Source organism: Nomascus leucogenys, chromosome X (assembly GCF_006542625.1).
Source record: "Nomascus leucogenys isolate Asia chromosome X, Asia_NLE_v1, whole genome shotgun sequence".
Taxonomy (NCBI): domain Eukaryota; kingdom Metazoa; phylum Chordata; class Mammalia; order Primates; family Hylobatidae; genus Nomascus; species Nomascus leucogenys.
In genome coordinates, this window is record NC_044406.1 from 22,841,407 (window position 1) to 22,913,495 (window position 72,089).

Sequence of the window (72,089 nt, forward strand, 5' to 3'; positions counted from 1 at the left end):
TTTTGAGAAAAGATCCATGGGCTTCACCAAATACCAAAGAGGCCTATTGTTGAGGGGTTAAGAAGCTCTTCATTAGAGTAAAGTGGGCTCTCCCTGCCCACTCAGTTCTCCTCAGTGGGAGGGCCAGATCATGGGAGGGATCTGCAGCCCACAGCAGCCCTGCCTCCAGCCCTGCCTGTGAGTGAGGAAGCCAGGTCTAAATTATGTCCTTGAATATATGAGCATCACTAATAAAGAGATACATTGATGTCCAGCTGTTTGCTGGATCCCTGTCTTTTTCAGCTGGTGTCAATCTATGGCAGAGATGTCACGTATAAGCTCCCCTCAAACGCCAACATACAGCAAAATGACAGACTGCCATCTGTCATTTCGTCCATGTCATGGGGTCTCTGCAACCATATTGTGAGCCCCCTGGCAACAGGCCTATGTCTTGCCCTCAGTGAGGCAGTAAAGAGGGTTGTGTGGGAAAGAATGTGGTCTCTGACCCCAGGAAGCTTGGGTCCAAATCTGGGCTCTGATACTTCGCAGCTGGGGGATTGTGAACAAATTACTTAAGCGCCCAATGCCTTGTTTCCTCTTTTATAATTTTAAGTGGTTTTTGCAAGAACTCAGTGAGTGAAACATGTGAAAGAGAACCGTGTCAAGCACGTAGAAAGAACAGAGGGGAAAAGATCCTATATTTTATGCCTACGTGTTTATCAGGACGCAATGAAAGCAGTTAAGTACATTTTCCCTGCAGATGAAATACTGAAGTCCTGGAGATGAAGAATTATTTTAATTAGATTTTATGGAAAAGTATATTTAACGACTTGCAATACTACTAAGACTCTTATCAAAGTAGTCCTCTATCTTACCAGTAAGAATAAACTCAGCTTTCTCTAAGCAACAGGTTGTCTTGGTGACATTTCAGGGAGGCAGCATGCAACAAAAACAAATGACAATATTGGTATTAGCTGAGAGGTGGGAGAAATAGAAGTGGGACCCTGAAGACAGCCTGTTCACTAAGATATTACTGTTGCTTTTAGGAAATAAGTTTCTTAGCAGAATTGGGTGTTTTTCCCAAAACAGAAATCTAACACAGAATGACAGCTGTTTAAACTTGTCACTTATAAATAAGTACAAATTCTCTGTGCAGATACAAATACCTGGACTTCCTGGGTTGGTCAATACTTTTCTCCTGTAATGTTATTTCTATCATCTTCTTGGTCTGTGTCCTGGCCTCTGACTTGGGGTAGGGCAATAAGCCACTAAAATATTGAGCCTGCCTGTATTAGTTTAGTGCAAAAGTAACTGTGCTTCTTGACATTAAAAGTAATGGCAAAAACTGGCCAGGCACGGTGGCTCACACATGTAATCCCAGCACTTTGGGAGGCTGAGACAGGTGGATCCCCTGAGATCAGGAGTTTGAGACCAGCCTGGCCAACATGGTGAAACCCCACCTCTACTAAAAATACAAAAAAATTAGTCAGATATGGTGACACATGCCTGTAATCCCAGCTATTAGGGAGACTGAGGCAGGAGAATCGCTTGAATCTGGGAGGTGGAGGTTGCAGTGAGCTGAGATTGTGCCACTACACTCCAGCCTGGGCAACAACAGCGAAAACTCCATCTAAAAAAAACAAAAAACAAAAAACAAATAAAACAAGTAATGGCAAAAACCACAATCACTTTTGCACCAACCTATTTCTCATTCTTTCTATTGTGTACTCATCTATTGACATTTCATTATTCTGTAAATCTAGCTTAAATTGCTGAAGGACACAATGAGATGAGGGTTGAATACAATCTAGGTCCTAAAGAGGCATTTTTATTTTTCTTTGGTCTGTCTTCTCCCCCATCTCCAACATTATTGTGGAAAATCCTCCTTATATAGGTGTTTAAATAAATACATACTCCAGGGTTTTATTTCAAGGGTTATATTCTTTCCTCTTCATCATTGTGGCAGTTGCATCCAATTATCAACTCTGTTGAGGATCATTATAAGGAAATAAAGACCACCAAATGATAATCAGAAACAAAACTCAATTTATTTGCCTGCCTGGGAAGGGAAGGTCACATCACTGAAGCACAAATTTGGCTGTTGTCTCCATGTCCTACTTGAAAGAAGCAGGGGGCAAAGGAGAAAGCACACCAAATTTGGTGACATACTGAATTCAGGTCACTGCTTAGCTCCGAAGGCCATGCATAAACTCTTCTCTACAACTGGTCATTGCACTCATTCGCTTCTTAAAAGTGCAGGCACCATTCCCAATTATGTCCAGGCTGCTCTGATGGACTTGGTGTCACTTAGGAAATTCGATGTGTTTGCTTGAAGTTGGTCAAATCTTTAACAGCATCGGTAGCACATTAGTAAAAGGGTTCATCAAGTAAAATTCACTGGATACCTGTCTCTTTACTGATGTCTTTTGGAATGCCAGATCAAATTTCCTTCTATTTTGTTAAGGCAAAAAACAGAGAAATATACCTGTGTACCTAGAAAAACTAATATTACATAGGGTGCCCTTCAAGGTTTTAACAGAGCAAAATATGAGGTGCTAGAACAGATGCTTGTACATGAAAGTTGACAGCAGCTCTATGCACAGCGCCCAAAAGGTAGAAACAACCCAAGTGTCCATCATCAGAAGAATTAATAAACAAAAATATGCTATAGACAAACAACGGAATGTTATTGAACCACAGAAAGGAATGAAGTAGCAATACATTTTACAACATGGAAGAACTTCAAAGACATTATGCCGAGTGAAAGAGGCCAGACACAAAAGATCACATACTGTATGACTAGATTTACAGGAAATATTTAGGTAAATCCATAGAAACAGAAAGCAAATTGGTGGTTGCCAGAGGCTGGGGGTGTGAAGATGACAAGCTAGTGCTTAATGGGTACAGAGATTTCTTGGTGGGTAATGAAAATGTTTTGGAAACAGAAGGGGTAGTTGTACAACATCATGAATGTACTAAACGCCACTTTACAATTGTACTTTACAATGGTTGGTTGTTCTGTGATTACCCCTTAGTTGTTAAAAAAGAAAAAAGAAAAGGAAAACAAAAGGGCACAAAAGTTCATGGTTCTTTGAGTCTCACTGGAACAAGGGAAAAAATGAGGGAGCAGAAACAGCTGAACAAATGATGATGATGCATCAACAAAGAGAGAAAGACAAAGACGGGGGTTCTACTTAAGAAACAAGGCTACAAATATTTGAAAAGCAAACCAATAAAATGGATTTTCAAATGTTTCACTATTAACTTCTTGCAAACAACCTACAAAAAATGTAAATGATTTTATAAAGAGAGCACACAAAACATCCAAAAAGAGCCTTTTCAAAGCTAGTGAGAAAGCCTTGCCTTGCTCTGTGGAGCACTAGGTGCAGACACGGCCTTTGAAAGGTCAGGGGACTGTCACACAAGCAAATCTGCCACTAATTCCATTCCACAGCTTTAGAGGTCTCCTATGTACTCAATCGCAGTGTGACAAGCATCACTGTACTGTACTTTCTTTTCATTTTTCAAAATGTGTAATAATTCCATTCCATATATTGTGCATAAACCTATTAATGTAAATACAATTACACTCTTTCTTCTGAAAGAGGTTTCTCAGAGTTCATAGGTCACTTTCATATATATTATGTACAGTGAGACCATTTTTAAAAAGCTATGACCTTCATGTCACATGAGACAGCAGGGATAAATCATGAGGACATTATACCAAGTGAGATAAGCCACTCACCAAGTGACAAATGCCATATGATTCCACTTCCATGAAATGGCCAGGGTAGTCAACTCATAGAGAAAGAAAGTAGAACAATGGCTGCCAGGGACTGGGCAAGGGAGAATGGGGAGCTGGTGTTCAATGGGCATGAGTTTCAGTGTTGCAAGATGGTCTTGAGATCTGTGGCACAACCGTGGGGGTGGACTTAATACTATTGCACCGCGCACTTACAATAGTTAATGTGGTCCATTTTAGATTATATGTTTTTACCACAATTAAAAATTTTAAATTGCGCTCTTGTTGTTAAAATATTAACTTAAAATTAAAATATTGTTAAAATATTAACATTGTTGGTATTGCCATTTTATGGCTCTAGAGAAATTATATGCTTCACAAGTTTAAACTCAACCTGGTTAGGATTTGGACACTTTAAAATACTACATTAAAAATAATTATATCAACAGCAATGACAACAAAAGGAGTAACTTAAGCAAAACAATGCCCCTCTAGGAAATCACTTCCCTGTTTCTAAATAAAAATCAGTGGATTGTGCTTCTGTGTAAACTGTGTACTTTAAAATGTAAAATACCAAAACATGAAAAAAAAAAACAAAACTCAAGTAAAAACTGGGAAACCATTTGGGTCAGTGCTCCTGTGCTTTTAAAAGAGAGACAAACTACTCAAGCCTCAGGGCCCTGGAGGGGTTGGCTTGCCTCCCTTCGTCTGACCTACCGACTGGCTTGCTGCTTGCCCACCTGGATGTGGCTGCACTATCTGAACAGCGCCTGTTGCCAAAAACACTGGCTGCTGTGGGACTCTCAACTGCTGAGTCTGGAGCTGGATCTGCTGTGGCTGTTGTTGTGGCTGCAGCAGCCATGGCTGCTGCCTCAAGACAGAGGGGAGCTGGACACCCTGCTGAGGAACCTGGGCAGAGCCAAGCAAAACCAACACAGCAGCCTGGGGCTGGGGCTGCAGACCACTACCTGCTCCAGTGAGGTTCACGTTAAGAAATTGCTGAGCAGGGAAGGCCTGCCCTTGAGTCCTCAAACCTAGTGCGGAACCCTGTGGCCCTGGCTGAGGAGGGTGAGCAGCTGTGGGCTGCTGGAGCTGCTGCAGGGAAACCAGCTGATGGAACTGCTGCTGCCGGCCGGTCAGAACCACCGAGCCCTGCGGAACCTGGAGGAGTGTCAGAGGCTTGAGACCTTCGGGAGTATTCAGGAAAAACTGAAGGGGTGCTGGAGAAGATGCCTGCACTGCACCGGGCCTTGCACCTGGGAGTGGACCTCCTGAGGACTGAAGGCCACTGCCACTGATTCCTGCAGGAGCCGGGCCACCCGAGCCAGGGGCCTGCACAGGCTTGAAACTGCTCCCCAAAGCGTAGGCTCCCTGGACCGGGCCCTCCACGTTGATGGCCCTTAGGCCAGTGGAGCCTGTCCTGACCTGAATGGCTGGGGCTATTTTTACGAATCTGGTGGGGGGCTGGGCAGCTGGATGGCGCCTGCTAGCTTGAATGAGAGGCACAGAGGGCTTCTGAGAATGACTTGGTGCTGCCCCCACCGCCGCCGCCCCAGCAGCAGCAGCAGCAGCAGCAGCAGGAAATGGACGCTTAAGAGAACTGCCTGCCTGTTGTGGGGGAAAACTGTTACCTGAGGAAAACTTTCCTGAGCTTGAGGGAAGTTGGGTGCGGGGAGGTGGATGTTTCTCTCCCTTCCCCAATACTGAAGACTGGACCCACACAGGCTCAGGCTGTTCTGGTGTTTTCCGTGAAGAGAGCTGACTGACACTGGCTGGGCCACTGGAGCTGTGTGACATCTTGCCTGGACCTTTGACTTTGCTCTGCACCGATTCCTGGGCCTGACTCACTGCCCTCCCAGCATCAGTCTCTGACCCAGGCCTGAGACAAGCTGAATGGTCATCTGGGAAGGGCTGCCAGGGAGACTTCTGGCTCTTCTGCCTGGCTTTTTTATGTAGCTGTATTTCACCACTGAAAAACGGATCATTAAACGACTGCGTGATGTTTGGCTTGGTGTCCCAGGCCTGACAGCCAGCTTCCCATGCAAATCCGAAAGGGTCTTCTACCTCCTGGGCTGGCCAGACTGGGAGCTGTGGGTCAGCAGCTGTGACGGACTGATACCCTTTAGCAATTTTCTCCACATCCACTTCTGAAGGCACGGCCAAATCACAGTCACAGGGTCTGCATTTCCACATGTCTACACAACTTCCTGCTTTAGCAATGTTCGGCTCACAAGGCTGACCCGCTTTTCTTTCTTCTTTTTGGCCAGAAGTCGACACTCTCAGCTCAGGAGGAGGTGGACAGTCAGATTGCTCCTGCTGTGGCTTTACAGAGGGCCACGAATACCTCTGGAGGCACTGTTTCGTCGGGTCGGTATTCATCTTTTGCTTGTTGTACAGCAGCCTGTGTGCAGTGCAGGCGACTGCTACAGAAGGATCAAGACACAGTGGTTCAGCTGTTGCTAAGATCAGTTGACTCTCAAGCGGAAATCTGTCTTCCTGGCTCCATTTCTGGCCATCTCTTGTCATCGTCTTCACATCATGGGCTAAAGTCTGCATCGTTGGACGTAAGAGAATATGCCTGCTTTGGTAACCAGGAGGTTGCATATTACTGGACTGCCTGTAGTCACGAACTTCTACTATGACACACCCACTATGAAAAATGTTAACCGAAGCTTTATCCAGGACATCACCCAAAGCAGGGGGTAATTCTTCTGCATCCAAGTAGTCGAGCAATGCCCTTTCATCATAAGGCAACCGAATGGTCTCTGCAAAGGACCCATCTTCTCTCTGGAGCATCACAGAATACCCCTGATTGCCTGGGTATAGATTGACCAGTAAACATGGCAAGGACTCTCTCCTAACAAGCTTTTCTAACGAGTTTACATTGCTTCTCAATTCCTGAGGATCCTCAGGCTCTTTTCCACATTCTTCAACATAAATGTCATAAAGTTTTTCCTGTAGAGTTTTTCCCACCCTAGGTGAGTATCTCCTTCTAGGAGGTCTCTGTTGGGCAATTTCAGTGATATTCTCTGCACGATCCAGAGCCTGTTCTAAATCTCGATCCATTGTAACAGAAAGCAGGGCCCCTAAGAGGAGAGAAAACGCATGTGCGTTGGTGAAGCAGGGTGGAATCACGGCTGTCTTATTAATCTACAAGCCCGCAAGACGTGGCAAGTCCACACTGAGTTCAACATGGGCACCTGCCCAGAAACCCGCCCCCAGGGAAGCGCTACCCAGTCTATTTGAGGGTTTCTGGAAACATCGGTACCTGAGGGGTCGTCCTTGTGGCCGGGTTTCGCGTCTGTGTGGCCTGGAACGGAAGTGAGCGGGAGGGCTGGGGTCAGCTTCTAGGCGCGTCTGGGCACCTGCCCAGAAACCTGCCCCCAGGGAAGCGCTACCCAATCTGTTTGAGGGTTTCTGAAAACATCGGTACCTCAGGGGTGATTGTCGTGGCCTGGGCTTCGCGTCTCTGAGTGCTGCACCGGAAATGAACGGGAGGGCCGGGGTCAGCGACTGAGCGCCGTCTGCGCGCGTGCGCACTTGCCGCACACCGCAGATTCCAGGCGCCCCCTGCTTCTCTGGCTTCCTGGGTGCAAGGCTCACTCGCTGCACTTCTGGGTCTGCTGCCCGCACTGGCACTCAACTACTTGCCATTTCACCTTGAAAGCGTACATGCAAAAGCACAAGCCACTAACGACAGTATAGACACATCTTTCGTACCATGCACAGACATCAGTTTCCACAGGAATACCACTGTCGGGAAATCATGGGAAGTTGTCACTGGTCTTGGCGGAAACTTCAACAATTGTTGGCACTTTTGGAATCTCTTGCCATCAGTGGCAGCACTGCTGCTGGTATCAGCCACTGGGCTGCGGAATGAGCCTGCAGTAGCAGTGTTTCCATGCCCGGAGACGCCACAGGTTTGTGGCAAGCGTCAGGATTCTTCATGTCGTCGTCCAGTGAGCTCCCGCCTGGGGGTGTTCATGTGGATGCACCAGTACATGACATTCGTTTACATAATTACTCACCTTTTATTTCTCCATGTGTTGAGTTAGGGCACCTACAGGTTAAAAAATTACGTGATGGTCATTACATTGTCTATGGATTGCAGGTCAGGATGGCAGAGAGACATGAAACCATTCATTTCTACAAGGTGATTTGCACCTGATACGGACGAGAACAATTGTTCCAGGTGATGGCAATAAATTTTCTTTTTTTTTTTTTTTTTTGAGACGGAGTCTCACTCTGTCCCACAGGCTGGAGTGCAGTGGCGCGATCTCGGCTCACTGCAAGCTCCGCCTCCTGGGTTCACGCCATTCTCCTGCCTCAGCCTCCTGAGTAGCTGGGACTACAGGCGCCCACCACCACGCCCGGCTAATTTTTTGTATTTTTGGTAGAGATGGGGTTTCACCGTGTTAGCCAGGATGGTCTTGATCTCCTGACCTCGTGATCCTCCCGCCTCGGCCTCCCAAAGTGCTGGGATTACAGGCGTGAGCCACCACGCCTGGCCTAAATTTTCAGTGATTAAACTGTAGACCTTAGCTAAGATCCTAATGATGGATTTGCAGTGTTATCATTCTGTCTTAGGTAACCTATGGGACATTGTTTTCCATTAACTTTGTTGCCTTGAAATCTCCCAGTTTGTTTGTTTTTGTTTGTTTTATTGGACAAGATCAATAATGCTTTTCTGGGGAGATCTACTCCATAGCCTGTTTTTCTGACTCATGAGTGTGATCTAAATTCTGTGCCTCCCTCCACTGATATCCCAGGGTGCATCTCACTTATTAGAGAGGTGTATCTGCCCGCCCTGCCATGGGATGGACTCGATCTTCAGCTGGTGAATTGCCTGTGTCTTCACTTGGGTTTCCCCAAAAGCATTCCCGGAGGAGAGGATTTGAGTGGGAGTAGTTTCTTTGGGTGCTAATCCTTAGAAGCATTGGTGACAGAAAGGGGAGCTGAGTCAGAGATGGGAAAACAGACAATGAAAGACGTATTCCTGAGCACAAGCAGCTCCGGACAACTGGTCCACGCTGGGGACCTTGGAAGACAGTACAGAATAAGCCTCAGATTGTTCTTCCCTAGAGGCAAAGAAGCTGGGGGTATTTATTCATCCACTTCTTTCTCATTGACTTAGGACAGTGCTGGGAGCATTATTTCCTGACACTTCTTGTTGCCACATACAGGGGCCACCCATGCTGCTGTGGCTTGAGGATGTTCTCAGAGTCACAGGTGCTAGCAGTAAGACTCTGTCTGTGTGTACAGAATGGTGAATGCCAAGGGGAGATGGACAGGGCACCGGCAGCATTAGCTACATTTAGGACTGAAGATAAGTGGGAGAAATCGGCCTTTTTTTTTTTTTAGACTGAGTCTCACTCTGTCACCCAGGCTGGAGTGCAGTGGCGTGATCTCGGCTCACTGCAATCTCTTCCTCCCGTGTTCAAGCAATTCTCCTGCCTCAGCCTGCCTTGTAGCTGGGACTACAGGTGTGTACCACCACAGCTGGGTAATTTTTGTATTTTTAGTCTAGACAGTGTTTGCCATGTTGGCCAGGCTGGTCTGGACTCCTGACCTCAAAGTGATCCACCTGCCTTGGCTTCCCAAAGTGCTGGGATTATAGGCATGAGCCACCACGCCCGGCCCCATTCATTCTTAATTTTGTAGATAATGTGCTATGTCATATATCTGGGCATATGGAGAAGTGAATTTGTATTCTATCCAAGTGAAATGGTCAATTTCATGTAAGGCTTTTTTTTTCCAGGTATTAAAGCCAACAAGGCCAAAAATGGAGGATGTGACCCACTCTTGACTCCCCAGAGGGAAGACCCCAAGGCTGCCTGGGCCACAGCTGCACTGGAAGAGGTTGTGAACCTGTGTGTGTGTTATGACATGCATTACTAGGCCTGACAGTGCTTATAATGGCTCGGCCATCCCCTTCACTTGAGCTGCCTAATTACCAGGCCTTTCCACAAGATTAATTTTTTTTTAATTCCTCTGAGTGCACACCATCCTTCAGGCCTTGCAAGCATGCTAATGAGCACACTGGTTGATTATAAGAACTTCAACTTCAGCCCTCCCCTGTAGCAGCACAGCAGAGAATGGCACAAGCTGAGAAAAATTCATGGCCATGCTAAGATTTGCTAGAGGAATAAGAAAATTCAATTAATTGCAAGATAATTGTCCTAATTTACAATTAGCAAACCACTTTGTTCTATACCCATTGGGGTCTAGATCTTTGCCACCTCTTCCCTGCTGCCGTTAATTAGAGGGACCAGCAGAGAATTTGAAAATACAGGGCCCAAAGACTGCAGAAGCTGAAGATACTGTTGCCTCCTGGTTAACCCTCCATCACTTGCTCTGACATTTTGTATTTCTCCTGTGATCAGGCCCCAGCTATAGTAAAGCAAACCTTAGGTAACATTGTAGCGCTGAGATTGAGTGAAGATCACTTTCCATAGCCTGTTACATCATTCAGTGCTTCCACATCTGCTAAGAGTTGTTTATTGGATATAAGAGCGTCTCACAACCCATAAGTGCTGCACGGCATATTAATCTTCCCCCTTCTTCTTTTTCCCTCTTTTTCTTTTCTCGAACTCTATCCCCCTTCCCTTTCTTCCACTTGCCCATCCTTTAACCATTTTACTGAAAAGTAAATGAAATTGGATTTTGTTCTGTTAAGACTTTCATTCTGCTCTCTAGGTAGCCAGACCCTAAGACAGGGTTTCTCCCTCTCTGCATTATTCCCATTTGTCATGGGGGCTGTCCTGTGCATTGTAGGATTTTTAATAGCATCCATGGCCTTTACCCACTATATGCCAGTAGCAGCCCCCTCCCATTTATGACAATCAAAACTGTCTCCATACATTGTCGAATGTTCCCTGGGGGACAAAATCATCTGGTTAAGAACCACCACCCTGTGGTATCACAAAACCAGGTCTGGAGAAATAAAGCAGCAATCTCTAAACCAGAAAACACTTTACACCTCAATTTCTAGGATAGTTCAAATGATAGATGTAATTTTTAAAATGTTATTTTTGTTTTTACTGCAATGGCTGTTATGGTTGGCCCTGAATTACTTTGCTAATGCTCTAAATCTGCCATTGGACCTGATTAATAAAGACAGCCCGTGGCCAGTGGGATAGATGCAAACAAAAACATCATTAAATCTTTAGAAGTTATCTTTAAAAAGATAAACTAGCAAAGATATTTTTGTTCGTCTGCCTGGTAAATGTCAATAACCGTTTCCAAATTTTCTAGATTTATTCAACGGTTAAGAACTTTGCTCATTTCAATAATTTATCTTTGGTCTTCGTTTAGCATTTGTTCTTTCAGGGTATGTTATCTGCCCTTTGTTTTCTTAATGTCACAGCATCCCTGGACTTGGTCTTTAGACAATTTTTCTCTATTTACACTCAGTCATTTGATGACCTGATCTGGTCTTACGGCTTTAGATACCATCTACGTCCTAATGGTTTCCAAATGTATAGCTCCAGCCTGGACCTCTCCCCTGAACTACAGACTCATAACCTCAAGCTTCCTATTCAAAATCTCCCCCTGACTGCTGAATGGGAATTTTCAATTTAATATGTTCAAACTGAATTGCTTATCTCCTACCCAAACTTGCTCCTTTGGCAGAGTATCAGTGGGGTTCAATTAGGAATTGGAATCACTATAAGTAATATGGAATTACATTTGCTTATAGTGACCAGACCCCACAAATCATGGGAGACCCTAGGGAAGTAAATGTGTAGAAGAGGACAATTGGAAGGTCGGAAAAAAGTCATTAACCAGGGATCACAAAGGGAAGCTGGTGAAGAAGTCTGTGGAGGGCTGTTGCTTCTGCATCTGGGCGTGAACCTGATACCACTGGGGGTCAGTAGAGCAGGCAGCAAGGAAGAAAAGCTAGGCATGAAGCATGAGAACAAGGACCATCTGGAACACACAAGGGCTAACTGGAACCAGCGAGGACAAACCTGAGTCTGGCTCTCATTGCCTGTAACCTTGGTGATTCAGGTGACTTGCAGAAGGAACTGGCTCCCTTTGCCATGGAGGTGCACAGGCACCTGGCCCAGGACTCAGAAAAGCTGAAGGAGGATATCCAGCGGGCGCTGGGGGAGCTGTGGGCCCAGCTACTGCCTACTCCCCAGCTCCCATCAAGGTGAGCCAGTAGATGAGCAACATGTGTGAGCTGCAGTGATGCCTGGTACCTGACACTGAACTTCAGAATGTAATGGCTGCTGCTTCAATCCTGACTTCCAGATCTCATAAAAATTTCCCTTTTGGCCAGCCCTACACCCCAGAATCATATCATACTCATGATGTTATGAGTCTAGTTCAGGAGACAGGTCCAGAGGAAAGGGAATTCTAGGAAACATAGTCCCAGCTTAGCCAAGTTGACACAGTGCAAAGCTACCCAAGCAGCCTTCCCCATCTCAGGAAGTGACAACTTCATCTTTTTGGTTGCTCAGACTAAAAACCTTGGAATCACCCTCAACTCTTCCGTTTCTCTCTTCCTCCCTATATCCAATAGTAAGTATTTGTTGAATGACAATAAAAATGACCTAGAAGAGAAAACACATTAATTTTGAAGAGTTTTTGTCTGGGGGAAGAGGGAGGGAGTACCTGAAAGGGTAAGAGAAACATAGACTTCAACCATTTTTATCTAAGGCTCGCCCTACTCCTTAGCATCAATCTCAGTTGGATCTATCAATTGTAGGTGTAGTTCTTAGAGGTCTCCTCCCAGTTATCACAGGGAGGTTCCTCTGTGATGGATTATGCATGTCCCTTGACTCTCATACCCTGAAATTGCTACCTATTGGCCGTTTCACTGCTCACTAACCCATCAGAGTGTTACCAAAGAAAATAAAAGGAAAGAGAAGCCATTGAACTTTAGTCAATTGTGAACAAAAGTTTGGTGGCTTATTCAGCCAGATTTCTAGATGAAACCTTTGAAATATCTCTGGATTTAAAACGTCCCGCTGGATGTTGGGGACTGATCCCCTAAGAGACAGGGTGGTAGGGTACGGGGAAGGGCGAAGGTTTCCTTTTTTTTTTTTGCAAGCATCTGACTCCTTGTTTTTCTTTTTTATAGTCTTTCTTAAAAAGCAGTTCTAGGTTCACAGCAACATTGAGTAAAAAGTAGATAGTTCCCATCTCCCTGCCCCCCACCCCTTAACCTCCCCCACTATCAACATTCCATACCAGGGTGATACATTTGTTACAACTGATGAACCTACATTGACATATCATTATCAATCAAAGCCCAGAATTTACATCAGGGTTCACTCTTGGTGTTGTACATTCTACGAGTTTGTACAAATGTATAATGACATGTATTTACCATTATAGAATCATACAGAATAGTTTCACTACCCTAAAAATCCTCTGTGCTCTATTTATCCCTTCCTCTCCCTAACCCCTGACAAACATTGATCTTTTTACTGTCTCCATAGTTTTGCCTTTTTCAGAACATCATATAGTTGGAATCATACAGTATGTGGCTTTTTCACACTGGCTTCTTTCACTTAGCAATATGCATTTAAGATTCCTCCATGTCTTTTAATGGTTTGATAGCTCATTTCTTTTCAGTGCTGAATAGTGTTTCATTGTATAGATACGCAACAGTTTATCCATTCACCTACCGAAAGACATCTTGGTTGCTTCCAAGTTCTGGCAATTATGAATAAAGCTGCTATAAACATTCTTGTGCAGGTTTTGGTGTGAACATGAGTTTTCAACTCACTTGGGTAAATACCAAGGTGTGTGATTGCTGGATTGTATGGTGAGGGTATAGTTTTGTGAGAAACTGCCAAACTCTCTTCCAAAGTGACTGTACACTCCTACCCACAATAAATGAGGGTTTCTGTTATTTCACATACTTGCCAGCATTTGGTATTTTCAGTGTTTTGAATTTTGGCCATCCTAATAGGTGTGTAGTGGTATCTCCCTGTTTTTGTTTTGTTTTTTGTTTGAGACAGGGTCTTGGTGTGTTGCCCAGGCTGGAGTGCAGTGGTACGATCACCGCTCACTGCAGCCTTGACCTCCCAGGCTCAGACGATCCTCCCACCTCAGTCTCCCAAGTAGCTGGGACCACAGGCCCATGCCACCATGCCCAGCTAATTTTTGTATTTTTTTGTGAAAAAGGGGTTTTACCATGTTGCCCAGGCTGGTCTCGGACTCCTGGGCTCAAGTGATCTGCCCATCTTGGCCTCCCAAAGTGCCGATCACAGGCGTGAGCCACTGGTGTTGGGCCTCCTTGTTTTAATTTACAATTCCCAGATGACATACATGTTGAGCATCTTTTCATATGGTTATTTGCCATCTGTATATCTTCTCTGGTGAGGTATCCATTCAAGTCTTTTGCCCATATTTTAATCAGGTTGTTCATTTCCTTATTGTTGAGTTTTAAGAGTTCTTTGTATATTTTGGAGGATAACAGTTCTTTGTCAGCAAAAGTTTACTTTTCACTCTTTATTTTTTGAACCTTTTGAATGGTATAAATTATGCCAAACATAATTAAAAAGAAACTATTTAATTAGATAGTCCCTTTTTAACTATGAAGATAACCAAGTGGGCCAAACATGATTTTTCATTCTGGAATATTCAGTACCAATGGCTCCTAATGGGTCACCTAAAGGACCCACATCTCCATGGATGAGGATGAAGGGGGAGGTGTGGGGGCCTCTCTCTCCCTGATGGAAGGGGCCATATGAAGTTGTGAGGCTGGTCTTTGGGTGGGGTCTACTTCTAAGACAGACCACTCCCATTTCAGTGAAAACCAGAGACAACCACAGTTGACTTTTTTCTGTCAAAATTTATTGAATAATTTGAAGCTCAATGTGTTTTCTAGTGGTTACTAATGGCAAAAGTGTTCAGTTCTCTTGTAAGTCGTTTTTGCTTGAATCAAAAACAAGGAAGGGAGAATATTTGGGAAAGTGTTGTGCTTTGCCTATGGCCCTGGAGGAGAGGGGTCCAGGTGAGAAAAACAATAATGGCGACCAGAGACCTGGGACTTGTGGGTAAATGGATAACCAATCTGGAACAAAGGACTGACTTTGGGGGAATTGGTGGTGGGGGGGGCATGGTTGGAGGTTAACATAGGACAAATTGAACTGCCCTAGTTACCCAGACATGTGTACACACAAGCCTCACAAGATTTTCCAAACTTTCAGGAATTAAGACAGGCTTCAGAAATATCCCTGTGCCTAAATTTGTGCTCTGGGCACATAAACATTGCAGTTCATCAGCTTGGTTTGCAGTTCCCAGCCTCTCTTTGCCTGGCCTTAGAACCACATAGCATGACCAGGAGGAGTCTCATCATTGCTGCAGTGTCAGGGTGGAGGGTCAGCTACCTCAGACTTAGCATCTTGGCTCATGCTACCTTGTTGGTTCAATAATTGTGGCCATTTGCCACATCGACAAAATATTCAGCTTTGCAGAGAGAACCCGAGGATACCCTTGGGACCTCATCTGTTGGAAGGCTTGCTGGCACCCTTCGTGATCTAACATGTCTAAGGGCTATCTGGACATCCTAGGGTTGGGACTGGAATCCTGAAACATGTACAGGGGCATGTGCACAGGCCAGACTGAAGTAGAGGCCTTTGTCAGCAGGTCAACTAGGCAGCTACTCACATGATTTCAGGGGCCCTACTCCAAAAATACCTCTGCCCTGACTTGACATCTGAAATTTTGAGTCTGGGCAGATGTTTTAAACTAGGGGATACATGGACAGATTTCAGAAGATCTTTGAATCTCTTTTTTTTTTTTTTTTTTTGAGATGGAGTCTTGCTCTGTCGCCCAGGCTGGAGTGCAGTGGCACAATCTCGGCTCACTGCAAGCTCCGCTTCCCGGGTTCACGCCATTCTCCTGCCTCAGCCTCTCCGAGTAGCTGGGACTACAGGCGCCCGCCACTACACTCGGCTAATTTTTTGTGTTTTTAGTAGAGACGGGGTTTCACCATGGTCTCGATCTCCTGACCTTGTGATCCGCCCGCCTCGGCCTCCCAAAGTGCTGGGATTACAAGCGTGAGCCACCGTGCCCGGCTGAATCTCTTAAAATAGTAAATGAATTTCAAATCCTTTCTGAGAACCTGCTTTGTTTTTTTTTTTTTGGAGGGGAAATTTTTTTTTTTTTAATGAGTGGGTGGGGATGGGAGGAAATAAAGCATAGGGTGTCCAAGGAAGGTGAGAAAGAGGATCTCACTGAGGGTACAAAAGGATCCTGTGGGGCTATGAAGACATATTTTATCTACCTTATAACTTTCTCATGGAGTAGAGGAAAAATCACCACCTGGGAAGAGACCAGTAGGCATGTGCCTTTGGGCTGGCAGGACGAGCTGAGCCAGTCTGCAAGACTCACAGTCTATGGCAAAAACATTACTCCTGGGTAACTGTACACAAGAAAACCAGTGAGTGAACAGGAAATGAAAACATTAAATCCTAAGCCATTAGTGAGGGATCTGCCCTCATGACCCAAACACCTCCCACCAACCAGTATCAACATTGGGGATCAAATTTCAACATGAGATTTTGAGGGGACAAATATCCAAACTGTATCAGCCTCCCAGGTTATAGAAAAGGAAGCAGGTGCAGGGAGACTAATCAAAATCATCCTGGCTCAATGTGGTTGGGGTCAGCCTTTAAAGCAGTGGTTTGTGACCATGGCTATTCATTGAAGTCACCTGGGGAGATTTTAAAACTAGCAAGACGTGGAACCACCCTCAAAAATTCTGTTTAATTGGTCTAGGGTGGTACCTGGGCGTCAGTAACTTTCAAAAGCTTCCCAGGGGATTCTAATATACTGTCAGGATTGCTAACCAATACTTCAAAGCTCCAGTCCCTTCTGCTATCTCTATTTACCTCTTCTAGACAGAGCTGATCCAATGTCCCCATTTTACAGATAAGAACACTGAGATCCAGGGAAGTTGGATAAGTTTCTTAAAGCATCAGAACCATAACTATATTTAAAATCACAACTTATATAGCCTTTTTTTGTCCCTGCATCAGCTAAATGCAAACTTGGCTGAGCTTAAGAATCACCTATTACTTGATCAAACTAAAAATTCCTGGATTCCTCACCTGGACATTATTAAGTAGGTCTGTGGTAGGGACCAGGAATCTGTAATTTAATAAGTATCGAGTGAGTAATATCATCTGGCCAATTTCTCAATTCTGAACTAACGCGATTGTTGATATTTCCTAAGTTAAAGGAAATTTGAGTTCTTTAATGGCAGTGCAAAGGAGAACTTATATTTATTTTTAATGATTTTGCCAGGGGAAGACATTAAGAAATACAGTCATCTATGGCTTAGCGGTGGGGACACATTCTGAGAAATGCATCCCTAGATGATTTTGTCATTGTGTGAACATCCTAAAGTGTACATACACAAACCTAGATGGTAGAGCCTACTACATACCTAGGCTATATGGTATAGCCCGTTGCTCCTAGGCTACACACTTGTATAGTTACTGAATTGAATACTATAGTCAATGGTAAATATTTGTGTATCTAAACATAGCTAAACATAGAAAGGTACAGTAAAAATATGGTGTTATAATCTTATGGGACTACCATTGTATATGCAGTTCTTTGTTGACTGAAACATGTGGCTCATAACTGTAATACCAACTCGGTTTTATCAAATTCTAGGCTTTAATTACAATTCCATAGTTCTTATTTTGTTTGGTCATTGTTGTTTTAAAATGAAGTAGGTAGTTCTTAAAAGAACATGGATATTCTTTTCATTTTGTACTAAGTTGCAACTTGAACTCAAATGGTTACAGCTTCAAGAATGGGAATAAATTGGCTATGACTATGACCAATTATAATGACATGCAGCCTAGCTCTTACCTACTCTGCTCTCTGCCCCAAGTTTGCTGGTTTCCAGGTAAGAAGGGTGAAGCAGCTGAAGTCTTAGGTGGCCCAGCTGAAGTGCAGCTCAACAACCATTTGTCATAAGATCCTTGACTGAACATGTGACTCCCATAGGAATGCCCTTAAACTCCATTCTTCAAGGCAATTTTACCAAGAGATGCAGTGGAAAAATCACTGGAATCGAATGCCAAAACCCCTGGGTCTGAAAAGATGTTCTTCCACCTACTTGCTGTAAGACTATGATAAAATCATTTGCATTTGACTTCTATGAGTCTCACTTCCACATCTGTAAAGTAGGAATAATGATATCCATTCTACCTATCTAATGAGGGATATCAAGGATTATATTCGCTAATATATTGGTTAACATTTGCCTCATAACAATCACAAGGCCTTTGGAGCATGACTATATATATACATATATATACATATATAGTATATATGTGTGTGTGTATATCTATATATATATATTTAAGACAGAGTTTCACTCTGTCACCCAGGCTGCTGGAGTGCAGTGGCACAATCTCGGCTCACTGCAACCTTTGCCTCCCGGGTTCAAGTGATTCTCCTGCCTCAGCCTCCCAAGTAGCTGGGATTACAGGCATGCACCCACCAGCCTGGCTAATTTTTGTATTTTTAGTAGAGACAGGGTTTCACCATGATGGCCAGGCTGGTCTTAAATTCCTGACCTCAGGTGATTCACCCAGCTTGGCCTCCCAAAGTGCTGGGGTTACAGGCGTGAGCCACCGTGCCCAGCCAACAATATATTTTTCATAGATGTACAGGACTCAGCTAATCTATGCTGGGCTTCCTGGGCAGTTCTGCTGCTCTAAGCTAGACTCATGTCTGGGACATGACTGATCTAAGCTGGGCTGGGCAATGGTGATTGGCTCTGTGCTACCTGTTGCTCTTCTTCCTCCTGTGTTAACTCAGGCATATCATTCTTATGGTAAATGGCAGAGGTGCAAGAGAAGAAACTGAAGAAGTACTTTTATAAGCTACCCTTGTGTCATATTTACCATTGGCCAAAGCAAGTCACATGGCTAAAGTGAGATTTAAGGGGTGGGAATATATACTATGCCTTTCAATTGTGAGATCTGTAAAGTCATATAGGAAATGGCATGGACACTGGGAAGGATAAAGAAATAGGGTTATATACATATAAAACCCTATATATATATAGGTTATATATAGCTATGTGTACTCTAACACAGCTAATGCTTATAAAGTGCTACACAAATTATACTAAGGCAATGAATCTTCTGTGATTCAGAATTATATGTAAATTAACCATATGTGAACTAACTTGTAAGCAACTTTTATAGATAGAAGAGGGTATAACTCAGTTTATATTCCAAACGTTTTAGTTTTAGTGGTTTTGTAGATAGTGTTATAGATCATGCCTTCATAATTTATTGTGCTACATGACTGATAGGATGGGACACAATTTTAAATGACTTGGGTTATCTGAGAATTTTTTCTTTTCTTCTGGATTAAGATCATTTCATTGCATTAATAACCCAATTTCTTTATCCTTCCCAGTATCCATGCCATTTCCTTTGTGACTTTACAGATCTTGCTGTCAAAAGGCACAGTATATATTCCCACCCCTTAAATCTCAGTTTAGCCATGTGACTTGCTTTGACCAATGGTAAATATGACACAAGGGTAGCTTATAAAAGTACTTCTTCAGTTTCTTCTCTTGCACCTCTGCCATTTCCATAAGGGCTAGAAGACTGGTCTTGGATAAAGCCAACTGTGTATGTCAGAGGTTCATTTCACAATTTAAAACTATGTTTCTCTGGCTGATTCCTGGAATAGAGCAAGGTAGATACAAGATGAGCATGGGATATCTGGATATGTCAAGAAGGAAGGGATCAGAAAAAAGATGGGGACATGCCACAGGGACAGAGGAACTAGCTTGAAAGAGCTCCCACTGGCCAAACCTTAGCACCAAATTTGAGCACCAAAATAGTTAAGTACAGTAATGAATTATAAACCAATGGAAAAATAGGAATTCATGAATCCATACTGATTAAATAGATAGATAGGTGGATAAATGGGTAAATGAGGGAAAAGGGAGGGCTGTTGCTTATGGTAGAATGCCAAGAGCTGACTGGTCAATGTGGAGGATTGGGAATGTAGAAAATGATCATTTTGCAATAATCGCATTAAAGACTGGATCAAGCAAGAATCATCAATAGATACTAAATCTTGGGGAAATTTTGATGAAGGGCAGGATATTTCCATGATCTTTAAGTGCCTCCCCACAGATTGCTCATTAATTGCAAGGGAAGAAGCAAAGCAGTAATTATACAATGGAAAAATTGGACACCTTGGCCAGGGGACCAAAACAAACGTCACTAGTGAAGAAGAGATGGACATCTTATAGCTCCAGATGTGATACCCTTAGAAGGATACAATATCACCTATGCTGTATTCTGACCAAGAATGTCTAACCTGAGTCTAAACGTGAAACATCGCATAGACTCATAACAAGGTAAAGAGGGAGGAGCAGTAGTCTTCGTAAATATCAATGTCATAAAAAGACAAAGAAAGGCTGTGGGGACGTTCTACATTAAAAGAGGCTAAAAAAAAAAAATGACAACTAATACAGTACCTGAGCCTAGATACATTGTAATGGGGGGGATGTAAAAATACCGTGAGAACATCATTAGGTCAACTGACAAAATTGAAATATGGACAGTAGACAAAAATATTATTCTGGCCAGGATGAAGTAACAGGGACCAGATTTACCCTCTTACCTTAAACAACCAGATAAAATATGTGAAATAATGGTCCTCAGACACTGGACAATAAGGCAGTATAGGACTAAAAGAAACAAATAAGGCCAGCCCTACAGTTGCCTCTGCTGACTACCTGGAGTGAGATTCCAGCCTGCAGTGCAAGGAGGGGAAACCCAAACAGAGCCCTGATCTCTGAGTTGAGGGGCTGGAGTTAAGAATTTGGAGAGGCAGGCCGGGCACAGTGGCTCACGCTTGTAATCCCAGCACTTTGGGAGGCCGAGGCGGGAGGATCACGAGGTCAGGAGATCGGGACCACGGTGAAACCCCGTCTCTACTAAAAAATACAAAAGATTAGCCGGGCGTGGTGGCGGCCTCCTGTAGTCCCAGCTACTCGGAGAGGCTGAGGCAGGAGAATGGCGTGAACCCAGGAGGCAGAGCTTGCAGTGAGCCGAGATTGTGCCACTGCACTCCAGCCTGGGCGACAGAGCGAGACTCCGTCTCAAAAAAAAAAAAAAAAAAAAAAAGAATTTGGAGAGGCTCCTTGTTAGTATTATGGTGAGTATATATATATATATATTAAAAATATAATATATAATATATAGTATTTTATTTGGAGAGGCCAAGGTGGCTAGAATTTGCAGGGAAGAAGACCAGAGAAGAGAATGCTTCTCAGAGATTGAACTCTGGAGACCTGCAGAGGGTTTCCCTCCAATCTTCAATTTCGTACTGATCTGTGTCGTTTACTACGTATAAAGAAACCAGGGAAACAAGCTTCAAGAAGAATCAGGTGGAAACGTTCTTGGAGATCACACAGGGCCAAGAATAGTTCATCTTTCCAATAGCCAGAATGGAGAATCCTCATAATATATGGGCACTGTGTGTACTTTGAAGAGTATTACCTCAATAGTGGGTCAAGCTAGCCATAGACTAAAGGCTGCTCTGGTCGGAGTCAGCCTAACTAGGCTGAAAGGCAAGCCTTGAGGGAATCAAACTGTTTCCAAGTAACTAAACTGCATCTCAGACAAAAGCTCAAAATTGGCCGGGTGTGGTGGCTCACACCTGTAATCCCAGCACTTTAGGAGGCCGAGGCGGGCAGATCACCTGAGGTCAGGAGTTCGAGACCAGCCTGGCCAACATGGTGAAACCCCATCTCTACTGAAAATACAAAAAAATTAGCCAGGCGTGGTGGTGGGTGCCTGTAATCCCAGCTACTCAGGAGGCTGAGGCACAAGAATTGCTTGAACCCAGGAGGTGGAGGTTGTAGAGAGCTGAGATCGCACCACTGCACTCCCGCCTGGGTGACAGAGCAAGACTCCATCTCAAAAAAAAAAAAAAGCTCTAAATTTACAAATATTAGTAAATATTACAAAAATCACTTGCAAAAAATCCTGCACTTAACAATGGACCCAATATCTTGCATCCAATTAGTCAGTGACTGTATTATGGCTATGTGAGAGACTATCTCTATTCTTAGGAAATACATACTGAACTATTTGGCATCAAGGGCCATAGTGTGGAAAACTTGCAAAGGGGCAGGGGTGGAGAATAGGTGAATCTGGGTTAAGGGTATACAGGTTTCTTTGGACTATTTTTATTCTTACAACTTTTTATAAGTTTGAAATTACTTCCAAATAAGTTAATTCCAAAAATAAGACAAAAAAAAAACAATGTTTCTCGTACCTCAGACTAGCATAATTCCTTCTATTTAGATTGAGCTATGATGGTGCTCAATCTAGCCACAGGAACGTGTATAACTTTTAATTATCAGCTGCCACAGAGAATACAAAATAGCATTTAGGACGGCTCCTCCAAAGACAGCAAATTGGAAAGAAAAAAAAAAAGGAAGATAAATTTAACAAATAGCTAATTTGTAACCATGACGGGCACTTAGAAATCCTTTAATTAAGTGTTGGCTTTTCTCCCTCATCAGCCAATCCCTATATTTTGCTGAAGCAAGGTATTTTTCAGTAGTTTGCTTTCTTTCAACCTGTTCTGAGGTCCTATCAATTGCATTCTGACCTCGTGCAACCAAGAGACTTTCTGACCTGAGTGTTGGGGAAATCCGACTTACTGTGCCAAGGAGCAAATCCTCCTAGTGTGAGGCAACCAGTAATAGGGAGACCTGTTCCCCGTGTCACTGGAGCAGAGCAGTTCCAACCAATAGTTCTTTTTTTTTATTTTTAAGACACAGTCTCGCTCTTGTCTCCCAGGCTGGAGTGTAGTGGTGTGATCTCGGCTCACTGCAACCTCCACCTCCCAGGTTCAAGTGATTCTCCTGCCTCAGCCTCCCAAGTAGCTGGGACTACAGGCGCCCGCCACCACACCTGGCTAATTTTTGTATTTTTTAGTAGAGACAGAGTTTTACCATGTTGGTCAGGCTGGTCTTGAACTCCTGACCTCAGATGATCCACCCGCCTCGGCCTCCCAGAGTGCTGGAATTACAGGCGTGAGCCACTGCGCCCGGCCCCAACCAACAGTTCTTGAAAGTACTTGATGCTACAGCAATTCCACATGTTCAGTCTAAGTTGGGGGCACATGAACCTTCTGTTTGATGGGAATTGGACTTGCCAAGAACAGCATGACATAGCCCTAACCAGAGGGTTCTCCTTCATTCCCTTCCTGGGTAAACCTTGAGGTCCTGTGATGTGGGTCCACTGTTCTACTGAAGTCTTCACTATTATTGCCCTGTTACCAGTTGGAATTATTTTTCTACATCAGGTGATTCTCAGCTGCAAGAAGAAAACCCCTAAATTTGTGCTGCATCAAGGTGACAAATATAAATTCCCTGGTCAATTTGGGTTTTGTGGCACCTATAATATCCTAGCATTTGACCTTGAAAGAGTGGAGGAGGTATTACAAATTTTCAAGCCAGTGGAATAGTCTCTATTTTTTATATTTGAGAATACATTTGACTAAAATGAATAGGTTATTAGAGGTGTGTGTGTGTCATGAGAGAGAAACAGAGAGAGAGAGAGAGACCCTCTGTCTTCTGTCTTGAATATCTCTGGAACCTATTTCTGTAAGGTATCCAGAAAAGAAAGTGTTCATTGAACATTCTTCTGTCTCCTGGTCTGTTGATATGCTTTAATATGAAACTTCTATTTCCATATCGGGTACTTCCTAATCAGAAACATTAAACAAGCCTATAGTATTAAGAAATTTTATCTTGGGAGACCATAACATGTAGTCTTATCTGTAACTAATGAAAATTTATGATTCAGTCAATTTCTGAAGGTTCCTAAAACCATACCCAAAAATTACTCACTAAAAACAAAAAGACCTGCCTGGTGAGTAAATCAAGTGCCAAATGGCACTTATAAGATTCTATGTGGCATCAAGCTCAGTGGTTCTCAACTCTGGCTCCACACTAGAATCATTTGAGGAGCTTTCAAAAATCCCATAACCAGGAAGGCAAACCCCGGATCAATTAAATCAGAATCTCTGGAGGTGGCTTCGGCATTAGTCATTTTTAAACCTCCCCAGTTGGTTCCAAAGTGCAGTGGCCAAGGTTAAGAACCACCGCTAATCTAGAGTGCTATCTGATTTTCACCATCAATGCGAGGCAAATATTCAAAAGAAGAAAAGCTGGGGAATAATCTTAAGTTGGCTGACAATACATGTATCAACTATAATTATTTGGTCAAACTATAACCCCAAATTCCATTATGTGCCTGTAAACAATTTCATTTTTATACACTACCTTTTAGGCGGTAAAAGAACCACTATTTTGCCGGGCGTGGTGGGTCATGCCTGTAATCCCAGCACTTTGGGAGGCTAAGGCGGGCAGATCACTTGAGGTCAGGAGTTCGAGACCAGTCTGGCCAACATGGCAAAACTCCATCTCTACTAAAAATACAAAAATTAGCTGGGCGTGGTGGCGGATGCCTGTAATCCCAGCTACTCAGGAGGCTGAGGCAGGAGAATCACTTGAATCCGGGAGGCAGAGGTTGCAGTGAGCCAAGATTGTGCCACTGCACACCAGCCTGGGTGACAGAATGGGACTCCATCTCAAAAAAAGAAAAGAATCACTATTTTACCATGATCTATAAATTTAGAAACTGTAAATGAAAAATGAATAGATAGATGAATTAGTGGAGATAATGCACAGAAAGCATATTACAGAACACAAGTTGTTAGGACACTGTATTGACAGTTAAAATAAAAAAAAAAACTTTTCTTCATTTCAGCAAGAGTTGACCAATAGAGAAGGCTTTAAAATAGTGTTCTTTATTGGGTATGAGAGAAGAGGAACATCAGAATCACCTGGAAAGCTTGTTCAAACCACAGGAACTCCTCACCATTCTAGATTAATTCATTTCTTCCTTTCTGGAACCACTGTCAACATTCAGCCTTGAAGAAAAGTATTAATGACAGTGTGGCATAAAAAGAACTATATATTTGATTATTGTCTCAGTTCCTGACAAAGAGCTCCTAAAACCCTTGTAATTTCCTAAGTGATAGGGATGCTAGGAGCATCTTTTGTCTAATAGTTGGTCCTTGACTATCATTCCTGACACAGAGCTCCTAAATTCCTTGGAATTTCCTGGGTGATAGAGCCTCTTTTGTTTTAATGAGGAAACTTTTGAAGTTTCAGGATGGGGGCTAGTTGCCAGGAAGATCAAGTCTTGATTAGAAGCATATAATGTTCAGGTCTACTCTCCCCAACCTCTAGGGAGGGGAGAGAGGCTGGAGAATGAATTAATAACTGATCATGCCTACATGATGAAATCTCCATAAAAGCCCCTAAATCATGAGGTTCAGAGAGCTTCTGGGTTGGTGAACGCATCCACATGTTGGGAAGGTGGCACATCTTGACTCCATTGGACAGAAGTTTCTGCATTCAGGACCCTTCTGGAATTTACCCTATGTATCTCTTCATCTGCATCCTTTATAACAAACTGGTAAATGAAAGTAAATTGCTTTCCTGAGTTCTGTGAACCATTTTAGCAAATTATCATACCCAGGGAGGGGTTGTGGGAACTGCCTGAAGTTTTAGCTGGTTGGTCAGAAGTCCCAGTGGTCCAGGACTTGCAATTGACATCTGAAGTGGGGCAGCCTTGTGGGACTGAAGCTTTAACTTGTGGGATGTAATGCTAACTCCAGGTAGTTAATGTCAGGATTTACTTAAACTGTAGGACACCCAGCTGATGTCCAGAAAGGTGGAGAAATGGTTGTTGGTGTGAGGAAAAACCCACACATTTTGTCCAGAAGTGTTTTGTGGGCAGAAACAGATCATAGTAGATGGTTATATCAGTAGGTTGCCTTCGGTAGCAAGTATCAAGTAAAAATGTAACTCAAAATGGCTTAAACAATAAAGAAACTGTATCATCCATGTAAGCAAAAAGTCTAGAAACTGGGTTGGCATTTGGAGAGGCTTGATCCAGTGCCCTAAAGGGATCACACTGTCTCTCCACTCTTCCTTTTGCAGAGTCATTCAACCAACAGATACTGCAGTCCTAAGATGGCTTCTTTTTTCTTCCTTCGTTTCCAGCAGGACAAAGAGAATTGGTTGATTTTCCAGAAAAAGTCCAGATATTTACTCTAATTGGCCTGGATTATATCACATACACACCTCTGAACCAATCATTGTCTAGGAGGATGGAATGCACTAATTGGCTTAGCTTTGCTCCAGTGCTCCACCCCTGAGAAATTGGAAGGAAAATGTGGGGGTGAGGAATAGAAATTGACACTGGCAGTGCAACAAATTAAGTTCACAAGATGGTCTCAGATGTTGTGTGAATATAATTCAGTAATAAAAAAATAATGAAACAAATTTCACCCACTGCCATCACAAGTCTTGTTAGTTTATAGCAGGGTTCTCAACTTTGGCCTACTGGCATTTTGGGCCAGATTTTGTTTTTGTTGTAGGGGGCCACGTGTCCTCCGGGGGACAAAATTGTTCTCTCTAGAACTGCTATTTTATAGTTCAACCTCCTAGATAAAAATATCTATCATAGATGTCTGGAGATATTTTCAGTCGCCACAACTGTGGGGGAGAGAGTGATGTGACAGGTATCTAGTGGGTAGTAGCCAGGGATGTGGTTAAACCTCCCGCAATGCATAGAACAGCCCCTAAAAACAAAGAATTATCTGGCCCAAAATGCCAGTAGTGCTGACATTGAGAAACCCTGCGTTAGCCAAAAGTCTTCAGATAGTTTCCAATCTCCACATCTTAAAAATAGGCCTTTCGACATTTGCCAACATTAGAAGAAAAATGCACAGTGATATTGAACAAAAGTAGACAGGAAAAAAATAGACTCTTCTAACCTGACAGCCAAGGCTCAATTTATTATAATTTTCACTTTCTAAAGTATTTCTTTTAGATGCTAGCTGGATCTGCACCAAATCACAGCAGGATTTTAAGAATAACATCTGGCATATAAAAATCATCATAAAGTCCTACTTTTATAATATACTAGTTTAATATAATTGTTAAATTCTACTGACATGAATGCCACCCAAAATTCTAACCATAGTGATTTATGACTAAAGTTAAACTTTGCTTAATTTATTTTTGCTTTGAGGAGGGCCATTCCTTATTTATTGAAGATTTTGAAATTCTTACTCCATGATGTAATGAAATTCTTTATTCTTACATGATGTTAGATGGTAGAAGAATTGTCAGAAGCTTTTAAATCTAGACTGGCTTTTATTTATTATCTAATTAATATTATGGGGCTTCCCCCCTCTGACACTATCTTGAGCCTTTGAACAACAGGATAGCATTCTGTTAAATGTTCTGGATTTTAGAAAATAAAATTTTCCCCAGATTTGCCTAATGAGTAATAAGGGACGATGGAAGAACAATATTTGGATAGGAGCTAAGTTTATAGGGATTTCCTGTCATATAAAATTCTGGGCCAATGTATTAGGTCCAATGACTCCCCCATGACCTCTTTCTTACTTCTCAAAGGGTAGATATGTAGCCTGCTGTCTTGTGTCTCTACCAGAACCTCTCTCCCCATCTTTTCTCTTGTCTGTGTTCTTCTCTTGGGCTGGCTGTACAGGGAGAATCTACACTGTCCCACTTTTCCACTGGTAGAGTTTCCAAGATATGGTTGATTTTACAGTTTCTCTTCATTTTAAGAGACTTACTGCTATTCTGACACCAGTTGGTATACTGCAGTATACTTCTGGCACTATCCACCAGGAATTAGCATAGATCCCATTACTTAAAGGGCATGGTCCCCAACAAGACTACCCTCAGTTCAAATGCCAGCCCCACTTTGAGGCTCCTCAGGCTACCAGCACTTCTGACTAGCTGGCTACAGATTCAAGGGTTTCTACAATATCTTCAGGTTTGATAATCTGCCAGAATGACTCCCAGACCTCAGAAAAGCACTACACTTAACATTGACTGTTTTATTATAAAGGATACAAATCAGGACCTGCCAAATGAAGATACATAGATCTGGGAGGGTCCCAAAGGCAGAGCTTTCATGCCCTCTCCCATCAAATCTGTGCATGTCACTCTCCTGGCACATCAATGTGTTCAACCAGGAAGTTCCCCTGAGCCTTGGTGTCCAGAATTGTTATTGGGGTTTCTTTACGTAAGTATGACTGAATCATCAGCCATGTGATTGAACTCAGCTTCCAGTCCTCCTCCCCTGCCCAAAGGTTTGGCTGGCCCAAAACCCCAACCCTCCAATCACATGACTGGTCTTTCTGGTGACCAGCCCATATCTGGAATCATCTCATTAGCATAAACTCAGGTGTGATTCAAGGGGCTCATTAATTATAAAGACATTCCTATCACTGAGGAAATTCCAAGGGTTTTAGAAGTTCTATGCCCAAAACCCAGGACAAAGTCAGATAAATTCTTAATTATACAACAACTGCTGAGAACCAGAGAGGTCTGGCCAGGAGTAACACATATAACAGAGGTGTGTACAGATTCTAGAAATCTCAAATTGGGTTTGCCTATACTGGCTGGCCCTTTCTAAGTCTCATTAAATTAACATCTGTTAAGTACCTACTACATGCCAGGCTTTGTGGGGGTAGAGGAAAAAAATTTGTGCCCTAACCTCCAGGAAAGTATAACTTAGAGGAGGAAACAGGTAACTAAATAACTAATGACAATAAAATGTGCAGTGGACCTTGTGTTTGACAATCCAATATTCATTATACCTCAGGTTCAGGGGTGAAGCCTGATTAGTCTAAGCTAATTATAATAATCTCATTCCCCCGCTCCCCACCCCCAAACCCAGTGACTGATTCTAGGATGGCAGGTCTTTAGATAATTTGTGGCAATGATATATGGAAAAGAAGTTTGCTGGGAACTTCTGGAGTAAAACTGCTTCACCCTTCAGAGGAAGTCTACGGAAAATCAGACTCTATCAGGAAGATATAGCCCTGCTTGCTTCTGGTACCAATAATACAAACATAAGGGGATCCAGCCTAGGAATGAAATCAGTACCATAGACATCAGAGTAGAGAGACAGGAGGAATCTGAGTCCTTGAGAACAGTGTAGAGCTACTGGATCAAACCAAACCTGATGCTTGACCTACTCTAGACTTTCTGTTATCTAAGCCAATACATTTCCTTATTGCATGATCTAGTTTGAGCTGAGCTTTCCTTCAGTCAAAGTCAAAAATGCTTTGATACAGAATGTAATCACATATTCTAAAATAATTTAAATAATGTGGTAGAAGGTCTACCCAATTTTCATTCTCTTTTAATGTTGCAAGCCGAGTTCACCAAGTTTCCTTCTACCTCTGTTGGGATCCCTTCTCACAAAGACTGATGTTTCACATTCTTCTGACTTATAGAGGTCCTTTTAGAACAGAAGAATAAGTGTGAACTAGGAGGTTATTCCGGGATTCTTAGATCTCATGGGTATCATCTACATTTCAGGAAAATTCCAGACTGTATTCCTGCCCTCCTACTTTCTCCACTCTTCCCTCCCTCATATATATATATATATATATATATATATATATATATATATATATTTCACTGAATAAAAGTTAACTTGGTCATCTCCTGATTGGTGGGCAGTAAATTAAGAAGTTTAATGCCTTTCTGTCTGGAGAGTAAAAAAGACATAATAAAACACTTTCAGTGCTCCTTCCTGAGAAAAACTAAGCTACATCTGATTCTTTTCCTTATGAGTCAGGATTCTGAGTACAATGTGGATGTTTCAGTCAGTTTTTGTTGGGGCAACAACTCCAAAGTTGTTTTTTTTTTTTTTTTTTTTTTTTTGACAGAGTCTTGCTCTGTCGCCCAGGCTGGAGTGCAGTGGCGTGATCTCTGCTCACTGCAGCCTCCGCCTCCTGGGTTCAAGTGATTCTCCTGCCTCAGCCTCCTGAGTAGCTGGGACTACAGGCAAGCATCACTATGCCTGGCTAATTTTTGTATTTTTAGTAGAGATGGGGTTTCACCAAATTGGCCAGGCTGGTCTTGAACTCCTGACCTCGTGATCTGCCCACCTCAGCCTCCCAAAGTGCTGGGATTACAGGCGTGAGCCACCACACCTGGCCTCCAAAGTTTTAAAAGCTCGTGTAGCTGATGGCTCAGGGTTGGTTAAAGAAGTGGTCTTCAAATTTAATATGCAGGTCAATCACCTGAGATCTTGTTAAAATGCAAATTCTGATTAAATTGAACTTGGGCAGAGCCCAAGATTCTTTATTCCTAATAAGTCCCCTGGAGATACCAATGCTGCTGGTACATGTACCACACTTTACGTAGCAAAAGGCTATAATTTGGCAGAACATAGTTGGGCATCTTTGAGCTCCACTGGGCTCCATGTGCCTTCGCATGGTGTAAGGGAGAAGGTCAAAAGAGGGACACAGCCATATTATGAATAGCATTAAAGCTTCTGTTAGGATGTTGTATAAGTCATAAATATCCACATTCCATTGTCCAAAGCAAGTTACATAACCAAGCCCAAAATCAATGTTGTGGGAAATTAACTTCTACATGTTGGAAAATATAAGGTGCTAAGTGCTGCAGAGCAGACAGGGATGGTCCAAAGGAACAGTGATCAGTTCTTCCTGGGAGAGTCAGGGAAGGCCTGAGAGAGAACATGATGATTGAGCCAGGTTTTGAAGGACAAGTAGAACTTTCTAATAAGCCAGGAATGGGACCCAAGGTGAAGAAGAGGTCATTCAAGCCAGGGGAAGAGCATAAAGCAGAAGCTTCATATTCTCCAAAGAAGATCCCTATAATCATTTAGCATGATGCTCACCACCATTAGTCATCAGAGAAATGCAAATCAAAACCACAATGAGATACCACTTCACCCTCACTAGGATGGCCATAATGTACAAAAACTGGTAATAGTAAGTGTTGATGAGGTTGTGGAGGGATTAGAACCTTCATACACTGTTGATAGGAATGTAAAATGCTGCAGCTACTTTGAAAACCAGTCTGCTGGTCCCTCAGAAAGTTAAACACGGAGTTGTCATATTACCCTGCAATTCTACTCCAAAATGTATATGCAAGAGATTGGAGACATGTTAACACAAACTTTTGTATATTAATATCCATAGTAGCATTATTCATAGTAGCCCAAAGTGGAGACAACCCAAATGTCCATCAACTAAACAAAATGTGGTAACAGCCATGCAATGGAATATTATTTGTAAGTAACGAAGAATGAAATAATACTGATATATGCTATAACACTATGCAAAGGACAGGAGCCAGACACAAAGGCCACATACTGTATGTTTCCATTTATATGAAATGTCCAGAATAGGCAAATCTGTAGCAACAGAAAGTAGACTGGTGATAGTCTAGGGCCGAGGCAGGGGATGGGATGAGGGGAATGAGGAGTGACTGCTAACGGGTGTGGGGTTTCTCCTGTGGGTGATGAAAATGTTCTGGACTTGACTGTGGTTGCACAACTTTGTGACTATACTAAAACCATTGTACACTGTAAGTGGGTGAATGAACAATGTGTGAATTATATCTTAATAAAAGCTGTTAGAAAAAAAATGCTACACATGGCAAGGCACGAAGACATAGGAACACAGCGTATTACAACTATTATAGAATGGGAATGGACAAGTCTGGGGGTAGGGGTCAGATTATGGAGGACCTGAAGGCAGTAAGAAACAACAACAACATTTTAGAAATGTCAATCCATGTATGGAAAATCGATGGGATGGAGCAGGTTGGAAAGAGGATGGGTAGTTAAGACTATTGCAATAGGCTCAATATCAGCTGATGAAGGCTGAGACAAAATGATGGTGGTAGGGACAGAGACAGGAAGAAAGAACATGAAAGATTTTTAAGATGCCAAAGCAAAAGGATTTTGTGATGATCAGGTGAGTGGGCAGGGAAGATGGAAGGGAGGGATCATTCTTATACATCCTTGTGTCCTCAGCTACTTTAATATGCCTGACACAAAACAGTGCCCAATAATGTTTGGGGAATAAATGAATGAATGAAGTGGATGATCACATTTTCAGAGTTGCTGTTACCTAATAGAGACCTTTGGGACACAGCAAGGGATTTTTTGGGGGAGTGGGATAGAGAGACTGTAATATTTGGAGAATGGATATTTTGTATGAGGGGAATGTCTATTTCAGAGAGAGAAATTAAAAATTATAGATCCCAAGGTACATTTGACCTCTCTCAGTTTGCTTATGGCCAGCCTGCTGTATGCCTGTGGATTTTTTTTTAAACGAGGAATTATAAAATGTCTGTAAACTCCATCTAACTGTGGTGCCTTCAGGCTTTTGTATCCATTAGCCAAGTAGACAGCATTGATTCTCACAAGAGGGAATACAACATACTCAGATAAATGTTTCATTGAGGCTCCATAACTAAAGATATCAGCACTAGAAACCACTTAGATAATTTTGTTCTTCAATCAATTTCTCCTGGCTAGCCATGGCCAGCCTTACCCAATATGATACATCCTGAAATGATTTAAGTTGGAAAACCTAGCATGCATACACCACAACTTAAGAGTTGAAATTTGTGACCTAATTTTCAATCAGAGAAGAATCATCTCTGAAGATGGTTTACATACCAGAAGAGGAAGTGTTCCTGTTTGTAACAACAGGACATTCCACAGATGAATCCACTCTGTATAGTCATGGAAGAACAACTTTTATTTGTAGATTGGGATGGGAGCAGGAAGAGGTGGTTTTGCCTTATTCTGATCCACCATCAGCTTATTAGCTATGGTAGATGAGGTGGCTTCCTGTGGATCTTCTCTTCCTGCTTCAGCAAGAGAAGCTTGTGGATGAGTAATGGAAAATTCTGCATTTCCCTGGTGTTTTAAGTATTCACAAGGGAGTCCCACGTCCAAGCTTGTGGGCAGTACTTGGGCTTACTTATGGCAAAAGGAAAAAATACAGAGTGTCTGGGAGTCTCCCTGGGAACCAGTTAATGATTAGAGTGATTGGAACCAACTAGACCAGTCAGGAACACTTACTGAAAAGGTGAGTTATGAAGAGGTAAGCTTTCTGAAGAAGGGTTTCTCCTTTCTTTAACAAATGATCTTTAGTTAAAATAAAGTATGATCAGCAAACTTGGAAGGTGAACTCGAGTTTGGATATGAGAAGTAGTAAAAAATAATGTTGAGTCTTTTCTAGGGCTAAGGTTCTGGTTCAAGAATCTGTGACCATCTGCAGTGGCTCATACCTGTAATCCCAGCACTTTAGGAGGCCGAGGCGGGAGGATCACTTGAGCTCAGGAGTTTGAGACCAGCCTGGCCAACATGGCGAAATCCCATCTCCACTAAAAATACAAAAATTAGCTGGGTGTGGTGGTGCACACCTATAGTCCCAGCTACTGAGGAGGCTGAGGCAGGAGAATCGCTTGAGCCCGGGAGGCAGAGGTTGCAGTGAGCTGAGATCCTGCCACTGCACTACAGCCTGGGACACAGAGTGAGACTCTGTCTCAAAAAAAAAAAAAATTGTGACCATCTAGAAAGACCCGTATATCTCTCTCAGTGGAATCATCCTGTGCACTTTGGGAAACTAAGCCTTATCTGGAGTAACTCTATCTTAGTTTGGGTTTGGACTACTCACATCTTTGGAGCATGCTGGGATGTCTCTGGATGTGGCTGATGCCCTGTGGGCTGTAGTCTTTAAATGGTTTCCTATCCAGTGTGCTCCTTGGACACTTAACAGCTATAGCTACAGTTACTGCTCTACACCCATCACTTCTGAGCTAAATAACACAGGAAACAAATTGGCAAATTAGACTTACAAGAACAAGAACTCTCACCTGGTATCAAGCTTTCCTAATAATCTCAAGGATACAAGTAATTGTGAGGCACAGACTAAACAGAGAGAGGTCAGCGACTGCCAGTGCAGCTCTCTTGGTCCTTTTTTGGGTAACATTAAGATGCCCACTAGCCCAGATTTAACATATAAAGTAGCGAAACAATGTATATAGTCATCACTTACAGAAAAGAGGGCTACTTTGGTGATAGTATGTCCATTTGTCTTTGGATCAACTTCAGGTGATTTGTAATCCTTTGCTCTTTCCTTGGGCAGGTTGGGTTCCAGACTTGAGTCTATTTCCTTCAGAGAGCAGCCCATCAGGGCAGCCTCTGTGTGGGGGTGGTCAAAACCAGCTCCAAACTCAAACCAGTTAGGGATGCCTGGCACTAACCTATAAGATGAATCTCATCAGCTCTCAGGCACAGTCCCTTTGGGGAGAGCCTTATCATCCCTCTTTGCCTGCAAAACTTCCACAGGGGGTCTTTGTGGTGCGGTTCAACTCTTGCCCCTGCCAGGGAAACTGATAGGAGCCAGAATGCCTGCCAGTTAGGATAATTTTGGCTGCAAGTAACAGAAAGCCCTGATTCAAACTGGCTTAATCAGTAAGAAAATTTCTTACATAGCTTACATGTGATAAAAGAAAAACTTCAGCTGAATTAAATTTAAAGGAGTGTAATTGAGCAATGAACAATTTGCGAATCAGGCAGCTTCCCCAGCCAGAATAGGCTCTGAGACTCCAGCGCAGCCACACAGTGGAAGATTTATGGACAGAAAAAAAAAAAAAAGTGATACACAGAAAACGGAAGTGAGGTACAGAAACAGCTAGCTTAGTTACAGCTCGGTGTTTGCCTTATTTGAGCATGGTTTGAATAGTTGGCCACTGTTCATTGGCCAAAACTCGGCGATTGGCACAAGTGTAGGCTATGGTCTGTTTACACCTCGACTTGTAGTTCACGATAACAGAAAAACCTTTAGGTCAAACTTAATGTATGTAAGGAGGCAGCTTTAAGCTAAACTTGATTTAACAATTTCCCCCTTTTGGTCATCATTTCAATTTTGAGAGACTGATCAAAACTCTAGTCATTGATATCACTATCACCATTGTAAATGTACTTATTTGGTCTTGAAACCCACTGGGAAACAGTAAAACAGTGGGTTTTGCAAGGTAGGAAGAAGGACTGAGTAGAGGGTGGTTGCTTACGCTGGAACATCCTATTTACAGGGAAAAAACAAAACCTGGTCTGTTCTAGGATCTATGTGTTTCCTTAAAGTCTTAGTTTGATTATGTCACATTTAGCACAAGTGACTCCATTTTGGTTTGGTCTGGTCTGTTGGGGCCTTTTAAGTCCTCTTAAATCTCTTATTACCTGACTTTAGCCAGGCCAAATGGCCAATATTTCTGGCTTTTGAACTTTACAATGGTAACCTCCCAGGTGAAACCAATAATCCCTAACTAAGGTTATGACTTAACCATAAGTGTACAAGGTATTTTCAAAGAGGTGTTGGCAGTTTTTACAAGATCTAGAATCTCCAAAGGTAGCTCACAGAAAGGAAGATTCAAGAAAGGAAGCTGGAAGTTGCACCTGGAGGGGCAGACAATCAACAAATGGTAAAGGTCACGCAGATATCAACCAGAAAGCACTCATTCCCTAAGCCAGGATTGAACCTGGACTGCCATTGTAAAATGGCAAAACCTCAGCTGGTGAGCTATAGCTTTGGAAGGTTTCCGTTGCTCTTCCCAGAAGGAGCCTACAACAGTCAATTTTGAGCTTGCAAAGGCTTTTAACTGCTCAAGATAACTTTTAGAGCTAACCATGATATAAACCCCAAATTCTAGTTCCCTGGATGGCAGAGACCAAGAGAAAGTACCGCCATATGGTTATAAGGTCAAGTTCCCAAGGACATAAAACAAGATGAGAGGGAAACCTCATCCAGTTTTTTGTTGTTGTTTCAGGGACTTGCAGCAAAGTTTATAACTGACCAGTTTGCTGGGCTGGCTTGAACAGTGAGCTTATGGGGGTCCTAGGCCTGCATTCTATCCTATGGTAGTACCCCTTTTTATGACAGAACGATGCAGAAAGACAAATTCATAGCACAAACTACGTCAGATTTGCTACAGCTTAAGACTAGCCTCATAAATCCATTTTCCCACTAATCAAAACTTTACATGGGAGCTAACAGTGATTTTTACCATTCATTCAACCAGTCTGCACAGAGAGCAAGAGGCCAGAAGTCTGTCAAGAAATTGCCTTTTTGACAGCATGCCAGATTTCTGGATTCCCTGCTCGCTGCTCCACAGCCATGGGGCCCAAGCCACGACACAAAGGAAAATCTTTTCTTGTTGTTGTTTCATGGAACCATAGTAGAAAGCCTTTCAATTTTATAAGTTGCTGCCCAACCGGATGCGTGGGGGACCCGAATTAACATTTTCCATTCTGGCCAGAGCAAAACATGTGTGACAAAACAGACATTAGCCACTCTGCTTAGCGCCCAACATCGAACTGGCCAGGCTTAAACTTGCCCCTAGTTTGGCTCTGTCACCTTTAATCCATTCCAAGTGGATTAAAGGAGTTTTAACATGTGGTCTCCGGGCAAGATGGTTGTCCTGAGTAACAGAAAAGATAGGAAAGGGAAAGGAGAAAAAGAGAAAAGCATTGCTTGCGGCGAGTTGGGGAAGGCAAGGAGCTCAGAGTGGCCAGAGAAAGGCCCATCCATTGCAGCAACACTGAATCAAAAGTTCAGGCGGCTGTTTATCAGTAGTGAAGGGATCTTTTCTAGCAGTCCCATCAGCCTGCAAGTTTCCCTTTTAGAGGAAAAAAAGGTTCCCCATGTCCCATGATCCTGTACATGCCTAATCCTGTCACCTATAGTCATCAGCAAAAAGTGCAAGGCAGATTAATCCAAAGAGAATAGTGGTTAACATGCTATAGTGCGAAATCCATTTTTAACCAAGAAGGACTTTACTGAGGGGAGGGCCTCTAACCCAATCCTATCCTTTACCCAGGTAAAATGTACCCCACTACTTATCCCAAATCTGCCAATTGGTGTGCAGTCTATTTCCTTTGGATCGGGATTGTAACTAAGCCAAAAGATTAGCAGATTTATTTTTTTTTAAATCAATTAGTCATTTAAGCTTTTTATTTGGCTTTCTTAAAGTCTTCAAATAAAAATATTGAAATTTTAGGAGCTTCTGTGTATCAATAGGCATCTTCATATAAGACTAATTTGGGAGCTCTCATTTGCAAATACACTTCTCCAGTGCAGTGTTGTTCATTTGGAACCTTCACCGTAAGTTATCTTTAGTAAGATTTCACCATTTCTGTAAGACTTTGCTGCTTCCAGGGCCTAACACTTATGCACGTGTAAGCCCGAAGGAACTCAGTTCTTCAGAAATTAAGGATCCCATTTTTTACCTCAAATTTTGTCTTTGTTCTCAGATTCCCTTGATCAACTTAGCCAATGATTTGTTTTTCCTATCTTAGCATGCAAGAAAAATGAAACAAAGGGATAGAACGCAAAAATCCCTGTGAATTTCCAAAAGCCAAGTTTTACACCCGCTGCAATATTGCCATGTACTACTGGGTTCTTTCTCACCCAGTCAGATGTAATAGGCCTCTAACTGGATCCAAGCCAGTTAATTATCAGATCCAATCCGATCCCGGACCCAGTCTAGTTTCTGTCATGACTTCCAAACCCAGTTTGGATCAGAAATTTGCTCAAACTCAGCTCCAAACACAAATCTGTGGAGCTTTGGAACCTGAGAGAGAACTTACCATGATATCCAGCTGCTCCAAGAGAGAAACGGCACGATGGGTCCGGCAGGTGCCTTGCTTAGTCACTCAGCACTCCTGCGGGTTGTTAGAAGCTCTACTTCAAGTCCCACTTTTGACGCCATCTGATAAAAGAAAAACTTCAGCTGAATTAATTTTTTTATTTTTATTTTTTATTTTTTGAGACGGAGTCTTGCTCTGTCGCCCAGGCTGGAGTGCAATGGTGCGATCGTGGCTCACTGCAACCTCCACCTCCCAGGTTCAAGTGATTCTCCTGCCTCGGCTTCCCGAGTAGCTGGGATTATAGGTGTCTGCCACCATGCCCGGCTAATTTTTGTATTTTTTAGTAGAGACAAGGTTTCACCATGTTGGTCAGGCTGGTCTCGAACTCCTGACCTCAGGTTATTCCCCCCCCCCCCCCCACCCCCACCCCCACCCCCACCCCCACCCCGCCTCCGCTTCCCAAAGTGCTGGGATTACAGGTGTGAGCCACTGCGCCTGGCCAGCTGAATTAAATTTAAAGGAGTTTAATTGAGCAATGAACAATTTGCAAATTCGGCACCCTCCAGAGCCAGAATAGGCTCTGACTCCAGTGCAGCCACGCAGTGGAAGAAGATTTATGGACAGAAAAGGGAAAGTGATGCACAGAAAATGGAAGGGAGGTACAGAAACAGCTGGATTGGTTACAAGTTGGCATTAGCTTCATTTGAACACAGTTTGAACAATTGACTACATTTGATTGGCCAAAACTCGGTGATTGACACAGGTGTGGGCTGCAGTCTGTTTACACCCCCACTTGTTGTAGCTCACCACGTAAAGATAAACCTTTAGGCCAAACTTAAAATATGTAAGAAGGCAGCTTTAGGCTAAACTTGATTTAACACATGACATTTTCCAGAGAGCCATGCCCCATAAATACACACATTTCAAGTTTGTTTACCATAAACAATGCTAGATGAACCAAATACATTCTCCTGAAAGCATTCCATAGATAAGGACTGTCCCGCTAGTTTAATATTATTAGTATGTTTGCCAGGAGGTCTGTTATTAGCATGTGTACAAGGAGATTTGAGTAACTCACTTTTTTTTTTCTTCTCAGGAAATCCTTCGGTTGGAGAGAATGGATTGCAGCTTGCTGCTAACCCTTTCCTTACCAGTTTCCAAGGAACAGGAGTGGGAGGCAGGGTGCCTTCTGTGTTTGTGTATGGCTGTCCAGATTGTGGAAGCTCTGGGGCACTGGGGAAATGAGGGTTTTAGAGTTGGGCATACAGACAGATGACTTAACCAACTGAAGCTCAAATCTCAGCTGTCCCCTTTTTGTTTTACTTTAGGGAGTTAGTACAGCTGTTACCTCATCTGAAGAATGAGAATACTATCTACCTCATTGGTTTATTTTTATAAGCATAGGAGTCTTTTTTGCATGAAAATACTTTTTAAGCTTTAACAAGCTATACCCATGTACGGTATTATTGTTGTTATCAGTGGATGTCTGTAGCCCTTTCTATTTGGATGTCCATTTGTGGCCTGTTCTGAGGTTGGTGGCTCTGACTCTTGGCTGCAAAGCCTTTTAGTGGCTGAAGCTCTGTGTTAGCAGCAAGACATCCTGGATGACAGAAATCCTTTGTTTTGGAAACAAAAAGTAGACCCGGGTCTGCTTTTAGAGCACCACATTTTTCATTATATTTATTTTCACAGTCTACAATTTTATATATTTATATAAAAATAATAACAGCTGGCTGGGCATGGTAGCTCATGCCTTTAATTCCAGCATATTGGGAGGCCAAGGCGGGAGGATCACTTGAGCACAGGAGTTTGAGACCAGCCTGGGCAACATGGTGAAACCCCGTTTCTATAAAAAATACAAAAATTAGCCAGGTGTAGTGGCACGTGCCTGTAGCCCCAGCTACTTGGGAAGCTGAGGTGGGAGGATTGCTTGAGCCCAGGAGGTAGAGGTTGCAGTGAGCTGAGATCACACCACTGCACTCCAGCCTGGGTAATAGAGACCCTGTCTCAAAAACAACAAAACAAAACAAAACAAAACAAAAACAGCTAACAATATTTAGCACTTATTACATGCTAAGTACTTTTCCACGCCCTTTAAGTATAGTATCCCATTTAATCCTCCCAACAACCTAATGAGGTCATTATTTTTTCTTTTTAATGATACATTTTAATTATTACAGAGATAAACACGTATATTCAAAATGTTATGTTGTGCTTTGATCAATTAGCGATGGATTATAAAAATTTTTCCATGTTATTGTCACCATGACTATTTTTTATTTTTATTTTTATTTATTTATTTATTTATTTTTTGTGGGGGATGGAGTCTCGCTCTGTTGCCCAGGCTGGAGTGCAGTGGCGCAATCTCAGCTCACTGCAACCTCCGCCTCCCAGGTTCAAGTGATTTTCCTGCCTCAGCCTCCTGAATAGCTGGGATTACAGGCATGTGCCACCACGCCCAGCTAATTTTTGTATTTTTTTAGTAGAGACGGGGTTTCACCATGTTGGTCAGGCTGGTCTTGAACTCCTGACCTCGTGATCTGCCTGCCTCAGCCTCCCAAAGTGCTGGGATTACAGGCGTGAGCCACCGCGCCCAGCCATGATTATCTTTTATAAAGTTGTTTGTCAGACATTTAGACTGTCTGTAATTTTTCATAGAGATAAATAAAACTATAAAGAACATATTTTCTCATAAAAATTATACTTACCTAAATCTGTCTTTTAACTTTGTTCCTGTAGGTTTTTTCCTATTTGTGGAAATTTTATATACATGTAGAAAAGTTCATGTAAATGTTCAGCTCAATGAATTGCCACAATAAAATATTACCTGCGTCTAAAGCCCCCCTCATATTTTCTTCCAGTAATTATGCCATCAGGCTCCACTCTTGTGTTTGGCTTCTTTTGTTCAACATTCATCTATATTGTTATGTGTAGTTATAGTTTGGTTCATCTCAAAGAAGGTGGGAATTATTGTTAACCATAATTTATAGGCTAAGAAATGGAGTCACAGAAAGGTCAAGTAGCTTACTCAGAATCATATACGAGCAAGTGGCAGAGCCAGAATTTGAACCCAAGTAAGCTGACTTTGCTCTGTTAACCATTATGCTAGACTGCAGCTCATAGCTATTTATTTAACGTCCATCTCCCCCACTATGCCGCAAGCTCCATTTAATACCCAGCACCCAGCACCTAGACATACCAGGTGACCAATAGATATTTCTGACTGAATGAATGAAGAACGAATGAATGAATACCAGATAGGCCTGCTTTTGTGATTCAGTGCTTTTGCCTCAGTTGCTAGAAATGCCTCTGAAGGTTCAGGATCTTCCTTTTCTTCACCTTGATTATGGGCACCTCCTCAGAATCACTCTTACTACCTGTGGTCATAGCCTGCTAATATCCCTTCTGTGGCAGCACACAGCAGCCTGTATGACTCTACTGGGAGAAGACTCTGGAAGCTTCCATGTTGAGGGAAGATTTGCTTCCATGTCTAGACCTTGGAGAGCTCCTGGGCCTTCTCTTGTCCTTCCATTAGAGGGAGACACTAGGGTAATACTATTTAATTGCTGCCCCAGGAGTTGGAATGGCCCCTATACAAGTTCATGCTTCTATAAATCCTGGAGCAGTTGAAAATGATTCCTGCATTCTTTTTTTTTTTTTTTTTTTGAGATGGAGTCTGGCTCTGTTGCCCAGGCTGGAGTGCAGTGGCACGATCTCAGCTCACTGCAACCTCAGCCTCCCGGATTCATGCCATTCTCCTGCCTCCGCCTCCTGAGTAGCTGGGACTACAGGCACCTGCCACCACGCCTGGCTAATTTTTTTTGTATTTTTAGTAGAGATGGGGTTTCACCATGTTAGCCAGGATGGTCTCGATCTCCTGACCTCGTGATCTGCCCGCCTTGGCCTCCCAAAGTGTTGGGATTACAGGTGTGAGCCACTGCGCCCAGCTGATTGCTGCACTCTTAACCCTCGGCTTCCTGTACAGAATTTTGGTGTCCATGGACAGTTGGTCTCTTGACATTTGTGGTAATCTTTATGGTTTGGTTTTTTCTTTCTTTGCCTGACAGTGAATCTTGTACTTACGATGTTACTGAAGCAAGGATACACTCAGGAACCACTTTCAGGTGTATTCCATCCAAAGCAATGTGAGATTGACTGTAGGATTTGTGAATCCCAGGCCTGTGCGTGATTGATTGCACTCTTCTTCTCCCCAACTGTACTGTAGTGAGACTTTGAGAAATGGCCCACCTTATCCTCTGAAAATTGCCTTCAAAGGAATTAGTTTTAGCCAACTGTCTTAAAGCCCATAAATGATCACTACAGAATTTCCAAAACCAAGAGAATTGGTCCATTTCTCTAATACTTAGATTTTTTCTAACACACTGAGGCCTGGCACTATGATAAGAAAAAATAAATCTAGCAACAGTTCTTTGTATTATAGGAGGACACTTTTTCTTAGAACGTTTTAGCCATTATTGTGATGATCTGCATGCTGGGCACAGGTAAACAATTTACATGGAGAAAACCCAAGAGTTAACTATTACTCATCTAGTAGTCTGATTCTCAGCATTTTCTCCTTATTGAATGAATACTGTATTTGATACAAGAAACACAGGTTTGGAAGAATACACATGCCAGCATTACAAGAAAGCAGATTATCTGCACTTTTTGTGGCCTAAGACAAGGATTGGCAAACTTTTTCACTAAAGGACCAGCTAGTAAATATAATAGGCTGACGACCGTACAGTCTCTGTTGCAACTCTTCACATATGCCCTTCTAGAGTGAAAGCAGCCATAAACACTATGTAAATGAATAGGTATGGCCGTGTTCCAGTAAAACTTAATTTACAAAAGCAGTCATAGGCCTTATTTAACCTACAGGCCATAATTTGCCAACCCCTTGTCTAGGAGATCCAATAGAAAAAAATTAACCAAAGGAACAAAATCTCTGTAAAACATAAGTTGAGAGATAGACATACTCCCCAAATTGGTAAATCCTTTATAGAAATATCTATTTTTTTCCATGGTGTTCTAAATAAAGAAGTTGAACATGACAGTGAATGTTTTCAAGTGGGGATATGTGCAGAAAAGAGTTAACACACCGTGCCTGATTGCTATCCTTTAAAAACCCTGCTTGCGGCCGGGCGCGGTGGCTCACACCTGTAATCCCAGCACTTTGAGAGGCCGAGGCAGGCATATCACCTGAGGTCAGGAGTTTGCGATAAGCCTGGCCAACATGGCAAAACCCTGTCTCTACTAAAAATACAAAAATTAGTCGGGTGTCATGGCACATGCCTGCGATCCCAGCTATTTGGGAGGCTGAGGCAGGAGAATCGCTTGAACCTGGGAGGCGGAGGTTGCAGCGAGCCAAGATCATGGCACTGCACTCCAGCCTGGGTGACAGAGTGAGACTCCATCTCAATAAATAAATAAATAAATAAATAAATATTAAAAACCTGCTTGCAAGGTTGGCCATTGACTGGTGTCAGGCAACTTAGATTTTGGGGAGGGTTTTCACCCTAACTGATAAGACTGGTTCACTGTGCATAAACTGTTCAAACAATATGATCTGTGCTGAACGCTCGCTTTCCTTCTGGGAGTCTAGAATTTGGGAAGGTGCCAGGCAGAGGCTACCTATGTGACCAGCCTCTGATAAGAGCCCTGATTGTTGGGTCTCTAATGAGCTCACCTGGTTGGTGACATTTCATGCATGTTGTCACAGCTCATTGCTGGGGAGAATTAAACATGTCCTGTGTGACTCCGCTGGGAGAGGACTCTGGAAGCTTGTGCCTGGTCTTCTCTGGACTTCATCCCATGCACCCTTCCCCTTTGCTGATGGTGCTTGGTATCCTTTCACTGTAATAAAACATAGGTGTGAGTGCAAGTATATGCTGAGTCCTTCTAGAAAATTGTCAGAACTGAAGGTGGACTTGGGGACCTCCTAACACAGGGTACATTATTTCCTACCTTGTTCATTTAATGTCCTTTTCCTCCAGAGGTAAACCATCAACTTTAAATTTTGGAAATGTTCCTGATCACAGTGACAACACCTGGGTTTAATATAATACAGGATTTGCAGAATCCTGAGCCTAGAGGGCATGAGAAATTGCAAGACAGCATGTGGTCAGGGCTCCACTAAAAGGCACTGAGTGACCACTTACTAGAAAATTGGTCTGATTCAGCAGAAAATACAGCTTGATGATAAAACTATGACTGTTTGCAGCTTGTATATCCGAGGTCAACCTAACGACTTAATGGGTCAACACAGTTCCTAAAAACTACAACCAGACTTGGGGTTCAGTAAATGGCCTGTGCCCAGCTTCATCACAATGACCCAATCTGGAACTAATAAGCTTGGCCTTGTTCAACCAATTGGTCTTTGTGAAACTTTGCAGCTTTGCTTTCATAAGACCCACCCTGAGGGTCTCCAGAGGGTATGCTCTCCCTTGTATATTTCCTAAATGCTAGTAAATCTGCAGTACGTCAGGCTGGGCATGGTGGCTCACGCCTGGAATCCCAGCACTTTGGGAGGCTGAGGCAGGTGGATCTCTTGAGCCCTGGAGTTTGAGACCAGCCTGGGCAACATGGTGAAACCCGGTCTCTTTAAAAAATACAAAAATTAGGGGCCGGGCGCGGTGGCTAACGCCTGTAATCCCAGCACTTTGGGAGGCCGAGGTGGGCAGATCACGAGGTCAGGAGATCGAGACTATCCTGGCTAATATGGTGAAACTCCATCTCTACTAAAAATACAAAAAATTAGCCGGGCTTGGTGGTGGGCACCTGTAGTCCCAGCTACTCGGTAGGCTGAGGCAGGAGAATGGTGTGAACCCGGGAGGCGGAGCTTGCAGTGAGCCGAGATCGCGCCACTGCACTCCAGCCTGGGTGACAGAGCGAGACTCTGTCTCAAACAAAACAAAACAAAACAAAAACAAAAAAATTAGCCAGGCATGGTGGCATGCAACTATAGTCCCAACTACTCAGGAGGCTGAGGCCGGAGGATGATTTGAGCCCAGGAGCTGGAGGTTGCAGTGAGCCAAGATCACGCCACTGCACTCCAGCCTGGGCAACAGAGTGAGACCCTGTCTCAAAAAAAAAAAAAATTCTCAGTACTTCAATTTTCAATTGTCTCTGAATGATTCCTTGACAATTGGAAGACTCCATCCTACAGGACCTAATTCTACTTAGGTTTTCTCTAATCTTGTCTATCAGTAAACTGATTTTAATGCTCACCATGTCTCAAAGTCTTCATATTTCTTTTATTAGTGGTGACCTCAAAGGTTGTGTATAGGGAAGCATGGGGTGGTCTGAATTATGCCGATGTCACTGAAACTGCCTTTGCAAAAATTATAACAGTGAGAAAATTAGGACAGTGAAAGAGATCTGTCCTAATTGACTCCATATTGCTTTTAACCTCCAAATTGCCCTTGTTCATTCCTGGGTGTAGGCTGAGGTGACTATAGGAGGAATTTAATTTATAGTTTAACTTTGAAACAAAGATGATAATAGCCCTTTCCCTGAAACAAACCCCCTCCTTGCCTAGGGACAAGACTGCCTTTGTAAAACTAACAAATCAGCCACAAGATTAGAAATTATGGTTTAGGAGTCATGCAGCCAGAGGCCTCAAGATTCCTAACCTCCCCAATTGCTCCTAAGGATAACATCACTATTATGAAACCTAAGATTGGTTATTCAGACCCTCCATTCTAATGGACCAGTTGGTGCCACCCAGACTATATGTGTTCATCAGCCTAATATATTTACCAGCTGGTCCTTTAGTGAAAAAGTTTGCCAACCCTTGCTTGGACCACAAAAAGTGCAAATAATTTGCTTTCTTATAATGCTCTCATGTGTGTTCTTCCAAACATGTGGTCTTGTGGCTTCCACCCAGGAACTGACTCAGCGCAAGAGGACAGCTTCTACCCCTTGTGATTTCATCCCTGACCCAACCAATAAACATTCTCCATTCTCTAGCCCCTGCCCACCGAACTATCTTTAAAAAACCCTAGCCTCCGAATTCTGGGAGAGGTTGATTTGAGTAATAATAAAACTCCAGTCTTCCATTTAGCTGGCTCTGTGTATATTAAACTCTTTCTCCATTGCAATTCTCCTGTCTTGATAAATCAGATCTATCTGGACAGTGGGCAAGATGGACTCATCAGGCAGTTACATCACTGACTAGAAAATCAAGAAAACCACCAAGATGAACACACACAGCAAAGGAGAGGAAAATAAAATCCAGAACTTGGCTGGTCCAAGTGCAGTGGTGTTTACAACTAATTGATCACAACCAGTTAGAGATTTCTTTGTTCCTTCTCCACTCCTATTCCTTCACTTGACTAGCCTAAATAATAATAATAATAGTAATAATAATAATAATTAATAAAATCCAAGAAGAAGAGGCGAGAATGAACTCTGGACCAACCAAAGCTCACATGTGGCTGCATCCCGCATCTACGTCCCACCGCCATTGCCACCAGCACCACCACCATGCCCAAGAGAAAGGTCGAAGGGGATGCTAAAGGAGATAAAGCCGAAGTGCGGACAAACCACAGAGAAGATCCGCGAGGTTGTCTTCTAAACCTGCTCCTCCAAAGCCAGAGCCCAAGCCTAAAAAGGCCCCTGCAAAGAAGGGAGAGAAGGTACCCAAAGGGAAAAAGGGAAAGGCTGATGCCAGCAAGGAGGGGAATAACCCTGCAGAAAATGGAGATGCCAAACAGAGCAGGCACAGAGAGCTAAAGGTGCTGGAGATGCTGAGGGAAGTGTGTGCATTTTTGATAACTGTGTACTTCTAGTGACTGCACAGTTTGAAATACCATGTCACTAATAGAATGTTTCAGAAGCTGGAATGATGTGGGGAAAGCACCTTTCCCAAGACTTCGTCTTGGCTCCCAGGAGGAGGGACTCCCTGACTTTGACACACATGGCCACCTTGGCATTTCAAAAGCCTTGTGGCATGGAAAAGTAAATTCATTTTTATGTCCTCTTTTCCCTTTACACCTTTCAGCACAGACTTAACTCCCTTAAACCCAGACATCTGTTGGGACCTCACCCCCAGTCATTGGTTACCAGTGTGTCAGGCAATCTGGACTTTCCAGTGATGCCACTGAGATAGCACCCATCAAAAGAGCAGTGGTTCCGTTTCTAGATGGCGGATCTTCAGACAAATTCGGCCATTTTCATTTCACTTCCTGAAAGTCAGGGTCAGCTCATGAAAAGTTGTTAAACAACATGCTAAATGTGAAATGGCAACCCTCACTCTAAACTTTCCCTGTTCAGAGCATCAGATGAAGACTTCATTGGGTTTTATAGTGGCTTTCTGATTTTTGGTAGTCCATTGAAGAAGGGAGTTTGAAAGCTGCATACTGTTAACGATTGTCTGCCCATGTCTGCCTGAAATACCATGATTGTTTATGGAAAGTATCTTTAATAAAGCTGGATACAATTTGTCTTGGAAAAAAAAAGCCACTCCACTCTCGTGAGGCGGGAGCCACCGTGCCCGGCCTCTGTCAATCAAGTCTTGAAACACATTATCACCTGCTATTGCGGGGATATTGAGGCAGGGCACAACTGGGAACACGGCCTACCCTGGGCCGCCCTTCACTGCTCCATGACAGCATTCTCACATAGAGGAAGACATATCCGCAGGTGGTGGCCCAGAACAGGAGCTCACAAAGCAGAAAGGGTGATGCCAAGTGGATGACTCAGGAATAGGCAGATGATGAACCTCCTTTTCTGGAAATATAACGGAAAAAAGTCATCTTTGAAGAGAGTAGGGGAAGTTATGTTTGCGTTACACTTAGAGTTTAAGTTTCACACCAGATATGAGAGGTTCTTACAAGAGATAATACTTTTGCACCTTGGCTTTTGTAAAGGCCAGATTGTTATAAAAATGGTGATGGCACAAGGCAATGACTGTCTGGGCCAGATGAATGGATAATGAACGATCTTTCCAGAAAAAATGTAGGCCAGGAGTCATATCCAGCTTTCATATCTCACAAAACTAAAATTATAGTTGGGGCTATCATCTTTTCTTAGCAATGCATTTTGACTGTAATTTGGTATTAGTGTTATATACTTAGTAACATTAGTCAGCCTTATTAAAATGGATCTGATGACACAATTTTTTTCTTTTAAAAATATTTTAAGTTTTTACTCTTTTCAAAATGTAGGATGACTAAACAGGAGGTACTTTGTCTACAGGAACTTCTTTGGGTAAAGTAAAATAGTGAAATTTGATATACATATAATTTTAATATATGAATACATTATATATATTAAAGCTATACATACACTGAACCTGCTAGTTTCCCTTATATATTTATATTTTCATATTAACCTTATATATTTATACCATTGAGATATTTACATATAAAATTTTAGTATTTATATATACATATATAAACATATAGACACAAATACATACAAATAGAATTTTATTTTTCTGAACGCCAAGTATAATTTTTTTTTTGATATGGAGTCTTGCTCTGTCACCCAGGCTGGAGTGCAGTGGCACGATCTCGGCTCACTGCAACCTCCAACTCCAGGGTTCAAGCAATCCCCCCAACCTAAGCCTCCCGAATAGCTGGGATTACAGGTGCCCGCCACCATACTCAGCTGATTTTTGTATTTTTAGTAGAGATGGGGTTTCGCCATGTTGATCAGGCTGGTCTCAAACTCCTGACCTCAGGTGATCTGCCTGTCTCAGCCTCCCAAAGTGCTGGGATTACAGGCGTGAGCCACCACACCCCGCCTGAACACCGATTATAATTTTAATTCTCCAAGCCACATTTGGTAATTCTTGTAAAACCATGCAATCTATGGGCTGATTTAGGCATTAGAGTATTGTGGATAGTGAAAAAGAATTTTGGGTATTAGCACTTGTCTTTGGAAACCTAAGTGGTAGCATGGGTCTGCTTTCCTACCTCTGCAGGTAGGGTACAATGAATGTAAGTGAGTCTTTGAATGATGATGCTTGTCTTAGTCCATTCAGCCTACTAAAACAAACTATCATAGACTGGGTGGCTTATAGACAACAGATTTATTTCTCTCTGTTCTGGAGGCTGAAAAGTCTAAGATTCAGGTGCAAACAGATTCCGCGTCTGGTGAGGGCCCACTTCAGCCTTTGTAGATGGTGCCTTCTTGCAGTGTCTTCACATGGTAGTAGAAGGGGCAAGGCAGCTCTCTAGGGCCTTTTTTTTTTTTTTTTTTTTTTTTAGGGCACCGATCCTATTTATAAGGGCTCTGCCCTCATGTCCTAATCCACCTCCCAAAGACCCCACCGCCTAATACCATCACATTGGGGGTTAGGATTTCAACATATGAATCTGGGAGGGATGTAAACATTTAGTTCATAACAATGCTATTCTTGCTTTGTCTCTGCATCTTGATTCCAAATATTGTTTTCATGATGCCTTGTGGATGTGAGTACATTTTGGACCTGTTCATTTTCTTGTGATTTTCCTCTTTCTAATGTTTTGAGGGTCTGCTGAGTGAGGTTCTAATGGACTGTAAGCTTCACCTGAGTAAGTGCTTCACCTTGGGAAGAATTAGAAATAGGAAAAAAAAACAACTCTTGTCTTATTTCAACTCCTACAATCAGTTACCAAGCCCTGTTCAAAATATCTGAGATATGACCGAAGTATTTCCTTTACATCTTCGCAAACACTGACTTCATTAGTTGCCACTGGGGTATTGCAATCACTTCCTAATCTGTTTCCTGCCACCAATCTCACTCCACTCCAGTCCACTGTCATCACCATGACTACAGTTAACATGCTAAAAAAGGTTACTCTTCCTCTCCAAACTGTTAATTAGTTCCCCACTGTCCCCAGGAAATAAAAGGTTTCTGAAGCAATTAAAAGGATGGTGGTGAGGGGGAAAATAGCTAACCTTTAATGAGTTCTTACAATGTGCCAGGTATTGTTTTATGGACACAATTTATTTGGACTATGTCACTTAACTTTAAAACAACTAAGTGAGTAGTCATCATCATCATTCCAATTTGTAAGTGAAGAAACAGGAACACAAAAGAATTAAATAATTTGCTCAAGGGCACACAAATAATTAATGGAACAAGGATTTGGGCCTTGTAAGCTATAGAAATTGACAAGATGATTCTAAAATGTACAGCTTATGGAAAAGCAAAATGACTAGGATAGCCAAAACTGATTTGCAAAAGAAGAACAAAGTTGGAAAGTATCACTACTTGATTTCAAAAATTATTGTAAAGCTACAGTAATAAAGACACAATGATATTGGCACAAAAATAGACAAATAGATCAGTGGAATAGAACAGAACTTCATATATATGGTCAATCTTTTTTTTTTTAACAAAGGTATAAAGGCAATTCAGTGGAGAAAGAACAGCCTTTTCAACAAAGGATGCTGGAATATTTGGATATCCATATGCAAAAAATAAAACATGACTTATACTTCACCCCTTATACAAAAATGAACTCAAAATGGACCATAAGCCTAAATGTAAAGCTTAAAACTATAAGACTTCTAGAAGAAAACATAGGAGAATATCTTTGTGACCTTGGGTTAGGTAAATTTTTCTTAGATCTGATACCAAAAGCACACTCCCGAAAAGAAAAGTGATAAACTGGATTTCATTAAAATTAAGAGATGCTGCTGTTCAAAAGACACTGTCAAGAAAATGAAAATATAGCTACAGATTGGGAGAAAATATTTGCAAAACATGTATCTCCTAAAAGACTTGTGTCCAGATCATATACGAATTCTCAAACCTCAATGATTAAAAAAATCCAATAAAAATAGGCAAAATATTTTAATGGACATGTCACCAAACATATATGGATAGAAAATAAGCTCATGAAAATATACTCAGCAAGAAATCATCAAAACCACAATGAGACACACTAGGTACCTACTAGAATGGATTAAAACAAAACAAATCTTGGGAGGCTGAGGCAGGCAGATAATGAGGTCAGGAGATCGAGACCATCCTGGCTGACACGGTGAAACCCCATCTCTACTAAAAATACAAAAAATTAGTCAGGCATGGTGGCGGGTACCTGTAGTTCCAGCTACTTGGGAGGCTGAGGCAGGAGAATGGCGTGAACCTGGGAGTCGGAGCTTGCAGAGAGCCGAGATCGCACCACTGCACTCCAACCTGGGTGATAGAGTGAGACTCCGTCTCAAAACAAAACAAAACAAAACAAAAAAACAAATCTGACAATACCAAATGCTGTCAAGGATGTGGAACAACTGGAATTCTCAACATTGCTGTTGAGAATACAAAATGGCACAGCCACTTTAGAAAAGAGTTTCACAGTTTGTTATGAAGCTAAACATATACTTACCATGTGATCCAACATTCCCCTCCTGGATATTTACCCAATTGAAATGAAAACTTCTGTTCACAGAAAATCTTATTTGTGGATATTTCCAACAACTTTGTTCATAATTGCCTAACTGGAAAGAATCCAAATGTCCTTCAACTGGTAAACAGGTAAACAAACATTGGTTAAGCTATATGATGGAATACTGTGCAGCAGTGAAAAGGAACAAACAACAAATACATGCAACAACATGGATGAATTTTTTTTTTTGAGACAGAGTCTTGCTCTGTCACCCAGGCTGGAGTGTAGTGGTGTAATCATAGCTCACTGCGGCCTTGACCTCCCTAGTGCAACCAATTCTCCCGTCTCAGCCTCCTGAGTAGCTGGGACCACAAGAGTGTACCACCATGTCCAGCTAATTTTTTGACTTTTTGTAGAGACGAGGTTTCACTATGTTGCCCAGACTGCCTCGAACTCCTGGGCTGAAGCGATCCACATGCCTCAGCCTCCCAAAGTGCTGGGAATATAGACTTGAGCCACTGTACTTGGCCTTGGATGAATCTTAAATATAGGTATGTGAAGGAAGCCAGTCACAAGGGCTATATGCTTTATGATTCCATTTATATGCCTTCCATTTATAAGCCCTTCTGGTAAGGCAAATCTATATGCACAGAAGAAAAATAACCAGTTGCCAGGGATTCTGGGTGGGGGAAGAAGTTGACTCCAAAGATGCATGATGGAATTTTGTTTTGCAAGATGGAACACTCTGTAACTTGATTACAGTGGTGGTTGCATGACTATACATATTTTTCAACACTCACAGAACTGAAAAGGATGAATTTTACTCTGTGTGTATTATATTTAATTTTTTTTAAGTTTATGCTTGACCCAGAATGGGTATAGGAAAAAGAAATTAGGCCAAGTGCAGTGGCTCACACCTGTAAACCCAGCACTTTGGGAAGCTGAGGTGGGAGGATCGCTTGAGCCCAGGAGTTGGAAACCAGCCTGGACAACCTGGCAAAATCCCATCTCTAAAAAAAAATACAAAAATTAGCCAGGGATGGTGGTGCACGCCTGTAGTCCCATCTACTCAGGAGGCTGAGGCAGGCAGATTGATTGAGCCCAGAAGGTAGAGGCCGGAACGTCAAGGCTGCAGTGAGCCATGATTGAGCCACTGCACTCTAGCCTGGGCGACAGAGCAAGACCCTGTCTCAAAAAAAGAAAGAAATTTACTAATTGAAAATTAGGTAAATTATCTTGCAATTAATTGAATTCTCTTATTCCTCTAGCAAAGGTTAGTCTGGCCAGGACATTTCTTAGCATGTGAATCTCTGCTGAGCTGCTACAGGGGAGGGCTGTAGTTGAAGATCTTTTAATGAACCAGAGTGCTCATTAACGTGCTTGGAAGGCTCAAAGGATGGTGTGTACACAGAGTAAATTTTTCTAAAACATCATATTGTGTAAAAACAAGGCAATTAGGCAGCTCAAGTGAAGGGGATGGCCAACAATGATAAGCAGTGTCAGGCCCACTAATGCATGTTGACACACACACACACACACACACACATACACACACACACACACACATACACACACACTCTCCCACACACACAGGTTCACAGCCTCTTTCAGTACACCTGTGGCCTAGGCAGCCTTGGCATCTTCTCTCTGGGAAGTCAAGAGTGAGTCACATCCTCCATTTTTGGTCTTGTTAGCTTTAATACCTGAAAAAACCTTACATTAAATTGCCCATTTCATTTGGATGGAATACAATTTCACTTCTCCATATGCCCAGATATATCACATAGCACATTATCTACATCGTTAAGAATGAATGGCTGACTTCTTTCACTTGTCTTCAGTCCTAAATGCAGCAAATGCTGCCGGCGCCCTGTCCATCTCCCCTTGGCACTCACCATTCTGTACACACAGAGTATTACTACAAGCACCTGTGACTTTGTCTGAGCCACATCAGCACGGGTGGCCCCTGTATGTGGCAACCAGAAGTGCCAGGGAATAACGCTCCCTGGACTGTCCTCAGTCTATGAGAAAGATAAGTGGATGAATAAATACCCCAGCTTCCTTGCATCTAGGACGGGACAATCTGAGGCTTATTCTGTACTGTCTTCCAAGATCCCCAGCATGGATCAGTTGTCTGGAGCTGCTTGTGCTCAGGAATACGTCTCTCATTTTCTGTTTTCCTATCCCTGACTCAGCTCCCCTTTCTGTCACCAATGCTTCTAAGGATTAGCACCCAAAGAAACTACTCCCACTCAAATCCTCTCCTCCGGGAATGCTTTTGGGGAAACCCAAGTGAAGACAGGGGCAATTCACCAGCTGAAGATCGAGTCCATCCCATGGCAGGGCGGGCAGATATACCTCTCTAATAAGTGAGATGCACCCTGGGATATCAGCTGAGGGAGGGGCAGAATTTAGATCACACTCATGGATCAGAAAAACAGGCTATGGAGTAGTTCTCCCCAGAAAAACATTATTGATCTTGTCCAATAAAACAAACAAAAACAAACAAACTGGGAGATTTCAAGGCAACAAAGTTAATGGAAAACAATGTCCCATAAATTACCTAAGACTGAATGATATTGCTGCAAATCCGTCATTAGGATCTTAGCTAAGGTCTACAGTTTAATCATTGAAAATTTATTGCCATCACCTGGAACAATTGTTCTCGTCCGTATCAGGTGCAAATCACCTTGTAGAAATGAATGGTTTCATGTCTCTCTACCATCCTGACCTGCAATCCATAGACAATGTAATGACCAACCACGTAATTTTTTAACCTGTAAGTGCCCTAACTCAACACATGGATAAATAAAGGTGACTAATTATGTAAATGAACGTCATGTACTGGTGCATCTACATGAACACCCCCAGGCCGGAGCTCACTGGACGACGACATGAAGAATCCTGATGCTTGCCACAAATCTGTGGCGTCTCTGGGCATGGAAGCACTGCTACTGCGGGCTCATTCCGCAGCCCAGTGGCTGACAGATACCAACAGCAGCCTTGCCACTGATGGCAAGAGATTCCAAAAGTGCCAACAATTGTTGAAGTTTCCACCAAGACCAGTCACAACTTCCCATGATTTCCCGACAGTGGCATTCCCGTGGAAACTGATGTCTATGCACGGTACGAAAGATACATCTATACCGTCGTTGGTGGCTTATGCTTTTGCATGTATGCTTTCAAGGTGAAATGGCAAGTAGTCGAGTGCAAGTGCGGGCAGCAGACCCGGAAGTGCGGCCGGTGAGCCTTGCGCCCAGGAGGCCAGAGATGCAGGATCCCCGGAACCTGTGGTGCAACGAGTGCACATGCGCATACACCGGGCCCAGGAGCTGACCCCAACCCTCCCGTTCACTTCCGGTGCCGCATGCAGAGACGTGAAGTCCGGGCCACGACGACGACCCCTCAGGTACCGATGTTTTCAGAAACCCTCAAACAGTTTGGGTAGCGCTTCCCTGGGGGCGGATTTCTGGGCAGGTGCCCAGAGGGCGCCCAGGAGCTGACCCCGGCCCTCCCGCTCACTTCCGGTCCAGCACGCACAGACGCGAAGCCCGTGCAACGTCGACGACCCCTCAGGTACCGATGTTTTCAGAAACCCTCAGATTGGGTAGTGCTTCCCTGGGGGCGGGTTTCTGGGCAGGTGCCCGCGTTGAACTCAGTGTGGACTTGCGGCGTCTTGCGGGCCTGTAGATTAATATGACAGCCGTGATTCCACCCTGCTTCACCAACGCACATGTGTTTTCTTTCCTCTTAGGGGCCCTGCTTTCTGTTACAATGGATCGAGATTTAGAACAGGCTCTGGATCGTGCAGAGAATATCATTGAAATTGCCCAACAGAGACCTCCTAGAAGGAGATACTCACCTAGGGCGAGAAAAACCCTACAGGAAAAACTTTATGACATTTATGTTGAAGAATGTGGAAAAGAGCCTGAGGATCCTCAGGAATTGAGAAGCAATGTAAACTTGTTAGAAAAGCTTGTTAGGAGAGAGTCCTTGCCATGTTTACTGGTCAATCTATACCCAGGCAATCAGGGGTATTCTGTGATGCTCCAGAGAGAAGATGGGTCCTTTGCAGAGACCATTCGGCTGCCTTATGATGAAAGGGCATTGCTCGACTACTTGGATGCAGAAGAATTACCCCCTGCTTTGGGTGATGTCCTGGATAAAGCTTCGGTTAACATTTTTCATAGTGGGTGTGTCATAGTAGAAGTTCGTGACTACAGGCAGTCCAGTAATATGCAACCTCCTGGTTACCAAAGCAGGCATATTCTCTTACGTCCAACGATGCAGACTTTAGCCCATGATGTGAAGATGATGACAAGAGATGGCCAGAAATGGAGCCAGGAAGACAAGCTTCAGCTTGAGAGCCAGCTGATCTTAGCGACAGCTGAACCACTGTGTCTCGATCCTTCTGTAGCAGTCGCCTGCACTGCCAACAGGCTGCTGTATAACAAGCAAAAGATGAATACTGACCCGATGAAACGGTGCTTCCAGAGGTATTCGTGGCCCTCTGTAAAGCCACAGCAGGAGCAGTCTGACTGTCCACCTCCTCCTGAGCTGAGAGTGTCGACTTCTGGCCAAAAAGAAGAAAGAAAAGAGGGTCAGCCTTGTGAGCTGAACATTGCTAAAGCAGGAAGTTGTGTAGACACGTGGAAACGCAGACCCTGTGATTTGGCCGTGCCTTCGGAAGTGGATGTGGAGAAACTTGCTAAAGGGTGTCAGTCCGTCACAGCTGCTGACCCACAGCTCCCAGTCTGGCCAGCCCAGGAGGTAGAAGACCCTTTCGGATTTGCATGGGAAGCTGGCTGTCAGGCCTGGGACACCAAGCCAAGCATCATGCAGTCGTTTAATGATCCGCTTCTCTGTGGTAAAATACGGCCACGTAAAAAAGCCAGGCAGAAGAGCCAGAAGTCTCCCTGGCAGCCCTTCCCAGATGACCATTCAGCTTGTCTCAGGCCTGGGTCAGAGACTGATGCTGGGAGGGCAGTGAGTCAGGCCCAGGAATCGGTGCAGAGCAAAGTCAAAGGTCCAGGCAAGATGTCACACAGCTCCAGTGGCCCAGCCAGTGTCAGTCAGCTCTCTTCACGGAAAACACCAGAACAGCCTGAGCCTGTGTGGGTCCAGTCTTCAGTATTGGGGAAGGGAGAGAAACATCCACCTCCCCGCACCCAACTTCCCTCAAGCTCAGGAAAGATTTCCTCAGGTAACAGTTTTCCCCCACAACAGGCAGGCAGTTCTCTTAAGCGTCCATTTCCTGCTGCTGCTGCTGCTGCTGCTGCCGCTGCTCCTGCCCCTGCTCCTGCCGCTGCTCCTGCCCCTGCTCCTGCCGCTGCTCCTGCCGCTGCTCCTGCCCCTGCTCCTGCCGCTGCTCCTGCCCCTGCTCCTGCCCCTGCTCCTGCCGCTGCTCCTGCCCCTGCTCCTGCCGCTGCTCCTGCCCCTGCTCCTGCCCCTGCTCCTACTGTAGCTGCTGCTCCTGCTGCTGCTGCTGCTCCTGCCCCTGCTCCTGCCGCTGCTCCTACTGTAGCTGCTGCTCCTGCTCCTGCCCCTGCTCCTGCCCCTGCTCCTGCCCCTGCTCCTGCCGCTGCTCCTACTGTAGCTGCTGCTCCTGCTGCTGCTGCTGCTGCTTCTGCGGCACCAAGTCATTCTCAGAAGCCCTCTGTGCCTCTCATTCAAGCTAGCAGGCGCCATCCAGCTGCCCAGCCCCCCACCAGATTCGTAAAAATAGCACCAGCCACTCAGTTGGGGACAGGCTCCACTGGTCTAAAGGCCATCAACGTGGAGGGCCCAGTCCGGGGAGCCCAGGCTTTGGGGAGCAGTTTCAAGCCTGTGCAGGCCCCTGGCTCGGGTGGCCCGGCTCCTGCAGGAATCAGTGGCAGTGGCCTTCAGTCCTCAGGAGGTCCACTCCCAGGTGCAAGGCCCGGTGCAGTGCAGGCATCTTCTCCAGCACCCCTTCAGTTTTTCCTAAATACTCCCGAAGGTCTCAAGCCTCTGACACTCCTCCAGGTTCCGCAGGGCTCGGTGGTTCTGACCGGCCGGCAGCAGCAGTTCCATCAGCTGGTTTCCCTGCAGCAGCTCCAGCAGCCCACAGCTGCTCACCCTCCTCAGCCAGGGCCACAGGGTTCCGCACAAGGTTTGAGCATTCAAGGGCAGGCCTTCCCTGCTCAGCAACTTCTTAAGGTGAACCCCACTAGAGCCAGAAGTGGTCTGCAGCCCCAGCCCCAGGCTGCTGTGTTGGGTCCGCTTGGCTCTGCCCAGGTTCCTCAGCAGGGTGTCCAGCTCCCCTCTGTCTTGAGGCAGCAGCAGCAGCCACAGCCGCAGACACCGAAGCTGCAACCGCAACCGCAGCCGCAGCCACAGCCACAGCCACGGCAGCAGCAGCCACAGCAGATCCAGCTCCAGACTCAGCAGTTGAGAGTCCCACAGCAGCCAGTGTTTTTGGCAACAGGCGCTCTTCAGATAGTGCAGCCACAGCCAGGTGGGCAAGCAGCAAGCCAGTCGGTAGGTCAGACGAAGGGAGGCAAGCCAACCCCTCCAGCGCCCTGAGGCTTGCGTAGTTTGTCTCTCTTTTAAAAGCACAGGAGCACTGACCCAAATGGTTTCCCAGTTTTTACTTGAGTTTTTTTTTTTTTTTTTTCATGTTTTGGTATTTTACATTTTAAAGTACACAGTTTACACAGGAGCACAATCCACTGATTTTTATTTAGAAACGGAAGTGATTTCCTAAAGGAGCATTGTTTTGCTTAAGTTACTGTTTTTGTTGTCATTGCTGCTGTTAATATAATTATTTTTAATATACTGTTTTAAAGTGTCCAAATCCCAACCAGTTTGAGTTTAAACTCGCGAAACGTATAATTTCTCTAAAGCCATAAAATGGCAATACCAACAATGTTGTTAATATTTTAACAATATTTTAATTTTAAGTTAGTATTTTAACAAGAAGAGTGGGATTAAATTTATTTTAATGGTGGTAAAAACATATAATCTAAAATGGACCACATTAACTTTTGTAAGTGCGCGGTGCAATAGTATTAAGTCCACCCCCACGGTTGTGCCACAGATCTCAAGACCATCTTGCAACACTGAAACTCATGCCCATTGAACACCAGCTCCCCATTCTCCCTTGCCCAGTCCCTGGCAGCCATTGTTCTACTTTCTTTCTCTATGAGTTGACTACCCTGGCCATTTCATGGAAGTGGAATCATATGGCATTTGTCACTTGGTGAGTGGCTTATCTCACTTGGCATAATGTCCTCATGATTTATCCCTGCTGTCTCATGTGACATGAAGGTCATAGCTTTTTAAAAATGGTCTCACTGTACATAATATATATGAAAGTGACCTATGAACTCTGAGAAACCTCTTTCAGAAGAAAGAGTGTAATTGTATTTACATTAATAGGTTTATGCACAATATATGGAATGGAATTATTACACATTCATTTTGAAAAATAAAATGAAAAGAAAGTACAGTACAGTGATCCTTGTCACACTGCAATTGAATACATGGGAGACCTCTAAAGCTGTGGAATGGAATTAGTGGCAAATTTGCCTGTGTGACAGTCCCCTGACCTTTCAAAGGCCCTGTCTGCACCCAGTGCTCCACAGAGCAAGGCAAGGCTTTCTCACTGGCTTTGAAAAGGCTCTTCTTGGATGTCTTGTGTGCTCTGTCTTTATAAGATCATTTACATTTTTTGTAGGTTGTTTGCAAGAAGTTAATAGTGAAACATTTGAAAATCCATTTTATTGGTTTGCTTTTCAAATATTTGTAGCCTTGTTTCTTAAGTAGAACCCCCGTCTTTGTCTCTCTCTCTTTGTTGATGCATCATCATCATTTGTTCAGCTGTTTCTGCTCCCTCATTTTTTCCCTTGTTCCAGTGAGACTCAAAGAACCATGAACTTTTGTGCCCTTTTGTTTTCGCTTTCTTTTTTCAACAACCAAGGGGTAATCACAGAACAACCAACCATTGTGAAGTACAATTGTAAAGTGGCGTTTAGTACATTCATGATGTTGTACAACTACCCCTTCTGTTTCCAAAACATTTTCATTACCCACCAAGAAATCTCTGTACCCATTAAGCACTAGCTTGTCATCTTCACACCCCCAGCCTCTGGCAACCACCAATTTGCTTTCTGTTTCTATGGATTTACCTAAATATTTCCTGTAAATGTAGTCATACAGTATGTGATCTTTTGTGCCTGGCCTTTTTCACTTGACATAATGTTTTTGAAGTTCTTCCATGTTGTAAAATGTATTGCTACTTCATTCCTTTCTGTGGTTCAATAATATTCCACTGTTTGTATGTAGCAGATTTTGTACATTCATCCAATGATAGACAGTTGGTTTTTGTCTGCCTTTTGGCTGTTGTGCATAGGGCTGTCAACATTTGTGTACAAGTATTTGTTTTAGTGCCTCTTATATTTTGCTCTGTTACACCTTTGAAGGGTACCATGTTTATATAATATTTGTTTTTCTAAGTATACATGTATGTTTCTCTGCCTTTTGCCTTAATGAAATGAAAAGAAGTTTGGTCTGCCAGTTCTAAAAGATATCAGTGAAGAGGCAGGTAACAACTGGTTAATCTTACTTGACAAAACCTGTTACTAATGTGCTACTGATGCTGTTAAAGGAAGATTTGGCCAACTTCAAGAAAACACGTCGAATTTCCTGAGTGACACCAAGTCCATCAGATCATCCTGGGCGTAATTGGAAATGGTGCCTGCACTTTTAAGAAGTGAACCAGTGAAACAACTGGTTGCAAAGAAGAGTTTCTCCTTAGCTTTGGGTGCCAACTAGAGACCTGACTCAGAATATCATCAGATTTGGTCTACTTCCTTCCTTTGTTGTCTATCTGGTCCTTTCAAGTACTACATGGAGCTACCAGCCAAACTTGTGCTTGAGTGATGTGGCTGTTTCTTCCCAGGCAGGCAAATAAATTCAGCTTTGTTTCAGATGTCTATCTGGCAAATTTTGTTGATTTCCTTCTAATTATCCCCACCTACTTGGTACTTTGATACAGGATACCTTTTGAAGACATTAGCTGGCTACATTCTGTGAGTAAACTTTTTATTTATTTTAGTATCATGAGAACCTGGATGCTATCCCAGGACAAATTCAAAATTAGTTCTCTGCAGGTTGCATGTTCAGGGCTTAACAGCAGAACGTCGATGGTGAAGTGGTTCTGTGAAAGCAGTTGTCCCTAGAATGTTCTGACAATTTGCAGAGAAGGTAGGCCTGCAGATGAGCATCCAGGAAAATCCAGGTAGGCCCAGCACAACAGGACATGTCATGTGGAATTGAGCCTTTGTCACACGGTGGGAATTTGGGAACAGAATTATATTCCTTGAGAATAATTGCAAGTGAAGAGAGGACCCTAGCCCTAGAGCAGTGCTATCCAATAGAAGTATAATATGAGACCCATATATAATTTTAAATTTTCTAGTAGTCACATTTTTTTAAAGTAAAAAGAAACGAGGCATTCGTTTTAATAATAATTTCTATTTAACCAAATATATCCCAAATATCATTCCTATGTTATCAATATTTTAAAATTCTCAATGAGACATTTTACATAAGGCTTCCAACTCCAGAGACTCTCAATTCATATACCAAATTTTCATCAAATATTTGATCTGTATTTAGACTTTGCAAACCTTGCAGTTGAAAATGTAGATTCACTTTCCAAACATACTTGGAAGTTTTCCCATAATTGAATCAAGTACCAGTTTTAAAATTTAATTTAATTTAAAGTACATGAAATTTAAAATTAGTTCTTCAGTCTCGCTAGTCACATTTCAAGTGCTTAGTAGCCACGTATGGCTAGTGGCTATCATGTGGGTCAGTGCAGTTCTAGAGGGACAGGAGCAAAGCAGATTATGTGGACAGAGCATCAGGCATGACCTGGGTTTGGGGCACACAGGTGGAGTGAGATTTATGATGCTGATTACATGTAGTGGGCTGGAGCTTCTTGAAATCCTCATGGCCTATGGTCACCTGGGCCAGGACCTGCAGCTAAAGATCAAGTGGCCCCAGCCATCGAGCGAGGAGGGTGGAAAAGGTCAGCCTTTTGCCAGGCTCTGTACAGCCATATGCAAAAGACCTACCAGGAGGACACTCATTTTCCCAGCAGTCAACTCACCAACCCGTATCTACCCTAAAGTGCTTGGAACCTAAGGGAGTGGGAGAGAGGAGAGGCACTGCACTTTTTTTTTTTTTTGAGATGGAGTCTTGCTCTGTTGCCCAGGAGAGCAGTGGTGTGATCTCGGCTCACTGCAACCTCCGCCTCCCAGGTTCAAGTGATTCTCCTGCTTCGGTCTTCTGAGTAGCTGGGATTACAGGTGCCCGCCACCACGCCCAGTTAATTTTTGTATTTTTAGTAGAGATGGGGTTTCACCATGTTGGCCAGGCTGGTCTCGAACTCCTGACCTCAGGTGATCCACCTGCCTAGGCCTCCCAAAGTGCTGGGATTACAGGCATGAGCCACCGTGCCTCGCCGGCACCACTCTTTTATTCTTCCTTTTGCACCTCCTTCCTGTGCATCTTCTGGGTCTCTAGCTCCTCCTGCAGAAGTGAAACCTGATCAGCCATGAGTTGATAATTGTGGGAGCTGGTTGATGGGTATATGGAGACTCATTATACTATTCTACTTAGGCATGTGTTTGAAATTCACTTATATATGAATTCATAGATATTATATCCATTTGAATAGTCAAGTTCCTGATATTCCTACAGCCCCATTAACACACCTTCCCCCCATCCCAACCTTTATCTTGTACTCGAAGTCCAGGCCCCAGCCCTCGACTTGCCCTTCTGTCTTCCCTGCTTTACTCCCATAGCAGGCAGCAAAGGGTGTGCGAGTTAATTGTTAAATTCAGTTCAACAAGTTCCTCATTAGGGACAAATTACCTGAGTTTGAAATCTGCTAATTTTCCAATCAGATTGAGTGTTTGCACTTGTGATTTGGAAAAATTACCATATGGTAAAAGCAAAACCTACGTGGGGATTAAAGTAAAGGTGAGGGAGGACAGGAGCTTATTTTGGCAACTTCCTTGGAAACCCACGTTAGCATATGCAGATTAGTGGAGGTGCCTCTGCAGTTGGAGTGGGAAAGCTCACCTGTAGCACTGTTTTGCAAAGGCTGTTTACTTCATGTGCTAATACCCCTGAAAGGTGACTGTGGCCTTTGAAGGGAGAACAGTGTGGGTTTCATAGGCCAGAATTACATCTGGGAAAGAGAAAAGCCTTTCGAATGTAGCCATTTCATCTAAAAATATATCTATACTTTTATTTAAATTTGTCCTCAGTGTGAAGCTTCTGCATGAGGTGGAAATAAAAACATTTCTTTGAGGTAGAAGGTGTGTCTAATTGTTCTTTGGGTGATCTCACAATGATTGTAGCAGGGAAAGCTCAACTGAGAGAATTTAAAGAATTATAGGAGAGTAATTGCTGCAGAATACCATTGTGATCCAGAGTGCAGAGATCTAGGTCATTCATCTTCAATAATTTGTCCCAGTCCCAATTACTACATCACCAGTTCTAAAGCTTTAGAAACCGCTTGGTAAAGATTAGTCAAGGTTTCAGGTAATTTACAAGCCAATGCAGAAAAAGTTCTGAGATGTTGCTTTTGAAATTTGGAGCCAGGAAAAGCTTTGTCTCTCCTGAGAAGGCATCCTTCCTCCTTTCTGATAACTGTAGTTGTGCAAGTTCTGAGGTTTCTCTTTGTGCCTCAGCTGCCGGGAAACTCAAAACCAAATTTGTAGCTCAAATCGCTGAGTTTACATTTATGGTTAGCACTTCAGCATTCCTCACTTCTTATTTTTTATTTCTATTTTACTAGTTCTTTTTATTTGTCTTTTGTCTTGGGAAACTGGAGACAGCCCCTCCATGTGTCAACACATCCATCAATAAATAGTAGCTTCTATTCATTTATATATGCTACCTCTAATCCTTTTAATAACCTAGTCATAATGTCCATTAGGTATGATTATCCTTACTTGAAAGTGAAGAAACAGGCTCAGATAGGCCTTGCCTGAGGCAATAAAGCTATTAAGTGGCACAATTTTTCAGCTCCCTTTCTGTCTGCTTCTGAAGTCTATGCTTTGTGCCTGGGTACATGTAACTGATGCATTGATGAGTCTCAACTCAGTGGTGGACTATGCAGGTGAAACCATTTTATTTTTCCCAACCACTGCTTTCAACCATGCAGCACCAAGTCCCTTTTCCCATCCTTTAATGACACCTTGGGTGGACCTCATGACTTGCTGGGCTCTCTTGGTTGGTAAAGCTGACAGTCCCAATTACAATTTCAATATCGTATTCTCTGGTCTGGTGTGTGGGGGAGGACGAGACAAGGGAGAGAGAAATCTTCCTGCGAAAATGGTCCTTTTCCAGGTGTGATGCTCTGATTTGCTGAGTGAGGTGAAGGGTCTCTGAGCACGGGGCTGGTTCTTTTCTCTGAGGCGATGGTGTTGAACTTCACTTGGATTCTGACTCCTCTGAGGCCTCTTGAAGAGCGGCTCTCTAAGTAAGCCCTATGCTCCTTCCTGTGGAGCCTTTCCAGATTCAGAAGCTGTGGGCTCACGGGATCAAGGTGGAAGTGATGCTCACATTTGCTTTCCAGGCACACGGCCCCTCAGTACCTTTTGAACCGCTCACGTTCAGATGTCTCTAGACCACACGGGGGCACCAGACTCCAGGTTCACACACAACACATCCCTCAAAGAATATGCGTCAAGCTCGCCCACAGTTCCCAAGGCTCCAGGATGGTCCAGTGTGGGCCTGCGGGTCTGTGCAGCTCCACAAGAGCTCAGGCAGTAAAACTGGATGCCAACTTTGCCTTCATGCAGACCTCCCACTCTCCCGGAGCGACCCTCTTAGAGGTCTCCCTTCTACATACAACTCTTGGCTTGGGAGAGCAGGGGAGTCCCAGCACTCCTTTCCCCACCCCTTCCTACTCTGTCCCAAGAAAAGAAAAGCCCCCCACGCCGGGAACACTCAACTTCTCTCCCTCCCCTTCCCATCCTCCCGTAGCTACAGAGTCTGGAAAAGGGTGGTTGAAGGGAACGGTCAGAGTCCAAATAGGGCCAGTTCTGCCATCTCTTAGTACTCTCTGAGAACGTGTCTGCTGGCTGGTTGCAGCCCCTCGTTAGGATGTGGGAGCACCTGATGCTTTTTGTTTCCACCTTTGGCAACTCTGGGACAACAGGAAAAGTCCTATCATGGGTGAGCGCCGCACACACGCACGCACATACACAAGCACACACACGCGCGTGCACAGTAGCACACACAAGCACGCACGCACACACGCACGTGCGAACACACGCACGAGCACACACATACACAGTGCTTCCCAGCCTTCTTCCATCCTTGCCTATTTAAGATCTCTGGCTTTGCCCTCCCAATTTCCAGTGGGAAGGAGCAGAAGGAAAAGCGATGAGGCCTATGGCTGGTGAGACAGGTTTTGGAAGGACTGTTTTGGGTGAGTCTGATAAACTCTAATGAGTTTATTGTAAGACTTGAGAAAGTCAGTGTGAAGCGGGAGGCAGCTTGAGAAACTTTAGCTCTCCACGCCTGTCTTCGCTATGGAGCGCATTCTTTGATGTGGAAAAGTGATGTTCTCTAAGAATTGTGTAAAGTGTTATGCAAATAGAGCTTCAAAACAAATCCCCTAATGCCCTGCCTTCTTCTAAGCAGGATTACTCTTGGGCTCTAAGCGGCTCCTCTACAGAAATGTTAAAGCTTCCACTGGAAGTAAGAAGGGGAAGGGGAACGGGGTGATTTTTAACAAGTGATATTTGGAGCCATGCATCTTTTTCATACTCCCTGAGAAGCCAGTTATTTCGAAATGATTGTCTGTCAGTGACTCTCTTTTCGGACTCAGCCCACCCGCACCCAGGTGAAATAAACAGCCATGTTGCCCACACAAAGCCTGTTTGGTGGCCCCTTCACACGGACGCGCATGAAAAATATCATTAAAAATAAATCTTACTGGATGGAATTGGGGAAGGCCTCACAAAGGAGGTGACCTTCAGGTGACCTTGGCTTGGATTTTGATAGGTTTAGACGGGGGCGGGAAGAAGGTGTTCTAAGTAGAGGAATCACACACGAGCAAAGGAACAGTGGAGGATGATCAGCGCAGAAGAGGCGCTATCTATAGCATGGTGTATGTGCAGAGCGGAAGCGAAGGAAAGGGCTAAGACAGGCTGGCTCCATAGCATGGATCTTCTTGGTAATTTAAACGAGACAGATTCTACTGTTTGAATTAGGAAGCCAGGTGGGGCATGGTGGCTCACACCTGTAATCCCATCACTTTGGGAGGCTGAGGTAGGTGGATTGCTTGAGCTCAGGAGTTTGAGACCAGCCTGGGCAACATGATGAAACTCCGTCTCTCTCTGAAAAAAAAAAAAAAAAAAAAAAAAAAAAAAAAAAAAAAAAATTAACTAGGTGTGGTGGTGCGTGCCTGTAGTCCCAGCTACTCCGGAGGCTGAGGTGGGAGAATTGCTTGCCCAAGGAGGCTGCAATGAGCCATGATTGCACCACTGCACTCCAGCCTGGGTGACAGAGTGAGACCCTGAGACCCTGTTGCAAAAAAAAAGAAAAAGAAAAAAGAAAAAAAAGAATAAGGAAGCCAACAGAGTCACAGGATTGACAATGCCTAAAGGGAGAAAAAGAAATTCTAAAGCTCTTCTTCCACTTAACAAAGGCTTCTAACCGAAATATTTGTTACCTTATCGAAAACAGACTTGACAATTTCTGTATTATTATTACCAGAGCAACACATTATTTAATAAGATGACCAACCAGAGTTGCAGACTTTTAGGTGTTATAGGTGCCATTTCACAGGACATAGGAACACATTCTGATATCCAGGTAACTTAAGAGATACATTTCTTTAGAAATAACACTTCCAAGGACAGTTTTACAGTAACAAAACAGACTGGGATTATGGTCTTTCATCCAAGCCTCTGCACTGGCAAGGAGAGTGGGATAGATGCATAAATGTTCCCCATTAGAATTTTATGACATGGGACTGGCTCTGTGTCACATAATAGTGTCTGCTTCTCTGAAGCTGCAGGGAAGAGGGAACATTTTCTCTTTATTTTTCTGAGATTTTTTCACCAGAAGTTGGGGCTGGTCGTTAGCAGGTTAAGTATTAAAATTCCAAGAAGCTTAAAAATTACAATATGGGCCTTTGGGAGGCCAAGTCAGGCAGATCACTAGAGGTCAGGAGTTCAAGACCAGTCTGGCCAACATGGTAAAACCCCGTCTCTACCAAAAAATTAAAATTAGCCAAGTGAGGTGGTGCGTGCCTGTAGTCCCAGCTACTTGGGGAGGCTGAGGTGGGAGAATTGCTTGAACCTGGGGGCAGAGATTGCAGTGAGCCCAGACCGCGCCACTGCACTCCAGCCTGGATGACAGAGTGAGACCTTGTATCCAAAAAAAAAAAAAAAATACAATATGGAAAAGAAAAAGGCTATAGAGAAGTTTAACAAAGTAAATATGAGGTAGATAATATTAGGTCGAACCATATGAGATTGCTGATATTTGATACTTTTGCCCCATTAAAATGGCAATTTCATGCAATTCAATGTAAAATCTACAGTTTCAGTCTTGAATGCCAAATGAGAAATATGAAGTTAATTTGGGAAATATTGGGGAGCCACCATTGGGGGAGAAACGCTATGATTGTAGCTGTGGTTTAGCATAGTTTATGAGGCAGGAATGCGAAGAAGAATTGGATGGGTAAAGCCTGGGGGTCAAACCATACTTTTATACTCACTGTACTTGAAAGAATACTCCTAGATTTGTTGATAGTATAAATGCACTGAGGAGCTACATTAGCGTTCACCTTTTAAATTAAAGATTGAGAGTTCACAACTTCTTCATCTAAGAGGTAGAAATAATAATGGCTACTTCACAGGGCTTAGGTAAGGATCAAATGATATTATACATGAACAAGACGTTTAGAAACACTGTATCTTATCTCCTGCTACTTGAAATGTCTGCAGCTCAGCAGCAGTGGTATCACCTGGGAGCCGGTTAGAAATGTGACTCTCATTCGCCTTAAATGCCCCCTGTCCCATGGAGAGGGACCCAGCATAGGAAAGCCACACACTCAGCCTGGATGCGTGGAGTGCGTGGAGAGGCTGAGGGACTCACCGGAGGGCACCCAGCCAGCCCACAGCCAGGGAAGTGGGGAGGGGGCGGAAACCCATGCCTTCCAGCTGAGCACTGGGAGTGTCAGCCCAGTAAGTATTGGCCGGTCAGGCGCCTCGTGGTCAGAGCAGAGCCTCCAGGTCCCACTGCCCCCAGCCCCTGCACAGCCCTCCCTCCTGCCTGGGTGGGGGAGGCTGGAGGTCATCGGAGACGCTGAATGCTGCCACCCCAGGTGCTCCCACTCTGCCATAGCTTACAGGAATGTAGCAGCGATGGAATTACCTGGAACAGATTTGTATGTGTGTGTCTGGGGTGGGGGGGGCGGGGGTGCAACTAAACAAACACAAAGTTTTCTGTGTCAGGTATTGGGCTGGACAGGGCAGTTGTGTGTTGGGGTGGTTTTTTTCTCTTTTTTTTTGTTCATTTCTTGTTTTTTTAATAATGTTTACAATCTTCCTCAATCACTCTTTTATAAAGATTCCACCTCCAGTCCTCTCTCCTCCTCCCTACTCAGGCCCTCGAGGCTATTAGGAGATGCTTGAAGAACTCAATAAAATCCTAATCCAAGTCAAACTTTGCACATATTTATATTTATATTCAGAAAAGAAACATTTCAGTAATTTATAATAAAGAGCACTATTTTTTAATGAAAAAAATGTGAATCTCAGGCTCTACCGCAAACCTGCTGAATCAGGATCTGCATTTTATTTATTTATGTATTTATGTATTTATTTACTTAGTAGAGACTGGGTCTCTCTATGTTGCCCAGGCTGGTCTCAAGCTCCTGGCCTCAAGCGATCCTCCTGCCCTGGCCTTTCAAAGCACTGGGATTACAGGAGTGAGCCACCACGTCCAGCAGGATCTGCATTTTAATAAGATTCCCAGGTGATTTGTATGCACAGTCAAGTTTGAAAAGGACTGCTCAATCCCAAAACAATTACACTCAGACTAAAATATCTTTTCCATCCATTGAATGTGTCATTTTTCAACATTTAGTGCATGGTCCTTGTCTTCCCTAATCAAATCAGAAAATTCAAAGTTCACATAGCATCGTTGAAACAGTGGCCTTTCAGATCCTGACTCTTGATGCTTGCTGTCTACTTACCTTGGGCAAACTGCTTCATCTGTATAAGCCTCTTCTGTGTCCTCATCTGTAAAATGGGTTTGAGAGTTCCAACCTCCCCAAGTTGCTGTGATGACCGACAGAGATAATGCATGTCAAGGATCATACATAGAGCATAGCATGATGTGGTGAATAGTCACCAAATTGTACTTACTTGTTTTTAAATAAGGAAACTCACATTCATATGGTTTTTAAAAAAAGATCGAGAGTTCAGTGATAGGGCCACGATGAGTGGATTATAAAAATGGGCTTTCATACCCCAGTAGATTCGAATCTTGGCAGACTGTTCTACCAACCTAATTTAAACACACACACACACACACACACCCCTATATCAAGGAGGAAAGGAGGCATTTTCAAATCCGTGACTCTCCCCACTTGCCATCCCATCCACACAGATCCCACACAGCTGGTTCAGACACTCTCCCTCCAATGAATCCTCTTGAGAAACACAGACTTATATCTACAGAGTAATATTGTGAATGGTGTTTACTGTTTTTAATACCTTTTTGAGGATAAGGCAGACTGACAAAAGAATCCAATCCCGTGGGCTTGTAAACTACTCACAGAGCTTTTTTAATAGGGCTATGGTAGCTGTTTGGTATCTCAGAATAAATCTAAGTCATAGAATAGGCTCAATAGCATGAAATGCTCTTATCTCATTGTTCCTCAGACCCAACCATGCATTGGAATCGCAAGGGGGCTTGTTAAAACCCAGATTGCTGAATCCCACTCTCTGAGTGTCTGATACAGCAGGTCTGGGGTGGGGCCTGAGAATTTGCATCTCTAACAAGTTCCCAGGGATGCTGATGCTGGTGGTCCTGGGACCATACACTCTTTGAAAGATGCTCTACTCTATGGAGAAGAGTCTGAATGTGCCAGTGAGAAGGATGATCTACTCTTCTACTCTGAAGAAAGAAAGAGAAGCATGAAAGGTTTTTTTTTTTTTTCTTTTTGGATAGAATACTCAGATAACTGTAACTGAAGTCAACCAAGTAGGTCTGGGTGGGTGGGCCCTGAGAATTAGCATTTCCAAGTTTCCAGGTGTTGCTGCTGCTGCTGCTGGATCAGGGACCATCCACACTTTGAGAACCTGTCTGGATGCAAATCAAATGGCGGCCCTCCAGGGTGAATGCTGTAATTCCAAATTTAAACCTGAGTTATTGAAATTTAAACCCATTTAAACCATTCAAATACTAGAATGCTGGCTGTCTTTCAGACTCAATACCTTTTCATAGGTAAATGGGTAGAAAAGAGAGAAAGACCCCATGAGAAGGGAGAGAAGAGAGAGAGGAGAGCAATTGCATGCACTAATAATCTCTTGCTGGAGACCCATTTGTTCCCAAGTCATCAGATCTCCAAAGCTAAAATTATATCCATGTGAGTATTTTAGGCCATAGAGAAAATAGGAAAACATCAAAGGTGATGGTGTAGACACAATGCTATTAAGATTCATTTTTTAAACCTGCTAGCTATGTTTGTTACATCAAAACCTTCTTTTGAAAGAGGAAAACTACAACCATTACTCTTTGACCTAAAAATTCTTGGAAAATGGAAGACCTGAATTTTGTAAGAATCAACTCTTGGAAGGCTGTTTAGTTAATAAAAACACCATGTTCCTTTGCTATTCCTGGGGAAGGAGTGCCACTTTCAAAATCCTTTCCTCTAGTTAAAAATAATGTTATCAAATAAGTAACTACAAAATAATATCTTCTTTATTATATTAAAGATGAGCTTAGAGGCCTTAAAAACTGATTTCTTGTCAATATCTCTTAAAAGAGAAGATAGTTATGGCAAAAAGTGAGGGCTAGAGTGTGTAGAGAGATAAAGGCATCTCTATTTGATCTCATCTTGAAATAGGGTTGTCAGCAAAATAATATTATTATTATTGTTTTTCAGACAGAGCCTCACTTTGTTGCCAGGTTAGAGTGCAGTGGCATGGTCTCGGCTCACTGGAGCCTCGGCCTCCTGGGCTCAAGCGATCCTTCCACCTCAGCCTCAGCTGGAGTAGCTGGGATTACAGGTGCGCTCATCCACAATCGGCTAATATTTCTGTTTTTGGTAGAGATGAGGTTTCACCACATTGCCCAGGCTGGTCTTGAACTCTTGGGTTCAAGCGATCCTTCTGTCTCAGCCTCCCGTAGTGCTGGGATTACAGGCGTATGCCATCACAACCAGCCAGAAAATATTGTCTGAGAACTAGCAATATTCTGGTTGCCATACTTTTTTTTGTTTGTCTTTGAAGCAAAGCAAAAGCATAAGCATAGTCATAAGGCAAGAATCTTGGTCTTATTTTTTTCAATCTCATGATTACTTCCATAAGGTAATCAGTCATTGAGGTGACTAAGATATTAAGCAATTAAGAAGGGAAGGTTTGCTTTACAATCCTTTCTTTGCATGACCCATAGATACCATTTCTTTCTGCTCCTCCGTAATACCTAGGACCATGCTCCAAGCCCAGAATTATCCCTCACTGAATTAGGCTCTTTGGACTGCCTTCCATTTCCCATTGAAACCTGTCTGTGGAAAATGGATTCAGTTGCAGAGAAATAAGCATGAGGATACGAATGATAGTACAATTTTGTATTTCTAGTCGTCTGTTACATTGATTTTCTCAGCCATGATTCCTTCAAAAATTTTCTTCGAAAAAGAACACCGTGCCCTTTCTGACCAAGGTGAGATCAAATCTGCTTCCTCTGCTCATGAGCGAAAATCTCTCAATCAAACTTTCCACGGGAGGAGTTAATGTCAATGTCACTGATAATCTATAACCGAGGTTGCCAGATTTACCAAATAAAAATACAAGTTGCCCAATTACTTTTGAATTTCAGGTAAACAAAGAATAATTATGTTTTAGTATAACTACATCCCACATGTGGAGATTCAAATTAAGATGAAAGAAAATTTAAAATGCAGTTCCTTTACTGCACTAGTCATATTGTTAAATGCTACATGTGGCTAGTGGCTAGCACAATGGACAGTGTAGCCTAGTGTGGGCTGTAGAACATTTTCATCATCACAGAAAGTTCTGTTGGACACTGCTGTTTACAGCAAACCAGGGAGATGTTCCTGGAGACTGGGGCCCAGGCAGATAGTTCAAGCTAGTAGGCTCTTTACGCACCATCTATTTCTCCTTCACATACAAAAATGCAAGTGATCCCCAAAGGCCGCAGGGAAAAGATCCTACCGGCCATTGCCTTTTGGGATAGCCCAATCCTGTACCTACTATAGGGCTGAATTGGCCAGTGCTGTGCAGAACCAGTCGTTAAATTCATAGCCATTAGCATTTCTCCTGCGAGAAGCAAACCCTTTCTGTTTGTATAGGGCTTTGCAGATAACGAAGCATTTCCAATTCCACTTGAGATTTTTTTTTTTTGGCCAGTGCTATTATTTATTTATATAACCTCATGCATTTATCAGAAGAGGCTTTTGAATGTTCTTACCACATAGGATTTAATCCTCACAATCGCCCTGGGGGGTAAGCAGGCCCATGAGAAAAATAACAAGAACATGAAACCAGTTCCAAAAGAATTGCCTCATGCCATAAGGCAGGTTCTCACACTTGAGCTTCCAATCAGAATGCCCCCGAGGGCTTGTTAAAACACAAATTGTTGGGACTCAGCCCCAGAGTTCCTGATTCAGTAGGTCTGGGCTGGGGCTGAAGAATCTGTATGTCTCACAAATACCCAGGTCAAAAACATCGGTCTGGGGACCATACTTTGAAAACCACTGCTATTGTGACATGGCCCTGCCCCAGTCTAATGATATAATGAGTTTAGGCTTTTTTTTGTTTCTTTGACCTGGCAGACTCCTCACTCTGTTAGAGCTGCTTTGACGAGCTACATCTGTCCACTTATTTGGGTTATTATCACTTTTATTCTTTGCACAGCTTTTATCCATCTGCTGGTTTGATAATAAACTGAAGTGAGAACAACTTAAGCCAAGTTCAAGTTGACATTCTCCCTGTCTTTGCATCTGTCTGTGGTGTGCCCAGATTGTAGACTGGCCAGGCTCACTGGGTAGATATTTTAAATCCTCACTTGTATATTCACAAACTGAGCATTGGAAAAAGAAAAAGAAAATAACTTGCTCAAGTCACAGAGCTAGGGAGAGGTGGAACCAGGATATGAATCTTAAGATTTCTTACTTCAGTTTTGGTTCTAAGAATATTCTGGGGTTTGTGAAAGTGTTCT

At 43.2% G+C, this 72,089-nt stretch overlaps 2 protein-coding genes and 1 pseudogene across 3 annotated transcripts; 2 read left to right on the forward strand and 1 right to left on the reverse strand.

The window, feature by feature from the left end:
* Positions 1-4,393: 4,393 nt before the first annotated feature.
* LOC100605653 (putative transcription factor SPT20 homolog-like 2) lies at positions 4,394-40,683 on the reverse strand. The gene is made up of 5 exons (XM_003282123.2): positions 40,636-40,683; positions 33,326-33,467; positions 7,120-7,353; positions 6,955-7,031; positions 4,394-6,871 (listed from the first exon to the last, which is right to left on the reverse strand). Exons 1-5 carry the CDS (start codon positions 40,681-40,683, stop codon positions 4,394-4,396), a joined length of 2,979 nt encoding a protein of 992 aa, XP_003282171.2.
* Positions 40,684-45,783: 5,100 nt separating this feature from the next.
* LOC115833357 lies at positions 45,784-53,957 on the forward strand (annotated as a pseudogene).
* A 360-nt stretch (positions 53,958-54,317) lies between these two features.
* On the forward strand, positions 54,318-57,164 carry LOC100605314 (putative transcription factor SPT20 homolog-like 2). 2 transcript variants are annotated; one of them, XM_030807600.1, is made up of 2 exons: positions 54,318-55,924; positions 56,084-57,164. In XM_030807600.1, the coding sequence occupies exons 1-2, from the start codon at positions 54,318-54,320 to the stop codon at positions 57,162-57,164; spliced, it is 2,688 nt and encodes an 895-aa protein (XP_030663460.1). The 2 variants fall into 2 exon arrangements, with proteins under 2 accessions (XP_030663460.1, XP_012359351.2); XM_012503897.2 differs by having other exon boundaries at positions 54,318-55,902; positions 56,173-57,164.
* Positions 57,165-72,089: the final 14,925 nt, after the last annotated feature.

What these genes read in the sequence shown, in the direction of transcription:
- LOC100605653 (XM_003282123.2), bottom strand. Translation starts at nt 40,683, where the DNA reads ATGACCACAGGTAGTAAGAGTGATTCTGAGGAGGTGCCCATAATCAAG. An exon ending in GAAACCCTCAAACAGATTGG is followed by an intron (nt 7,032 to 7,119) that starts GTAGCGCTTCCC and finishes CTTCCGTTCCAG; the next exon opens with GCCACACAGACGCGAAACCC. An exon ending in GAAACCCTCAAATAGACTGG is followed by an intron (nt 6,872 to 6,954) that starts GTAGCGCTTCCC and finishes GCGGGCTTGTAG; the next exon opens with ATTAATAAGACAGCCGTGAT.
- LOC100605314 (XM_030807600.1), top strand. Translation starts at nt 54,318, where the DNA reads ATGACAGCCGTGATTCCACCCTGCTTCACCAACGCACATGTGTTTTCT. An exon ending in GCTCCTGCCCCTGCTCCTGC is followed by an intron (nt 55,925 to 56,083) that starts CGCTGCTCCTGC and finishes TGCTCCTACTGT; the next exon opens with AGCTGCTGCTCCTGCTGCTG.